Raw genomic sequence first — 70433 nt, forward strand, 5'->3', positions numbered from 1 at the left:
TACAGGCAGCTTCGGATGGGGATACCAGGGAGTTCTCGAAGGAAATTGTGAGGTCACGTAAGGGTTGGGAGGACCTGGAATGTACAGAAGTTTGGTTTTACTGGGGTTGAGCTTCATCCATGATGCGATGCCAGTCAAGCATGCTGAGATACGTCTGGAGACCTGCGTGTCAGAAGGTGGAAAAAAGAATTGTAGCCATTACAACATATTATTCTGTTAAAATATTACAAATAAATCTGTTACAATATATTATTCTGTTAAAAATAATGAGAATGTACATTTTGCGTCATTTTACTTGTTCCCCTTGTAAAGTGATTATACTTTTTAAATTCAAATTTAATTCAGTTTAATTCCAAGTGTCTCGTGAGAATGGCAGGAAGTGGTCTGGGTCTGTATCATCGCAACTCAAACTGATTGTGTGATAGTGGCTTCAGAGCCAGGAACCATCTTTATCAGCCTCTCCCGAGTACTGATCCAGGATCAGGCCAACCAAACCTATATTGGCTCTAACTAAGTGATTAATTGAGTCATTTGTATCCATGATTATTGTTGCATTGCTTCCGCATCAAATGTAGCCTACGCATTTCAGGGTTAAACGTGTGTGTGTCGTGTGAGGGTGCAGTTTGGATATTTTGCTTCATTCCGTTGCATTATGGGATTGAAACTAGAAGTGCGTGTCTGAGATCTCTCGTGTCATTCATGCCCTTTTTTTGCTTTAATTGTTGCGCATCAATTTGAGTGCTAAGTTTTGTTGATCGCGAGCACTGCAATTTGTCAGTATTAGCACAAGGTTACTTTTGGATGGATAAGGTATTTATTTTGTATCACCTTATACATGTTGGGTAATTTAAAAGAGCAGTAAGTAATTATCACCAAAAATTAGCAAAGAGTATTTAGAAAAGTGATGATTTTGTTTTTACATGTTTTTTGTTTCATATAAGATACAACTCACATGAGATGAAGAATCAAATTGCCTTGTAGGCCTCACAGTTTATGCGTCCTAGAGCTGGTTCCCAACATAGAGGTTCCATCTTGTGTCCTGGAATCATTATCATATGATAAACTCCTGCTTACCCTCTAACTGTAATGCGGTGAGAGTGAAAAACCTGGATTATGATCTACTTTTCAAGATATGCCCCCTTCTCAACTGAGTGCTATGCACTTTTTTAATGGTAGTGCTTCTGTAAAATTTTAAATTAGACAAGTCCACGATCTCATATTGCAGAAGAGTGTTTTTAGTCAGCATATTAAAGACCACAAGTTCAATATTAAGAACTTTCCTCCCAAAGATCTGGAATGTTTTCACTGGTAGAGCCTGCCAATTTTGACAGGAATGTAAGGATTAGGCATTGTACAGCAAAGGGCTTCCTCAACTGTGCTGGACTACTGGGGAAATGTTGCGTTTATATAGGACGACTTTTACACTTTTACACAGTTTGCGGAGAGGAAAGACAGCAGCTTGTGGGAGCTTACTGGTGGCCATACCGGCAGACCTGTGTTTGGAAATTCTTTGTCAATTAATGGGTTAAAAACCAATCCAAAAATAATGTACAGTAATCAAATTGTTGCATTAATATAATAATTATTTGAAATAAGTTACAGAAATCTTAAACGATAATCAGTAGTCTGCAGAGGAATATAGTTTTAAAGTAACCCTGGCAAGCTTTTAAAGGCATGAATGACATTGTTGAGCAGTGAAGTGGAGCAGGCCATGGCATTGGGAAGGCTCAGTTAGGCGTGAGCTTGATGTTTTCTGTTTTGCTCTTTTCTTTTTTCTGCCTCCTCTTGTTTTTCACCTATTTCCTCCTCCCCAAGCAAAATCTTTTCAAGAATCGGTGAATTATTGATGTCCTCCTGCGGACTGCAGTTACCTCCCGAGCCTCCTCCTCCTCCGAACTACTGTCATGCAGAATCTTGTCCACTAAATACAGCCCTTTGTTCGTCCCATTCCTGGTAATGAATAAATCAGCTCATTGTGTATGCCACATGCCTCACCGCACGCTCATTTCTGTTTATAAACACGGAGAGGTCAAGTGAGCAGTGGCTGTAATTGTCCCCCTGTAGAGGGGTATCAGGATTTCTCCTACAGGTAATCTGAGTTTTTAGTGACCACTCCTCCTATAGCCAGTGACCTGAGGACTTGCAGTAATCAATCCAGCCATCAGCTTCATTTACTTTCCTCCTCCTTCCCCCCAGTTTTCCAGCTCCTGTTTATTCTAACTGGTATCGAATCGTCATGTTTCACCTCACTCCGATGATCTCTCTGCAGAAGCTGCTCTTCTCGCCTCTCGGAGCAGGTGGTACAGTTTGCAAACTTTTATATATGCTTGTAAGTAGACAGATACGATTAATTCAGTGTAGGGGATGACAAAGAAGGAAAAAAACGATTATGTTGGAGACTCTCGGTGTTCTGCATGCACTGTTGATAAAAACAGGAGCAAAGCCATTCATTTCCAAAGTATGTACTGATGTGCATGCATGTTGTGTACAGTAGATTTCTGTAAACACCTTATAACTCTTAATGCCCTCAGGTAAACGGCTATAAATACCACTGCAGTTGGGTCCTTCTATTTTAGGGGCATCTCGGTATTCTATATGCAGTATCTTATTTGTGTGTGTGTGTCGTGTGTGTCTATGTGTGTGTGTGTGTGTGTGTGTGTCTGTGTGTGTGTGTGTGTGTGTGTGTGTGTGTGTGTGTCTGTGTGTGTGTCTGTGTGTGTGTGTGTGTGTGTGTGTGTGTCTGTGTGTGTGTCTGTGTGTGTGTGTGTGTGTGTACAGGTGCACATGCACGTGAATAGGCAAAGTGCTCCCAGTATGGATGGCACGTGAATGAGTGTCGGTCTGCTTTAGTCCACATGAATAATTCAGAGCAGGAGTTACCGTGGAGCCTCCCATGATGGTGGACCACTACGCTCACCCTCCTCCTGCTTGCGCGCGACATGGCCGAGGAACCTCATCAGTTCATTCCATCGCCAGTTCCTTTGAGAGAAGGACATTTTTCTGTGGTAGGGTTTTTTTCCCCTCTCTCTTCACCGAATGTGTAATGTGGTAGTGTCAGCCTGTGCACTTGGTGGAACATAAACTCTCCCTGCCTTACATCATGGCGTTTCAGAACAAAAAAAACAACTCGTGTAGCTGAGGCAATCGAGTCCGAATGCAAGATAGGACTGAGGTAAGAGGGACCAGCATACGAGTACAAGCCAAAACCACAACAGGTAGCCCCCAACTTGAATAGTAGGACCAGAGAGTTCCAGACAAAGACTGAAGCTATTTCTTAATGCCACTGTGGGAATTGTGCTACAAGTCCAATCACAGTTCACGTCTGTTACCCGAAGCAGGTCTCTAACTACCTTTTACTGGTTGTAGCCACAGCTTGTAAGTTTGCTGTGTATATTATGAAACCTGTACCATGTTCTCCTTCACATATGGCACATGTGTGAGTTAAGCATTAGATGGATGTGTGAGTGTAAGAGAGGGAGAAAGCCTGCATGTGTGTGTGCGTGCGCGTGTGTGTCAGTGAGAGAGAGATAGAGAGCGAGAGAGAGAGAGAGAGATGGAGGGGTGGGGGGTTGAGCAAGCAAATGAGAGCGCAAGAGAGCCAGTGCAGGAGTGGAGCACAAGCAGAGGAGAGAAGGGGGAGAGAGAGAGAGAGAGAGAGAGAGAGAGAGAGAGAGAGAGAGAGGGAGGATAGAAAGGCTAAGCATTACAATCACTTCTTCTCTAGCCTGTACGTGATATGCCGAGACTGCTGCAGAGGACTCTCTTCTCTCCTGCGCTCCTCCTCGCCTGCTTTTTTCCTATTTATTTTTGTCTTTCTTCCATCTGCTTTTCTGTCACACAGGACCCATCATCCTTTCTAGATCTTCTTCTGTAGCAGGAGGTAACTATGAACCTTATTAAGCTTTAAAATAGATTCTTTCTCATAAGAGACGCCCATTAGAGCCCTGAGTTATAGAGCATGTTGGCTTCTCGTAACTTCGTTAGAGACGAGCGGGACCTTTTCCCTTCTTGTACTTGCACGGTCCCAATTTAGTGCACTCCACGATTTTTGGATGTATAAAGTGGGCGAGGGCATTGTGTGTCAGAGTTGATTTTTCTTGCAAAATGTCAGGATTTTAAATGACTGCGAGGTACTTTAAAGCACCGAGCAACAAGCTGTGTCTTAGGGAAACCTTTCGTGAGAGCTATATAAGCAATATTACACAGATGAAGGGTGAAGAACTTATGCATTTCAGCAGTGTGATAGAGTATTGTGTCTGTTTGCCTGAATCGGCAGGTTCACTTCTAGGAACTGTGTACATGTGTTGTTTTTGATCAAGGAAAGGTGGTCTACACCGTGATTGATTTCTCATTGTGCGAATGTGTGAGATATGCACTGGGTTGCGCTGGGTAATCTGCCCGTCAGTAGGACTTTCTCAGACCACCGAAAACGAGACAGTGTTGCATGCGTGGTCCTGTTTTTACCCTGTTTACCCTGTCCTGTTTTTACCCTCCTTTTTAGCTGTCTTCCTGGCACTTGATTTGTTTACTTGCATTCATGATGCAACAGGATATTTAGGAACAAATTATCTGAAAATTAGCTCAGAAAAATATGTATTGTGATTCTAACCTATTGTCTTATTTTGTAAAGGTTAATTATAGTTTACTAAACAATATATGATAGTGGTGACTGCCATATGTAATGCAGTTACGTTATCTTTCCTGTATATGTCTAAAGTATATTTAGACATGGGCAGGTACTTTACCCCTTGCTATTGAGTTAAAGAGCAACATGGAACAGTTTTCATTGATATTTCATTTAAGAAAAAAAAACCTCTTTTTGGCTTTTTGTGCATGAGTAAATCTTTTGAAAGTTTAACATCACCCATGAGAGGCATTTTGTAAAACAACTCTGAAGCCTGCTCATTCAAACCGGACTGCAAAAGGCTGGGGCACCAGCAGTCGTGATTGTGCGCACAGGCTTTAGAAGTCAGTGCTCTACAGTATCTGAGCTTTTGTTGTGTTTCATTCTGACAGGGATATAAAGAAAACGCCGTACATGGAACAGAAGCACATTTGATCTCCTAGCTCTCTATTCAGAAGCCTCATCAGCCAACGGTGATAGCGCGTAGCCGCTTCCAGCTCGCTAGTAACGGAGAGGCGACGCTTGCAGTCAAAGCTCTAAGACGACGCGGAGAAAGGGGGGGGGGAGACGGAGCGAGAGCAACAGCAACAGAGAACGATTTGCCTATCTTGCAATTTCAGAGACTATTGTGACAATTTAATGCGAGCTTAAAGTGTGCCGCAACACATCTGTCTTCTTTAGGCAGAATCTGTGCGCAAGAACTGGCTGATTTAACCAGAAGGTGTTCAGGCTGCTTTTATGAATAATATCAAGACACTGAAGCTATACTCAGCAAGAAAAAGGCTGAGCGCCCAGCTTGCACTTCTGAACAGGGTCTGTTTTAGGACCTTTTTTAGTTTTGTTTTTTTTATTTTGGTTTATGGACACTAGCTCATGGTGCACTTAGGATGGCGGCACGTTCGTCTTCTGTAGTCCAGTGGGACTGTTGGAAGACTTTTCCCTGAGGATGAAAGAGGACTGGGCAAATAACCCACTCACCTCCTGTGAATGAAGTGGACAGACCAGCTGAAAGAAAAAGTTACTCTAACCGGTCAGGCCGTTAAAGCCAACAGCTCGGATGGTTAGGTTGGAAATACCTTTTCTCTTCCTCTTGCTTCGAAAAGGTTCGAAGAAACCAGCCCAGGGCCCACAGTCACCCACGACGCTCACCTGGTCGCTTTAGCAAGAAAACTACAGTCACCAAAGATGGCTGCCGGAGTGGCGACATGGCTGCCATTCGCCCGGGCGGCCGCGGTCGGCTGGCTTCCTCTGGCCAAAAACACCATGCCCAAGCCGCCCGTCGACAAGAAGCGCCGCACTGATGAGATTCTGATCGTGAACGTGAGTGGGCTTCGCTTCCAGACCTGGAAAAACACCCTGGACCGCTATCCCGACACTTTGCTGGGAAGCTCTGAAAAGGAATTTTTCTACAACGAGGACACTCAGGAATATTTCTTTGACAGGGACCCGGAGATGTTCCGCCACATTCTGAACTTCTACCGTACGGGCAAACTGCACTACCCGCGGCAAGAGTGCATCCAGGCCTTCGACGAGGAGCTGGCTTTTTACGGCATTGTCCCGGACATCATCGGAGACTGCTGCATGGAAGAGTACCGTGACCGCAAGAAAGAGAACCAGGAACGGTTGGCCGAGGACACGGAGGCAGAGATGGCCACGGACACACCTCTCCCCCCGAACAGTACGCACCGCGAGCGCCTGTGGCGGGCTTTCGAGAACCCCCACACGAGCACCATGGCGCTGGTGTTCTACTATGTCACGGGCTTCTTCATCGCTGTGTCCGTCATCGCCAACGTGGTAGAGACGGTGCCTTGCCAGCCGGCCAAAGGCAGCGTGAAGCACCTGCCGTGCGGGGAGAAGTACTCCGTGGCCTTCTTCTGCATGGACACGGCGTGCGTCCTCATCTTCACCTTCGAGTACCTGATGCGGCTGTTCGCCGCGCCCAGTCGCTGCAAGTTCATGCGCTCGGTGATGAGCGTCATCGACGTGGTGGCCATCATGCCCTACTACATCGGCCTGGTCATGCCTGACAACGAGGACGTGAGCGGCGCCTTCGTCACGCTGCGCGTCTTCCGCGTCTTCCGCATCTTCAAGTTCTCGCGCCACTCGCAGGGCCTGCGCATCCTGGGCTACACGCTGAAGAGCTGCGCCTCAGAGCTGGGCTTCCTCCTCTTCTCCCTCACCATGGCCATCATCATCTTCGCCACCGTCATGTTCTACGCCGAGAAAGGCACCAAGGGCACCAACTTCACCAGCATTCCAGCCTCCTTCTGGTACACCATCGTCACCATGACGACGCTGGGGTGAGTCCATCTGGGTTTTTTTTTTTTCGGCGTTCTGTGATGCGTTGGTAACCATGGAGGTGTGGGTGGCGTAGAGATCGGGGGAAGGCAGTCTTGCAGACACGGCACTGCAGGCTGGAATGTTTTTGATGCTTTCCCATACCCAGTTCTGTTCACAGACTGGCCGGCTCTGAACTTGCAGCAGAGGCGTTAGAGCAGGGAGAGCCGCCACACCTCGGACAGATGCTGCACTCACACACACACACACACACACACACACACAGGCACGCGTAACAGCGTGCGTGCGGCCCACGAGCTGCACGGCCTATGTGCCAACGGGGTGAGGGCTTGCAAAAAAATGCCGATGAGATCCATTAAGGACTCTTTGGAAAATTCCCCTGTGCTGAAATCCACTTACAACCTCATTTCCCATGCATGCTGCTGACAGTGTCCTTACACACAACTTGTCCAGAAAGTTCTACAGTGACTTATGAAGTATAATATACTGTATACACGGGGTGGCGCCTGGACTTATGTGATATGCATAAGCCGCTTTTATATTATAGGCAGCTGAAAAATGTGCCGAGAAAATCACAGACATATATATATATATTCACATATCTTTATACAGGATATGTCATTATCTTTATATGTAATCCTGGATTTATTCTTTTCTCACTTGAAATTATAATTTCAGTGCGTTTTACCAAAGTCATGAGAGGTACAGATGGAAGGCGCAGGGCTGGGGAACTCTTTGATTTGTTAATCTAAAATGAGACTATTAAGCATCTCTCTGCTCAAAGACCATCATGCAGAAAGACCAGGGATTAGCTAGGGTCACCTAGTAAGCATTTTTCAGATCCCGTGACACATTCACTAAAAACTAGCTTTTTTTTCTTCTGGTGGCTACACACATTTACGTACAGCGTATGCATTTTTAGTAGAACTTTGAGTTGGTATACTACCATATAGACTGGCCTGTTTTTCCTAAACTTTTTATATGAACTTATTAAAGTTTAATTTTATTATTTTCAATTTGTTCAAATGCCCCTTTCATTTGAGAGTGCAGTCTTCCCATGCTTCAAATATTGTTCAGCAAGCTTCAGACCTAAAGGGCAACTTCCAGCACAGCCCAAATCTCCTCTGATGCACCTGCTACCTGATCTCATTACAGCCTGCTGCTTTGGCGCAGGGCGGCCATGAATCTGAATTCCTGAAAAGCAGAACACCGTTTCAGCGAGAAAAATGGCCTGAGTCGCTCCTAGCTAGGTCGAGAAGGAGGGACTGTGGGTGGGGGTGATTCTTTTCTTTTCCTTACTACGTCAGGCTGCAGTCTGTCGCCCTCCAGGGCGAGGGTAAACACGACAGCAGTCTGTTTAACATCCACGTGGGCTGAATTACGGTGGCCTGTCACATTATTGATGTTGATTAGGGGGGGGAAGGGGATGTACACGGTGGGGGGTGGATGTGTGTGTGTGTGTGTGTGGGGGGGGGGGTCTGCGGAGCGGCTGAGCACGGTGAGCCAGGGTGGGTGGGCCACGCGTCTCACACTTTCACTGACGCAGCATAATCCCTCTCAGTGACAGATAGAAGGGGCACAGAATGCTGTTTCACAACAGTTGAGACAGTAGGGTGCAGCCGTGTGAGAGAGAGAAAGAGAGAGAGAGAGAGAGAGAGAGAGAGAGAGAGAGAGAGAGAGAGAGAGAGAGAGAGAGAGAGATGAAAGGAGTCTGTGTTCACAGACCACTGCTGCCTGTATGTAAATGCTCGTGTATGAGCTAGAAGCTACACTAAGAAACTGCCCTACTTTACTAATGGTTGATGTATTTTGGGCTTTGGAGAAGAAGCACTCTTGCTTATAAATAATAAAAAAAAGTATGAACTAATATAACATTATAACACATGAGGATATAACATATGTTTCAGTTATATATGGCCTACAATTAATTTTTATTTAATATAATAATAATAATAACATCAATAATACAATAATAACAACAACAACAACAATAATAATAACAATAAAAATACAATAATAATATTTATTATTATTATTATTATTATTTTTTTTATATGTCCTTTCCTGTTCTTTTTAGTTTGTGTAGTAGAGAATGGTGAATTCTAAATTATGATGAGACATTACAAGTAATTTGGTTGGTTTTGACATGAAACTCACATTAGTGTTAATGACTATAATCCATTTCTTAGCAAAGGCCTTAATCTGGCCATACATTATGTACCGGGCTAGAAATCAATTGTAACATCAGTCATGATGTTTCAGTAGTCCAGATCTGGGTATTAAGTATTCGACTTCTACATCGTCCACAGCCTTGTTTGCATGATTGCCTTCCACGCCGTGCACCGTTAAATGCGCAGTCGCTCTCAGATGAAAATCTGGCAAAAACGTCTTATTTTGCACTTTCTGCTGGTGCATTACTGTGCATCATCTCAGGCACACAATGATAAGAGGCCATGAACAGCAATCCATTTTCAACAAATGTGCTTTCAGTGTGTGTGGTGCTAGTTGGCAGCGTCTGCCACAGGATACAATACACTACAGGGACTGAGACCCAGTTGTGCCATATGTTATAGTTAGGGGTCCAAAAGAGTACAATTGGACATACTGTCACTGGGTGGGAAGGATAATAGATTTGCCCCCCCAACAATCAAAGCAACGTAGCATATAATCTTGGAACCTGTGGACTTTATATTGTGCCCCCGGATCAGCGATGATGCTTTGTGATGGGGAGAGGCTCACCACAATGAGATGAATGAGAAATGTGGTCCTCTGATTCATCATACGATCATGTCAATAAGCAGCACAGAATGCTGGCTTTCCTATCGCACAATATTGATGATAAATACACCACAGCACTTAAAAAAAGAGATAAAAATGTATGTGTGAATCAGCTCTTACTTTTCCCCAGCGTGGCCGATTCATCTTTCGAAGGCCTTGATAGCTAAAGGGCGATTCGTGGCAGGTGTGTGTGAGCAGGAGAGGCGCCATGGCCCTGGTGGCCCGGAGCTCAGATGTGCGTAATATAGAAGCTGACGAGAGGCATTGTCGTGACCTTGAAAGCGGCTCCCCAGTGCTTTGGGACCCCTGGCCTGGTGCGGGACCCATGGTTGGGCACGGAAGCCCCGAGTCTGCCACAGAGCTCATTAATGAACCCGAGGTGTAGAATAATGGACTTGCATGAGGAAGATGCAACCATCTACACAACTGATTATGGGCCAGTTATGGTTCGTCTTTTTTATGGCTGACCTTGGCGGGGTAATGGCGAGGACGAGCCTGGTTTGCCAACTCGCTGCGCTAGCCACTCTGTGCAATGATTTTTAAAAACGTTAGTGAAGGTGTTTGCTCAGACATATTGACATGCTGCTCACTGTCACTCTGGCATAGTAAGAGTACCATCATTTCTGAGTTGTCACTTGGTGGCAAGTGACATCATCTGATTGACTTCATAGATTCTCTTACACTTGCTTTGTTGTTGTTGATGTTCTTGTACAGATATAGCTAATTAAAAATTGCAATAGAAAAGTATGAAGCCACAGTAATGGTTACAATAAACACGCTGTGCATGTTTGTTTTTATATGAATAAGTTTCCATATAAATGCATCTGGCAGGTTGTAAGCCTTAGATAGCATGCTAATGAAGGCTACGTGTGAATGAATGAACACATTTGTATGTCTGTGCCTACGTGTGGTGTGTGTGTGTGTGTGTGTGTGTGTGTGTGTGTGTGGTGTGCATGTTCCCGCTGACACAGCACAAAGGTCACCAGATGCATTAACGGGTTAGACAGTCGCAGCTGTTGAAGCATTGTGCGGGCTGCTGAAAGCCTGTTTAAGCGTTCCACTTTACCGTTAGCAGGAAAACCCTGGCAAGTGATGCCTGCTGATCAAAGCAGCAAAAAAAAAGAATGAAATAAAAGTTAAAAAAATCTTTGCCGATCCCTCACAGTGAGTGGGAAGTTCTGTTGGTGTTACATGTCTGCAGATAATCAGAGTCCTCAGTGAGAGAACCTTGTGTCTTTACATCATTGCAACGTTCACAGACTGGGCACCAACTTTACAGCCTCTACGACTTATTTTGGGCTGTAGCTGTGTGTGATGTATATTTAATGCACACTTTTGGTTATTAATGTTGCTATGTGAAGGGTTGTATACCAATTTGCAGTGGTTTTACTGTAGTTCCGGGGACATGGGTTAAATCTAATCTAAATTGCTGAACCTATATTGAATTATTATTGGAAATGGTTTAATTTTAGGTTTAATTTGGGTCTGCAAAGCTGACCCACAGCATTTGAGAGTGGCTAAATAAATTGGTTATTACCAAACCAAAATTCCAAGGATTTGTCAGTGAATAAATGGCCATCATAATCTGTCTGCAAAAGCGATAACTATTGCTTTGATTCTCTTTTGTAATTCAATGAACCTGCCCTTTCCTTGATGGCTCACGATGTGTCTTGCTGTCTCCTGGGTAATTTTGATGAGGGAATTGGAGCCATATTCTCTCCTTCACTGGAGGACATGCAGTCTTTAGTCCCATTGCATCACTGCTTCTCCCCTGAGCCTCTGGTATCCCTTCTCTCACCATCTGCCGGTGGCTTATATAAGCATCTTCTGGGAGAAGCACTGTCCTTGAACATTGCGAGACCCAGAGGATTGTGGGAGCCTGGTAAGCGAAGGGACGAGGTTTGGCAGAGAGGAGCAACGTAGAGGGCTGAATGGGGCACGACCTTTGCCTCACACAGCTGAGGACTCTAACGCTCCAAGGCTTCTGCTGAGACCCTTCCTAATTTCCCCCTCAATCTTTTTTTTGTCTGTATGCCTAAAGGAGTGCGTAGAGTGTCATATAAGAGATGTAATGTGTTTATGGATTTAGAGCAGCTCGCGCGATTAGTGCTGCTGTGACAGTTGGCTTGGGGATTTTAAGTGAGCTTTAGGGAACAGAGACACGGATAGGGAATGATTGAATAACTGGCTCTCTGCAGAGGTCAACAAATTAGATACCGTTTAAAGTGTCGTTGAGAGGAGGATACGTGAAATTGCATTTACATTCCGAGCAACTTGGCAGAAGTGTTTTAGTGTCCTTAGTGATCACAAATAGGTTAGAGCTCAGAAATGCCCTTAATCAGGACACAGCCAGAACCAAGTGTGGGTGCTGTAGCGTAGAATGAGATACAATGCGATGCTATAGAATACAACACACTTAAGGAAGGAATTACTAAACGCCACATGTCAAAGACAAATATAAAATATTACAAGTGCCTGATTTAAAGTGCTTTTCAACGATATGCATCTTAAGTCGATATGCATCTTAAGACCGCAAGGAACTCTGATTGGATAGCCAATGGAAGTTCATTCCACTAACTAGGTGCTAGGATGGAGAAGTCCTCAGGGCGTAGTGAGTGCAGTGACATCTGGATTAAGACTGGTTTTATGCAGTTTGACCCAGACCACATTGTGTAGTCAGTCAGCACACACAGTGTGGAGCAACAAACCTTAGGAGACATCAGGGCTGAGCATTAATCCTGTTGTGGGGAACATGTATGAATGAGCTGAATATCACGGCAATGAACTGAACATCGTCTCCCGTTGCATGTAATTACATGTCAGTCAGAAAAAGTCCATGTCCTCATAAAGCCCTGTATTAGGACGTTTAACAAGCTAAGTAAGCGGTGAGCCGTCACAGTAACGCCTGCCAAATTCATTTTGTTTACCATTAAAAGAGATTTAGTACCTGTGTTTGAGGCCTAGGATAACCGGACATTAACACAAACCAGCCATCCACTGACCTTTGTCCCACACGCGAGCTCCTTTTGGAAATCCCCACACACTATATGGCAACATGCCTCAAGATGGAGGCCCATAAAAGGAGCATGAGTGCAATATGATGCCATCCATGACGAGTCTTACTTAATCTGACAGCCAGCAGCTTAAAGCAGTACTGTCAGATCTTGAGATATATATATATCTCAGAGAGAGAGAGAGAGAGAGAGAGAGCGTTAAGTTGCTTCTTTTGAGCGCTACATATATATATAATTTTGTATACAACAATTTTAAAAAATACTGTAATTGTCATTTTTTTCTATTTAACTCTAAAGAAGTTGAACAAAACCCACTGGCCAACAAAACACAAGGAATAAAAAAAAAAAGAATGAACAAAAAGTGAAACAATTACAAATAACAAACTGACCAAGTTATGATATCAGTGAGGGCAAAACAAAAATGTTGTTTGGCTTTTAAACTCCCTCGGTTTCACTCGCTGTTACTTGTGTTTAATGGGGAGAGGGAGGGGCAGAAGGGGCGTGGATGCGGATGTGTCCTGCAGCAGGACAAGCTGGGGTGCAAACTCTAATAAACATCTACGCTAAGCAACACACACACGTTTGGTTCACGTTCCCGCAGGCCAGCCACTTTTGTGTCGTCTGTATGTTTCCAAGTATTGTGCAACTAGTGAAATAAGAGTCTGTTGACAGTCAATTTGGCGGCATGTTATACTCTATATCAGCACTCATGGAACGTTTCTTGTCCAATCAAATTACTTGGTTGGAACAGTTGTATAAATTCATTTCTGACCTGTTGTATGTGACTGCTCATGAGAGAGCTTTTGCTGGCTGATGGCTAATTTCACAGGAAGTTCTAAGTTCTTCAGAGCTTATGTTACACAGCGGCTCGTTTGGCAGAAATGTCAGATGACGTTATAGTACAGTCATGATGAACAAATGGCAAACTCAGCCAAGCACTTCTTACTGAATGAACAAAAGATGTTTTCTCAAGCCAACACATGTAAAATGTCATTCAGCTGATGACCAACTGATTTCTTGACTAGTTACATTCCTTTTTAGAGTTTAACCCTTTCTGATTCGCATCCTACACAAGTATGTCTTAATCCATCTTTCCTGGTACTCACCTCAATAATACCTCAGGCTTTTCTTTCTCTTCTCTGTTAGCCAATCTGGGGCAGGTATTCAGCAGTAGCTTTTTTGGGAGCTGGATCAGAATGGAAATTCAGACAGGCTGGAGTTCCGTACGGACTGGATTAGAAACCATAATTTTTGTAATGTGGTTTAAAAGAACCCCGCTACCTTTTTTGTTCTCTGTTATGTTTTTTAAGAATTATATGGATTATTGTGGATTTCATTATTCCTCCATGTTCTCGTTTCTCCAAACACATTCCTGTGGTGGCTGCTTTGTGGAGTTCCTTTTTAACGCAGCAATTTAGAAGCCATTGTGTTCATGCACTGAAGTTTGGTCTCATGCTGGTAATGGAACAGCTCTCAGTCACTGGGCCCTAAGCAATATATTATCTCATTATCTCAACTTTCAAGAGTTGAGATACAGACGGCTAGATTTACCGTGTTAGTTATTTGTCAACCTGTACCAGTCTACAGAGAAGGCTGAAGAAGTTTGAATTGTCATCTGATAGCTGCAGAAACATTGTGTCGTGGGGATTTAAGATTGGGTAATTATTTTAACCAGCTATTTGAGATTGGGGGGCATTTGTATTGTATTTACACAGTTGCAGAGACCACTCTGGAGTCCAGTTCCATAACAGGTATTACGGGCATCACACCATAACTGCTGTAAGCGATGTGATCCATCAGGCTTTATCCCCTCAAACTGTAGCTAACAAATGATCATAGGAAGAAGAGAGTACTTTAGCACTTGTGTTTTGAGACCACTATGAAATGATCTGTATTTCTGCATGAAAATCTCCTAAAACTTACACTGATTTTCATGAAAATAATTAATTAAAAAAAGTTTTATTTTTTATTATTTAACACAGACTACAATTAACACACACAAATGTATTATTTTCTTTTAACACAGGCTACAATGAACACATCTGCCATATCTTTTTAAGCAAATGGTCAATAATGATGTGGATGTGGGGCAGGGTGGGGTGGGCGTTAAGTGAACCCTTATATTTAGTCACTAGTGGCATTTTTGGTAACACTTTATTTGATGGTCACGTGTGTGTGTGTGTGTGTGTGTGTGGTGTGTGTGTGTGTGTGTGTCTGTGTGTATGTATGTATGTAGATGATTAGTTTAATTAATATTTACGTGAACTTGAGGTACATTTAAATGAAATCTAAATGAAATACAGTAGATTCTATTAAATCTTACCCTAAACTCAAAAGCTAAACCTAATTCTAAACCTAACTCTAACCTTAAACTTTTACTTGAAACTGATGTGATTCTCAGTAGGGTTATCAATTTGCATCTGTAGATATTTTATAGGGGTCCATCAAAATAAAGTACAACTGGATTCTTTTTATAGGCAAAAGCCGAAGAGTTTTGTAAAAATTCTCATAGAGCTTTTCTCACTACTGTAACTTTCAGTTTCTGTAACTGTCAGATTAATTTAATGGAGCCATCATGCTATCAGCTGTTCTCCATGACAGAGTGCGTGTGTGTGTGTGTGTGTGTGTGTGTGCGTGCGCATAGTGTGTGCTTCGTTTGTCTGGATTACCTGAACACACTCCTACCAGTCAGTCCAGTCTGTCACAATGCTGGGCTGAGTGGATCTCTGTACGAAAATGCGTACGGTCAGCTGTAGTTTGGGAATAAGATGCCTTGAATATTAATTATTAATTCTCAAATGGTTTGTGTTAGTAAAATGATTGAAGGCAGCTGGCCTCCTCGAAGCATCTGAATTCACTTAACTCCTCAGACAGCAGCAGTTACGTGAGCTCAGGTGTGATGTATCACATTGGGTCTGCGATTAAACCACACACACACACACACACACACACACACACACACACACACACACACACACACACACACACACACACAGTAAAGCACTTAAAAGAACAAGGTATGAGATGTCAATAGGTCTGGCGTGGTGTCCATGTTCTTCATGACGATAAGCCAGTGACAGGAAGCCCACAAATCCTTTGACTAATGAGAGGTGAGGGCAAAGGTCATGGGCCAGAGGGAGAGATGCTTCAGCAACATTTGGATGGATGTGACGGAAATGTGAAGCCCTCAAATGCCACAGCCCGGCAGCGTGCTGAAACGGTCACTGCGATGTGGGTGAACCGAGAGGCACATGAATTACAGCAAAAGGTTTACAAATGCCCCATTGGACACAACATTCAGGCATGCTGTTGCTCGGTGTGGGTTGGCTGCAGGAATGGCAGCATCTATAAATTGTTTATTCTGAACTGACTTGAGCGCTATCATTTATAGACAGCAGCGGATTTGTTTAAAACTTGGTCTGCTGGATGTGGAGCTTTTATTAGTACAATTATTAACTTTGTTAGAAATCCAATGACAAGCATGCACGCTGTATAATCCGCTGAATGGATTAAAGGTAAAAGAGATTATTTAACCCAGAATGCTAATGTGTAATACAAGACACACACAAACTGTTATTAACGTGGTAACATGCAGTTATTAATATAGTACCAGTTTCCCATATAAAAATCTCTCTCTCTCTCTCTCTCTCTCTCTCTCTCTCTCTCTCTCTCTCTCTCTTTCTCTCTCTCTCCCGCTCTCTCTCCCCTCTTCCCTCTTCTCTCTCTTGTGGCCAATCTGAATTCTCTCCTGGTACCAAAATAAATCGTGTGACTGCAGGACTGTAGGTGTGGCTGGTGGTATCTGCTAACCGAGACTGTTCAGTCTGCACAGCTCTGACCCGTTTACGGGCCGCAGGGCTCGCGCGCGCGCCCTCCCCCCGGACCACTCCGTCCTGCAAGAACCACTGCCCACACCTCCCCCTCAGGGAAGCCTTGTGCTACCTAGTCCTCCCCCAGCTCACAACCACAGCTGCTGATTATCCCATCCCCAAACACAGTGGAAACACCCATGCTTGCGTGTACGACGCACCTACTGACAGTGTTTCAGCTAAACACGGCAAGGTGAAAACTCCGTCTCAGCTACAGCTGCTAACCAGACATGACAGCAGCGATGTCTCTCTATTACGGCGGCACTTATCCCTGGTCATTGTCCCCTGGTCCTTTAATGAGGTGTTGTTATGGTCCCTTTATAGTGCTTTATCCGTCTGAGCTGACAGAAGTAGAATTTAAGACCAGGAAGCCAGATAATCCTAGCTGTATTCATATTTGATTTACAGCAAAGAATAGTCCAAGTTTATAGTCATTAATGCTGTTATTACATTTCATCCTGCGATGACACAGACAGAGAGAGAGAGCAATGGACCTCATTGCCATGATAAATCGTCCCTAAGAACAGCCTCATCTGAATCTGTGCGTGTTGTTGAGTGATGTTTTTAATTTGCTTGTGAGGGTAGGCACCGGCGTTCGTACGGGCGGGGGGGGGGGGGGGGGGGGGGTGAGTGGGGGGTGTTAGTGGGATCGGTCGGGGGTGGGGGGGCTTGCTGGGTCTAAGAGCGTGGACTCACTGAGTGGCCGGAGACATTAGCAGGAAGCAGAAAGCTTCTTCCGTTCGAGCTTGTCGAAGTAGAATCGATCACCTCCGCATCACCCACCCTCCACTGGGCCCTGGGCTCCCATCCATGCATTTGCGCACTGATGGGTGTGTGTGTTTGTGCGCGTTTGTGCATTCGCGTCTGTGATCGTGAGTGCGTGAGAGCTGATGAGGTTAATAATACGCTGTCACGGGGCGTGGGTTCCGTGAGCTGAGATTTTCAGATTCCCAGTGATAGTTAGCTGGCACTGGTGTGCTGGGAATGCTGGCGGACATGCAGGGAATGGTCTCGCAGTGCGAGACCCCCGGCAGACCCCCCGTAGTAAATGCCAGCTCGGAGTTCTCTTTTACACGACAACTATTCTTAGACTTAGACATTTTCATATTATAACCAACTGTTTTGTCACAGCATTGGCTGCCAGCAAAAATGCTATTTGAAGACACTCAACCACATTTCTGTACAAATCCTTTTCATTTTTTCATAGTCCTTCATTTCTTCATGCAGTCATTCGTATTGATTCATCCATTCACTTATACATTCATTCACTTATTCACACAAATTCATTCATTTACTCATTCACGCTTATTTATTCACTCCCACAGTCATTCACTCATTCACTTTTTTATTCATTCGTTCAGGCTCCAGCAGGTTTAATGTCACTCCAGACAAAAAAAAAAGCAGCCAAAGACAGATCCTGAATGCCCTTGTGCTAAATACCAGCTACCCTGAGTATGTGACACTTCAGTGATGAGTGTACTATGATATGACCTCAACTTTACATCTCTCTGAAGACTCTTTCAGGGTTATCTACAGTAGGGCATTGTTTAGTGACAAAGTTTTCAATGAAGACTAGTTAACTAGTGATTCTCTTATTGGTGCAGGAGTCTACTGCTACTGCCCACGTGTACATGAACAATCGATATAGTTACATGCGAACTGGTTTTAAGATCACTGGCTATGTTTAGCCCAATTCATCAAAACAAGTGCAGATTCACATCAATTCCTAGTCATCTCCTCCATGTTTCATACCATTAGTACCTTCCCACACTACTGGGGCGGATCTTCACTTAAAGATTCCCCTGTTCCCGACAATAATCGGAAGCGCGGGCTGGCACGCGTCCGTTTCAATTCACGCGGCTCTAAAAGTGGGCAGCAGGCTGTCCTCGGAGCAGGAATGGCGGCGGAATGGCGGCTTCCATTCAGAAGCGCCCCAGGTGCCTGCGCAGCACCAGTGCGGGAGGGACGGGTGGAGAGCTCCTGACTGCTCCAGCTTGCCGTAGTCTGTCCGTACACTGCCTTATCTGCTCATTCCTATTCTAGCCATATGCTGGTTTATCCATGGCTCTGCAATAGATGAGAGAGCTACGATTTCTCCTGCGTCATCCTGCGTGTGGTTGGAGGCATGGCCTACTTCAGACATATGTGCACAAAATTCGTTGACCTTTTTGATCTACGGACTGCCTTATTTTTTCAGCTTAATTAATTTTTTATTAATTTACATTTTCAGAGCACCATTAGCCAGTTGGTTTTAATGGTTAGTTTTAATGCTTGCTCAAGGCTCATCTATGCTGGTGGTTTAGACCTGGCGCTAAGATCTACTCTAAAATACAGAATAGCTGTATCCAGCATATTTACATATAATACTGACTGAAAAGTGTCAGTCTTTTTTTTTTTTTTTTTAGTTTCGATTGTTATCAGCTGATGTGTGCTGGGCGTGTCTTTCCAGCTGTCTCAGCGGGACTGTGGAGCTGTGCAGGCATGGCTGCCTGGGGTTAGAGGGAGTCAGAGAGGGAAACTATACAGTGAGAGGACGAAGGAGAACACCATCTTGTTGTACAGATGTCATGCTCTTCCTTGGCACATGGCATTGCAAAATGTGTGGCCATGATGAGGGAACTGTTTGAGGAAAGAGACACTCACGCCAATGCAGTGCCTTTTTCTGCTCCAAAATGAAAATATTACCTGTGCTCCAGTTTTCTGTTTGCTTTCTCTCTGACTGGAGAGGACGGGTGTCATAGCTCTGAGTGGACAGTCTTGCCACTGAGATAATCATGGTTACTTACCTATCAGAAGTATCAGGGTGCAATGATTGTTTTTATTCTTTTGTAAAGTTTTTTTTTTTTGTGGGTTTACTGCTTTTTCTACAATAAAAAGAATTGCTGTCCATCTTTCATTTTTCATCTTTCATCTTTCCTTTAATCTCCAGTCGATTATTCCAGTCTTCTTCTCATTAAAATAGTGGCCAGAATCTTCAATAAAAGGACAATTTTTCACTCAATTACACTGATGGAGTTCTCCCGTCACAGTTGGCTCTGGGCAGACAATGGCACAGATTTCACTGTCTGCCACTCTAAACCAGCTCATTGGATTTAAAAGGTTTCAATCTTGTTGCAGATAGCAGGAAACCATGTTGGCTTTTGTTAGCTTATTGTCACCTCCGTTGATTTAGTTGACTTGAAAAGCAGGCTGCAGAATTCTGAACAATGGATTTATAGCTAATTTTTTTGTTGGTTGTTCACTATTTTCTCTTATAGACCTTTTAGCAACCTGTAGGACTAATATTACTTTTTTGGGTTTTTTAAATTAATTTACGATTCATTAATTAAAAAAACCCAAAAAAGTAATATTAGTCCTACAGGTTGCTAAAAAGGTCTATGTTTATTTTTATTCATATTTGTAGAGAAAGTGCTTGCATTACAGTGCCACTAATCTATATGAAACCACCCAGACAAATAATATGGAACATGGATGTCATTATCCATAAATAATAAGTGCTACACTTTGAATACAATACGATACAATAAATCTTAAACATGACCTACTGACTCATTGACTACGCCCGCTCTACATTGAATAAGAAGGGTTTCTCTGGACATAATGGCAGTGTAATATCTACAACAGTCCTGTCAGCGAGCTCTAGAATAAAGAACTGGCACGGTCTGCGTGGAGCACCCTAAGGGGCTTTCCGGACGCACAACATATTGAAAGACAGCTAGGGCAGTGGAATGTGGACAGAAGAAACCCAGCCAGTTCCGTCTCCCACCACAACTGAGCCAAGGAATCACAGGTGTGACCGGAATCGCGCCGGAATGCACACATCCAGTACACAGGGAAAGGAAGTCCCGAAGACTGGACTGAGAGGCTTTAAAGTACAGCACACAAGCCTTACTTGCGACATTGAGCCTTACTTCCAAGCATCCACTGTTGGAGTTGCAATCATTTGGGAATTTTGCAGTGGTAGTGGGAACTGATGTGCGGAGGCATGTCCTGTGTCACCCACCCTCGGGCAATTGCATTTATTACCCACAGCGATCGCGTCTAATAGGTCTGACTGACCATAGGTGGAGGTGGTTACATTTTGACAGTGAACTATGTTTGGAGCTGAGCTGGAGAAGAGCAGCTTGAAGCCACTGACTGGAGTTGTGGCTTGACGTCATTGTTCCTTGGAAGCATCGAACAAATCTGAAGCCAAAGACTAAGTGGCCACGTTTTAAATGCAGCTTGATAATGGGTTAATCTGACTAACAGCTCTGTCGGAGTAGAATACCTCCATGTATACACCTCAGTGGGAATAGACTAGTCCCGATCGAGGCCATTCCGAATGCAATTCATATCTGATTGAACGAGGTGGAGCTGAACCTGTAAATAATACATTAATAGAAGAATAATAGCCATGTAAATGCCTGTATCTGATTACATTATTGATCTGGAAGTATGAGTACATTCTACACATGTGCGTTTGCAACGTGAAGGAAGTTTACAACACAGGGGGAGGCAGGAGGCAGCTGGACAGGAGACAAAGTGCACACTTCAAACTTTAAAAGACATGAAAGTAGTTAGTAAGATGGATGAGCAAATTAAAATCTGATATGTGGTACAACGTTTTAGTGTCATGGAACGCTCGCGAGTCACGTGGGTCACCACACCTGCACACACCTGTATTGTGCTAGTCTTTGTGTATTTAAACCCGCGCCAATGTGTGCAGTGTGTTTGTCGTTGCTGGTGTAGCGTGTTAATGTTAAGGTTCGTCTCGTTGTTGTTAAAAGTGTTCATGTTCATCTTCCCACATTCATGTCATATGTGAGTGCCAGTATGTCGTATGTAATAAATGTTCGTCCATGTCGAGAGAGTCTGTGCGTCCTGCTTCATGCCCTTCAGTACTCGGGCCACCACATTACATTCAGGACATGACATAATCTTCGCACCTCTTATTAAATAAGTACTGAGTCTGCCATAATTTTGAAGTAATTAAAAACAAAGTGTGCCAACTGAAAACAGGTCGTTGCATGCTAAGGTTACTGGTTGTGTGCTAAGGTAATAGGTTACTCCTGGTCATCTGACTAGGTGCTGCTAGTTGTCACCGTAGCATGTACGCTAAGTGGTGCTCTACATATGTACGTGATTTGGGGTCTGATTAGTTATAGTGTACATGTAACCAGATTTTCATCATATTCTTGAGTACAGTGTGCATATAAACAGCTCAGTCTGTAATCTATAATTAATCCATAACTGGAATGAATTTAGTCGGATTGACGAAAATCTTTGCATGTGAACATAGCCAGTGAGCTCTTTTGTGATATTAAATCACTGACCAGAAATCTCATTTAATTAATGATTGTATTACAGCCCATGGGCTTGATTTTATGCTCTTAACTGAAACACAGTTAAGTTAATGTAGCAATACAACCATATTCATTGAATCTGCTTCACCAAACTTCAACTTATAAATGTCTCACATGCCAGCCAGAAGGTACAGCTGCTCTATTTAATGTTTAGTTCCAATACAAGCAAGCAGTTATTATTTGAATATCGCTGTGCAGTACTGAAAGGGCTTCCAAGAATATTGCTAACAATTGTCTAAAGGCCTCTGAAGTACAATGCAAATTTATGGATGAGTTTACTGATGTTATTATGTTTATTTCCACCGACTTTGACCATTTTGTAATTGCTGATGATTTTAACACACGTATTAAGGATCCCATGCACAATTATGTCAAGGATCCCGGCACCATGCTGAACACTTTTGGTCTCTCGCAGTGCGTGGCCTGGAGCATACAACATCACAGTCCCATTTCTGGAGGTGGTTATGACAAAGGGTCTCAACTACATGTGTAGCCTCATCAGATCCTGACTGTGTGTTCTTTGATACATGGACCTCAGAAGAATTCAAGACCAGATTTGTTTAAGCTCTAAGGAGAGGTTTCTAAATGACAGCATAGCGACACTTTACATGAGTAAAATGTGCCCAGCACCATGCCGCCCGGCCAGTCTGCTGACGCACTGCTGGATAGCTTCACAAATTGTTAATGTTACTGTCGCAACTTGCACTGAAGCAAAATGCAAATGGAGAGAGTTTTTAATGCACAGATTGAAGTCAAACGGTTCAAAGTAAGAAAAAAAGTGAGCAGGTCAGTGAAAGCAATAAAGCAAAAGCAGTAATCAAAGAACAGGTGCAGAGTCCAGGGTTCAGAAAAACGAGCAAAGAACGAAGGCGTCGATACATGGAGAATCAGCAGTGTGAAGGAAAGAGTACTTTTAAAGGGGGGGGGGGGGGGGGGGGGGGGTTGATTTGCTGCAAGTGTGATAGGTAGGGAAGGAACGTTACAGGTTAAAGGCCCGTGAAATGGAACATGTGAGAAGGGTGGGAGGCAGAGCCGTGGGCCTGACGGAACCCTTCCTCCCAAGCAGCCAGATGATGCTGACCGAGCAGTCTGGTGAGAGCAGGTCTGGGTGACTTGGGTGATGATCGGCAATAAGACCAGGATCCAGGATGTTTCCGGCCGGCACCCAACACTGCTCCTCTGGACCGTAGCCCTCTCAGTCCAATAGATACTGGAGATGACCCCTACACCTCTGGAAGTCCGGTAACTGCTATCGATTTCCAGTGTCACGTCTCTTCTAGTGGAGCCTTGATCACCAGTCTGAGAAGAGAAACATGTAATGACGAATAAATGCTGAAACGTGAAGGCAGTTTGAGGTTGTAAGTGATTTGGGTTTGTGCATTCTGTTACCAGAAATGGACCAACATAGTGACGTTTCTCACACAGTTAATTGATTTTAAGGTTCCACCTGTCTGTTATTCTGATATGCGCCTATGGTCGGCCTGTGTCTCGGTCAGGCACCGAGCCTGTTCCAGGTGAGTGTGAGCAGATCCCAAACCTTCTGAGCCTTACAGAACCACCCCTCCATGGCAGGTACATCCTGTCTGATGTTCCAGTGGGGGTTGGTGTCCTAAAATGCACTGCAATGGTGTAAGCCCAGTGAAAGAGCTCTGAGCATACTCAAGCCATTTCAAAAATGGTATAGTAATTTGAAGTGAGACTTATGATAAAGCCTAGCATGCTTATAAATGCTCTCCATACTCAGAGGAACCCTGTTTGAAACTGTGTCCCCTGGGTATGCAATAATGCCGGAACACTTGGTTGTATAAAGTCTCCGCTACTCGAAATGAGATTGACAGAGCAGTGATCAGAATGAGATGGCAAGCTTTGGCGAATCTGTCCACTACTACTAATAGAATAAATTCTGCCTTATTGAGGAGGACATAGAGAGGCCTGATGAGCACTCTGGAGACTTGGTTTCTGTGGTTTGTGCCTGTCTGATGGCTTCATCTCACTCCCATATGAAGGAAGCTACAAACACTGAGTCAGGTATAATGTTTTCCTCTTTTTCATGTAGCTGAGAGAATGCGTCAGTCGTGGTATTTCTGGAGCTACACGAGACGTTAAAATAAAGCCCAGTCTGTCTGGGATCTAGCCTCTTAGTGTTTTGGACACATTATATATTTTTATGGTCTGTGAGCACATGATACAGTTCAGGAGCTCCCTCTAACCAATGTCTCCTTTCCTCCAATGTCAGTTTAACAGCCTGGAGTTCACAGTATCTGATGTCATAATTTCATTCTGAGGCCATGAGTTTCTTAAAGAATTAAGCACACTGTAAGAACATTGTGGATGGGGTTCTGTGTTGTTGTGGTAGTACAACACCTATCCCTGTCTCTGATGCACCTACCTCAATGATGAACAGTCTATTAGCATACAGATACATACAGCATACAGCATACATGTCTACTAGCATGCAGATCCTTGAGCAGGGGAAAAGTGGTTTTTCAGGATGGAAAAGGTCTGCATTTGGGTTATATTCCAAACAGCCCATTTTACACTTTACCTTCCCGGTTTACCCTTAAGCAAATTTAGTGAGTAGGGCTGCTATTGAATGGCAATTTCTAATAAAACAGTGGTTGAAATGCCTAGAAATGCCTAAAAAAGCGCAAAGCCTTCTGAAGGTTCCTAACAGATTAGAAATGGGGCAGTCTTTGACGGCTTGTGCCATTGTTTTATCCTTGTTTATTCACTCAGCACTAATTAGGTACCCTAAAAAGGAGATGGAAAATTTCTCAGCCTTGATGTAAAAATTATTCTTTATTGCACGAACATGATTCACATGTTCTTGTCAGCAGGGGAATAAATCAAGATGTCACTGATATATATGGTAACAAAGTATCTCAACAGTGATTGAGAACTAATTGTTTGTTTAGATCTAACTTTCTAAAACCTATGCATGGTTTCAAACTGCTGTCCCTGTTAAAGCGAGAAGAACTTGAAGCCGGAGATGTGGAGGGACGACTGAAACCTGTTTTAACACCTCATCCACACAAGCCTCCATGGCTTTAGGTTTCTGTAGCTGAGAGGGGGCATATGCAGACTTTAGGTGGAATCTCTGTAGTTCTGAGGTCTAAAACAAGGCCAGTGACGTGGCAGTTGGGTTGCGTTGTTTTTACTGAATACTTTGTTCTAATCATGATAAACAGGGGACATATCAGGAGTTGGGGGTCTTTCAGAAGAGGTGGAGCAAAGGGTTAGCAGATACACCATTGGGGACATATAGGGAACCAGGAAGCAGTATCATTCTTGGACCAAGAGATGTATGGGCTAATTTTGTAAGCAAGATAAGCCTAAAATATAATTTCATGGATTGTGATTTGGATTGGGGAAAACGAGACCTGCTCATGATGAGTGGCACCAACAGCGAGCTGCAGTGGTTCAGAATGATCTCTCGGCATGGACCTTGAGGTGTGAATTTCAATGCAGGGAATATATAATGTGTGGATGAATTCCTCATCTATGAAGTTTCCTGAGGTTGGTTTCATAGGTCAGTGCTCTACATGATGGTCCTGTTCTCCACATTGGCATACACCTTGTTACCGACACCTCTGCTGCTTCAAGGGTGTGAGATGTGCGATGTCCATTGAGTTGGCTCGGGATTGGGGAAGGGCAAAGGCGTCTTCTCTCCCTCGGAGGATTGTTAAGGCAAATTGCCATATTAATTGTATCTTCCAGATCACTCTCCTCATCCCTACAAGCCATGCGGATGTCTTCCATCGGGCCTCTGCGGAGGGGAGATGTCACGGTGTGATCCTTCCAGCCGCCTGGGGCAGCTACAGTGCAAAATGCAAGCATGTGCTCTGATGCTGAATGTGTGCCCTGTTTTAAGAATAGAAAGTCTCGTTTCCTCTTTTCCATCTGTGGAATGGCTCCATTCCAGTGCTCCCTGGTTAGCAGGGAGATGACTGTGGAATTCCGGTCTCTGTCGTTGGCTCACACGGAATAGAAATGGCAAGAGATGGTACTGGAGGAGAAAACCTCAGCATTTAGAGTGTGTGCTGTCACAGCTGTGTGGAAAAAGCTAGCTTTCCGGCGGGTGGAGGAGGAATGACAGATGGTGTTGCAGCCACTGTTGGTGGGTGTGACTGCCTGAATGGAGGTGCTGAGTTGGTGAAGAACCCGGTAGATGTTGGTCACTGAGTTTTGCAATTCCTTATGTTTCTATTGGTCTTTTGAAGAAGTTTGCTCTGTTCAGAAATGGCAACCGCAATGTCTCTGGGTACAGCAGGCTCTTGGTTACTTCCTGTTGCACCTGTGTAGTCGCCTGATTCTTCTGTCATGACTCACACCGATGAAGGCTGCAGAAGCGGAAAGGTCTTATTGCACAGATTGAAGTCAATCAGTCCAAAGCAAAATTTGAGCAGGGCAATAAAAGTGATCTAAAAAATCACAGAACACAGAGTTCACAGAACAACAGGTAAAATACATGAGGAAACAGAACAATATAGGCAAAAGGAGTAATCAGAAAATGTGTGCACAGTCCAGAGTTAAAAAATAAAGGATCAGTCCAAAGCACAGAGATCAAGTAATGATGCCACTAAAACTAGAAGAAATCTACACTGTGAATTAATGAATTTAGTCTTTTTAAATGAGTGATGATTAAGCTAAGTAATTACAGACCTATTTCAAATTTATCGTTAACTGGGAAAATCATTGAGAAAATGAACTCCAAGAAATTTAATGGTTTTATATCCTTAAACAGCTATTTAGACAAATTCCAGTCATAATTTTGGTGTGGTCATATTAATGAGACTAATTAATGCTCTAATTAAGGTATTCATTGACATTCATTTAAATACAGATGATGGGAAGGTATCAGATCTGATACAGCTCTACCACTCATTGATGCCTTTGATACCAAAGACCAGTCCTAAACCAGTCCTAAACAAGTCCTAAACCAGTCCTAATCCAGTCCTAAACCAGTCCTGATCATGGACATACCTATGACCATGAACAGTCCTAAAATATTCCAGTTTATATCTGCAAAGCAAGAGCTACTTTATCGAAACAGAAAAGAATGTTGCTTAAAGAGTCCTGGTGACCTGTGGTGTTCCCCAGGATTCGATTCTTTGATGATTCATTTCATAGATGTTAATTATCCAAAGGACCAGCATATGTAGCCAGTATGCTGTCGCGTGCCAAGCAGAACTCCATGATGAGTAGAAGTACTCAGTTTGTACTGCCCAAGGCAAAGGCTAAGACTCAGCATTTATGACCATGACCAGCCTTTGTGCTGGTCTTAAATGGAACCGGTTTTCAGAGAATATTAGAAGAGTCTAACAATAGAAACTTTAAATCTCTTCTGAAACGTACTTAAGTGACCAGGCAGTCAACTCATTTGGACACTGTTCTCTTTGCTCTTGTGTCACTGCACCTTTCATTTTATTTTTTTCACTTTCAGCACTACAAAGCACTTGTAATTCTATTTTGCCCCTTTACATCTTTAATTTGAAATCTTTTAGCACTTTCATTTTTAACATTTCTTTTAGTTACTAGTTTATTTAGATCTCTATTTGAAATGTGTTCTTTTCAAATTGAATTATTTTTAATTTTCATCTTATTCATTTAAATCTTTTATGTGAAGCATTCCGAATTGCCACTGTGTACGAGAAGTGCTACATAAATCAACTCGCCTTGCGTTAAAGTCTTTGGATTTCTGTCTTTGATCTCGTTCATTATATACAGTGCACGGCACTGTTGAGTAGGCAGAGTATAATTTAGCTATTTTTTTCCTCACATAAGAAGAGAAAGAAGACAGCGACACAATCTTCAGCTACGGCGTTTGAAAGCAAAATGTAATTAATATAATGTGACAGAGAATGTGAAAAGCCCAGTAGGCCAAATAATGAAAATAAACTAGTGTTTGTTTTTTGTTTTTTTTAGCGTTGGCTTCCGTACACACACAGTCCACTCGGGCAAACTGCTCTATTTTCTGTTTTGAAAAGATGCTGCAGTGTTTCTTTAGTCTCAGGTCTGGAAGCCACAAATACCCCTTAGAACAACACAGTCACCAGGGTAATTAGGGGGTTTCCTGCAAAAGGAGTCTGATAAGAGCAATTTCTACGTTTGGTACTGTGTGGGTTTATTTCCCTGGTCCTGAAAGGGACCATGAAGAATACTGTAGGTGTATGGCAATTTACAGTCTATTGAATGTCTTTGGCTTCCATAGCAGACTGGAAACTGGAGATGATAAACAACTTTTGGCTTAAATTCTCAATGATGATTTGCAAGCTTAGTTTTCTACCATTTTGAAACCTAAAGGTTACGTTTTTAAACATTGTCTCCTTAGTTGCCATGACATCAGAGCAAAGTCCAGGCTTAAAAATTACAGACATTTTCAATGTAATTCTCCTTCCATTTCCAAGTGATTTTGCCTCAGTCTTGACCCATCATTTATTTGATAGAGTACATATGGCTTTCCTATACCACCATTCCCCTATGCAGACACTGTATCTGATGCACCTCACCTGCTCCATTAGACTATGCAAGCGAACCAAGTCACAAATCTATTTTTCAGTCTCTGACCTTTCAGTAAATCTACATCCACTCCCCGTCATCATTCTATATTACTCTCTCTCTCTCTGCTTCTTCCTCACTCACTTGCCTCTCTCATGTTCTCTTATCAGTCACTCTCTCTCTCTCTCTCTCTTTCTCCCTCTCTCTCTCTCTCTCTCTCTCTCTCCATCTCTCTCTCTCTCTGCCTCTCTCTATCTCTTTCTCCCTCTCTCTCTCTCTCTCTCTCTCCATCTCTCTCTCTCCCTCTCTCTCTCTCTCTCTCTCTCTCCCCTTTCTCTCCCTCTCTCTATCTCTCTCTCTCTCTCTCTCTCTCTCTCTCTATCTCTCTCTCTCTCTCTCCCTCTCTTTTGATTTCTCATGCATTTTTTTTACATCATCCCTCCTCTAATATTATAATGGATTCTGCCATAAAATGGTTTTTAATGGTTTAGTTTGCCAGAGAAGTGCCTCCCTAAGGTGACTGGAGTTAAGGTGTATTACCAAGGTGACATATTACCGAATTCTGAAACACAGTTAAGACAAATGTCTTCTGCTTTCAAATCAGCATTTTGTTTGTGTTAAGCTGCTGCCCTTTAACCTCAACTGTTCTCGCATGTATCTATAAATGTACCTTCTCCTAGTTCAACTGTCATTGTTACAAATGGGTTCTACAAGTTAGCTGACCTTCCATGTTTTATGGTACGGGTTGGGCAAAAAAGCCCCAGAGTTGCCCTATACACCGCAGGCTTTAGGCAGACATTTTGTTACTGTGCACTTGCTGGTAGATCCTGTAGATCAAGCGTGTATATGTTTATATACTGTGTGCTTCACAGAACGCGTGCTATGACTGTGACATGTTCACGATTCTCAGCATTCAGAAGAGAGAAAGCTGGAAAGGCAAACGGACAGAATGATTACTGTCTTCTGCTGGCGCCTGTTTTTTATTTTTTTATGGGCTCAGCGTGATGGCTGTGTGTGTTTGTTCTCCCTCGACGCACCTCCGTTCTCTCTCATCCTCTTCTGACAGGACACTCGTGCAGGTGTCTGATATCTTCTGATCATCCGTCCATTTTTGCACTCCTCTCTTGTGTCTCCCTGACCTCTTTGTCCTTCCTCTCCTCTCTCTCTCTTTCCAGTAGCGTGCTATCTGGGCTCCCCCAGACCGGCTTCCGCATGGGAACGCCTACGGTTGCTGGACTGGCACTGCTCATGTTCCTTTACTTCTCTCTTCCTTTTGAACTTCTGTCTTTCTTCTTGCTGTTCTTTTCTGTGGATCTGTCTCTTCTTTGTCTCTTCACTCCCATTCTCCCCTTCCCTCCCTTGTGATCATCGTGTGTGATGGCTTCCTGGCTTGGATAATGCCTTCTCTGCTTACGACCTCTGTCCTGATGTGTAGTTGTGTTTTATTGACAGACCTGAGTCAGACACAGCGTTCTAACAGCAGGGAAAGAGGCAGATATATAGATAGCTAGACAGAGAGAGAGAGAGAGAGAGAGAGAGAGTGATAATAGAGAGAGAGAGAATCATTTTACTGCAGGGATGGATGGAGAGTCCAGGATCCTAGTCTAGGATGACCCAGCTCTATACTGTGGTCCACTGCGGAGCAATTATGCTCTGGGTGTCACACTTATGACACACTGAGCAGGATAGCATGGGGAATATTTAGACCACACAGTTTCTGGAGTATTCTATGTGCATTTTAACAACATAATGAATAAGTCAGACAACACAACTAGTGTATGTGAATGGGCCTATGGAAAGTTATGAGGATGGAGGGGAGAAGTGATGTAATAATCAATGTAATCTGCCAGCAGATGAACCTCCAGCCCTTTGGAAGCGAAGCTTCTGCCCATTGTACATGGCGTCCTGAATTCTTAGCGACTCCTAATGTGCCGGTAATGACTCTAAGGCGCATAGTTCAAGGGTGGAGCCTGTTTGTCTGATTGTTGCTTTTGCGGTGCTGCGCCTCACAGGCACTGATGCATGCTCTTGCCTGGCTTTCACTTTGAACAACGGTCAAAATTGTTCTCTCCTTTACTTTGCACTCTGCAAAAGGAGTGCATTATGATCCATCTCCAGCTTAACAACTGGCCCTGGCTAGATCTCGGTGGATTCGCACAGAGAAACAGCGCCGCTTTTGACAGCTTCTCCACCCTCTTCTCGTGGCGAACTAGCTTCACGGCACAACTAGGACATTGAATCAACTATTAGCCTGCCGCTGCCCCCACCGTGCCTTTAAAAATAAGTAAATTGATCTTTTAACAGTTTGTTGCTTTGGTCTGACGGCAGCGCTGCCATTTATCGTGGGAAGGCAGCCAAGCGTCTTCCCTGACTTGAGCCTGATGGCATGATGTCACTGTTTGAGAAGGTAGCAGAGGTTAAAAGTCATTCTGCTTTTCGTGAGGTGGACGCAGTTGGTCAGAGGCAAGACTGGCGTAACTACTGGGGTAACTACTGGGGCAGGGAATGAGGTGCAGGCCTCCTGTTGCTGTGCTCTGCCATCTGGGCTCCAGGTAGAAGATGTCCTCCCGCTGCCCGAATCTTCATCTCAACTCAGAGGCTACCAGAGCTCTGGACAGTGCTGGCTTGGCCTGAAACAATCTGTGATGGACTACAGTTAGCAGGGAGAGTGCCCAGGTGCTGTGCTGGCGGCCTCTGTGGTTATACCTGAAAATCGTCTTAGACGTAAGATGTCAGTCAGGGGTTGAGTGGGGTGTTTCAAGAGAAACGGGAAACTTGAACAAAATAAACATGAAACAGTTGACATTGATTGAAATGTTAAACTGCCAGCTGTACGTGATTCCTTTTTTCCTATTTTGGTCTTCAAAAAATGCCCTTCAGAATACATCAAGTAAAGGGGGACAGGAGATGCGTAAACGTATTACAGGCACGAAACCCTTTTGCCTGTAATGTGAGCTATTGCGTGTCAGAGAAACAAAATAGGTCAGAGGACTGTGGTGAGTCATAGCCTCAATTTGATTAAGCACTCGAGCAATGAATGAATTTAAGATAGGGCCATTCCCAAGACCATTCCCAGGGCCATTCCCAAGACCATTCCCAAGGCCATTCCCAAGACCATTCCCCACACGTGCAGTCAAACTTTCTCAAACAGCTTAACGAAACCAACTCCTGGCATGCGGGATGTTTTAAAATGCCGTTTGTATGACTAAGAACGTCAGGAAGTGCACACATCAACTGGGACGATCATTTTTCTTACGCAGCCTCTCGCATTCTACAGTGTGGCAGGTCAGTTAAGAAATATGACTAGTAAAAATAAACAACATGCAATAAAAACGTAATCTTTACTAATAAATTTGACTAGGAGTAACGTGTCTAATTATTTGAAGTCTTGTAGTGCTTTTATGCAGGCATTTACAACTTTTTGTTTACATGCTTTGTTTTATAGCTTTCCTCCCTCTGTCCCATTAAGATTGAATGACCTCCAGGATGCATTCATTGCCTTGCAGAGGTCGCACACGCTTGCATGCAGCAAATGGATTTTTAATTTTCTTTGCACTTTGCGCCACAGCCGCTGTAGTGCGCCTTGGCACATGGGCCATGAACCAGCCCAGTTGAGTGCTGCTAGCAGGCCGTAGCGGCCGGGTCCTGGAGTTCTGCCTCTCGGCATGTTGTGTGTCTGCCTGACTCTCGGCGCTGCGTTAAGACTGGATCCGTCACATTAAGATGGAAAATCTGAGTTTTGCCTTCTCCTGTCTTATCTCTGCAAGCCCACTGTAAAGCTTCACAAAATCCCTCCAGTAATATACATCACTAATACATCACCTATCACTTGCATCTTATTAGATGAGGGAGCTTTCCTCCCCTTTGGCATTATATCTAAGCAGAGATACAATCCAATTTCGTGGGCCCTTCTCTTGCATCAACTGAGGAAGAAGTCAAAAATATGTACATCACAAAACCCTTCTGATCTCCCGGGCGTCTGGCTTCTATTCTGTGTATATACTAAGCTTTGTTGAATGCATGATGCCAATAAGAAATAGTCATACAGTCGTCAGATTTTGTGTAGATTCGTGCTAAAGTTGATGGAAGAATGAAGCAAGTAAACCGATAAAACTTTGAAGGGAGTTTCCTTGAGCTGAAATTCTCTGCATCAGTGAAAAGTCATGCATCCTTCAAGCGTGTTCACAGCTCATTCACTGCATGATTTGAAATGCTTAATCCACGATTTTCATGCAGCAGACATGGAGCGTGTGCTTCAGTTGCCAAGGCTGCGTGGTGCGAGAGGAAGGACGATAAATATAGCTCCAAGTCCAGTAAGGATAACCTCTGACCCTGGTTGCAGGCATATCTGGCTTTGCTTCAGTGAGCAGCACAACAGCGATGCCACAGTGAATGTTAACAATGCCTTCATGCGCCATCGAGAGTGCACCAGCACACGCGAGAGCACGTGGGCATGGGCACACACACACACACACACATGCAAAGGAAAGCCATATTGTTCAAATTTCCTTCATACTGTTTGTTTGTTTGTTTGTTTGCTTTCTCTTTTGGCTCCACTTGGCTGGTCTCATGCTTTTTTTTTTTTTTGCTTTTTTTCTGAGCAGCCAGTACTTGGAATGAAAGTGTAAAATGGTCATCTAGTTAAAAGAGCTGAGCTGTATTTTCTCAAACCTTCTGCATGTTTGTAACCATCTTGATGGATGTGGTTGGCATCAAGACCTGTTGCGATCGATCTTTGCGTAGGCTTCTGATTGGATTTATCCTCAGACTGATATCAGCCTACTGCTGTACAGAATGTGAAATGACCATAATGTATAAACCAGCATCCCACCAGGGCAACAGCACTACCTCAACACTCATTAACTCATTAAATGTTGTCAGTATGTTTAAAATCCACAATCACAAAGAATTCTATGGAAAGGAAAAATTTCGCTCTTTGTGCCAGTTTCAAAAAGGTTAAAGTGCTTTAGTGGTCATTGATATCGGACTTTAGTCCAGGATCGTGTCTGCTCTTGAATTGTCATTGATACTGGACTTTAGTCCAGGATCATGTCTGCTCTTGAATTGTCATTGATGCTGGACTTTAGTCCAGGATCGTGTCTGCTCTTGAATTGTCATTGATGCTGTACTTTAGTCCAGGATCCGGTTGCTGTTACCTTGAACTGCTCTGATATAGCCTTTACATACCAGCAGCCAGAGAGCTCTTATATTGGTTTCTACCATTTAATCGAGTATATTTAGTACATTTATCTTTGCTACCACGCACCAGTTTGATGTTCTTTCCTCCTTAAAATAGAATAGACACTCATCAATTTCCCAATCGTAATTGATTGAAGCTGTTTCAATCTATATTTAATGGATTGTCATTGATTGTGCCATCCTGTCCTTTTAAATAGGGAAAACAGGACCTAAATCTTTCTAGTTAATTAAGCCAAGTTCAATAATGAAGGACAGATAATGAACCAAATCTTGTGACTACTTGTTGGTTGTTTACCTTCCTCTCTGTTTATCATGGAGGTCTTCTTCAGAGAATAGTCATCCTCCTCTCCTGGACTTTCTTGGACACCACACACACACACACACACACACACACACACACACACACACACACACACACACACACACACACACACACACACACACACACACACACACACAGAGTATGTGAGTGTGTCCATACTCTCAGTCCTGTTCTTCATACTAGATGCATCACACCCTTGCTCCAGTCTTGGGGAAAATGTGTGTCTGTGTACGCAGGTGCGTTTTGGTGTACTTTCTCTGCTGACTCCACCGCATTGGTGGTCTCTTATGACACTGAACTGGGTACTCAGTGCCAGCCGTGTGCCTTTTCTCCTACCACGGCCTCCGCTAGCGTGTTAACGGAAAGAGGCTTGCGATGTCAGACCACGGTCCCGTTCTCATACTCCGCACCATCTCCGCTTTGGTTGTGCTCTTCAGAAGCGCACGTTATTGAATACGTAAATGACTTTCACACAAGCGAACAGTGATGCAGGTAAATGCTCATTCTTCTTCGTGGTTTAATGGTCTCCAACGCCCCACTGGGGGACAAACTCGTAAATAACGGGAGACGCGTGGACGTGATCACCCCGATTCTTCGGCTTTCTGCGGGCGAAGGTAAATCACACGGAGCCGCCCGCTGCCTGCCCGGCCTGGAAGCGCACCAGCGAGACCATCAAGCTCCTGTCACGGCGGCACAATAAGCGGCGATCGGTGGAGGCGGCCGAAGTAATGGGAGAGGCTTCGTCTCCGTGATTAGGATTCTGTGATGGACTCCCACTCACTCCTGCCAGCAGAGGCACCTCCGTTGCTCATGCCCACAGCCCAGATGGAGATGGCCTTCCAGTGATCCCTGGGTGTTTTGGGTCTTTTCCTGTGATTGATTTAAGCTGCTACTGGTAGATGTCACAAATACAGAAACCGAGCTTTCACCTTGTGAGGATTTATTGTCAAAACAGGCTTTAAAAATGCGTTAATTTTCTGTGGTTCTTGGATTTTTTTTAGTAACCCATTCATGCTCAGTCAGAAAACCTGCTGATGGTGCGTTGGTGGCAGAGGTATGGTGAGTCACATCAACATAGAGCTGCTGCCAGTATTGGTGCATGGCTTGTTTGGCTCATGACAAGTGTCAGCACAGTGGTGTGTTAAAGCAGAGACGTACAGTTGGGCTCAGTCCTAAAATAATGCAGGTCTCCCTAGATGACTGCACAGCTCTGTGTGTCTTTAGGATGAACTGACATACAAGGAGACCTGTAAAACCAAAATAACACCCAGGCTCACTGGCTGGGATCAAGAACAGCAGATCTCTGTTCAAATGAGACCCAATACCCTAATCCCATCTTTATTTTAGGCTAGATCACACTTTGGAAGGGGTTCTTACGATACACCCAGACCAAGGTTGCATGTGACCCGTTTCACTCAGGGACAGGACCTTAAACCTTAGAGCTCTGGTCTGGAATTAAAGCAATGAGGTTTGTTTCTTGTCATACCTACAACGGTAAAAACAAGATGTGACAGAAGGATGTATTTTCAATTTCAAATACTAAAGCAATAAAAATGGAGCTAGTTCAAGCAGTTTGTTTTGTAATGCGTTTTTTTTCCAAGTTTTGTTTACCCCTGGATTTTTACTTTAAGGGTTGTTTAAACCTGGAGCCAAGTTCAAGCACTAAGGGGCTATAGAAGAATGGACATTCTTCAGATTCACAGCAATCAACAGTAGTCATTGACACACGAACCTGGTTGTCAGTGCTGTGTCATTCACGGCCCGTGGTGGTGGCCATGTGTGCTGAGCAGGGAGGGAACAGGAGAGCAGGATGGCCTAGTGAAACCCTCAACACTTCCATTTGGTTTTCAGCCAAGTAACCACAGCAGTAATTACCAAAATTAATGGTAATTAATTAATTAGGTCAGAGGTGATTTGAAAAGATCAGCTTTTGTATGTGGGTGTCAGTTATCAGTTTGGACATTGTCAAGTTGTGTGAGCTCGTCACTCTGAAAGAGCTTGTTACTGTTAATCTGAAGCATCACACTTCACCAAGCTCAAACAAGCCATTTTACAGTGAACATTTAGTAACTTTTTGTTACCAAATAACAGTACTATATCTCGGGTGTACTCTGTATGCAATAACAGTCAGAGTTGTAATTAATTTCCTCATGAATATTTAAATAATAATGAATAATTTGCATGTCAGTGTGGCCTGTAAATTATCATTACGCCTACACTGTCTACACAAGACTTGTGTCGTGTTTATGTATTCCAGAATCACACCTGTATCACAACACTCCACGTATATGTGCAAATGCATTACTTTGCACTTATTAGGTGCACTTGCAACTGAAGATGAGTGTATAAAGTGCCATGACGACACTTCTGATCTTGCAACAAATGGTAATATTGGTCTGAGATAGTATTCAGTGGGAGCTTTGGCAGCTAGCAGTGGGTCTGCTTTAGGGCAATCTTCATCCAGTGTTGCATAGCTTAAGGAAGTAAATATTATCGTTTTATGCTCCACTCTGCTTCTGCTGTATGCATCAGCATCCAGGATGGGCACTCGCTGCCAAGACATTGATTGCATCAATAGAAGCACTGGGAATTCAATCTGAGGTGTTTTTTTGGCGTGCGTTCCCAGATGCACACACTCCCCCTCCCTCTCTGTCTCTTTCTCTGCACGGCTTTATATGCACACACACGATCAGACCGTGCTGGCGAGAGAGCATCCAGGGGATACAGAGGGATTGAGCAGGGCTGAGAGAGAGAGAGAGAGAGAGAGAGAGAGAGAGAGAGAGAGAGAGAGAGAGAGAGAGAGAGAGAAATTTGAGGAAAGGGGAGAGATGCAAGCCTGAAATATCAATGCTGAGACGTCTGTCGAGCTGTGTCTCTTCAGCGTGCCCGCGCCCATGCCCCCTGACACCTGCACCTTCTCATCTTTCCCAGCCCACCCAAGAGCCAACCCGTGCGCTCACAGCATGCTCTCTGCCACAGTCAGGGCCACCCACAAACACCCATGTCATAGGATAGGATGCTGCCCTCACCGACAGGTCGGGCAGACTCTGCAAAGTTAATATGCAATCCTACTACTGTTACTATAAATAAGTGAAGATGCTCTGCAGGATGAGGGGTGTTATAGACACAGGATCCTGTTGTGTTCACCAGGTCCAGAAATAGCTGTTTGAGGATGCCAATTGCTTTGGAGTCTTTCAAATTTTTCTTCTCTAAAAGCTCAAAAATAGATGAATGAGGATATTTTGAGATGATATGTTTGATATTTTGCGAAACAATAATTGCAGCAACCAAGGAGGTAACAGAGATTCAGAGGCTATACTCCCTTACAATAAATACAAAACACTATAAATAAAATGCCAGACACACATTATAGACACACTAGCATAACAGACACTGACATTAGACACACTACGAGATACACATTACAGACACACATTACAAACACACTAGCATTACAGACACTGACATTAGACACACTACGAGATGCACATTACAGACACACATTACAAACACACTAGCATTACAGACGCTGACATTAGACACACTAAGAGATGCACATTAGACACACTAGCATGACAGACACTGACATTAGACACACTAAGTCTGATGTTAGAGCCTTAAGAGCTGATATAATGGGACCCCATGCCAGCATTGGAGCTGACTTGGCTTTATTAACCGTTGCCACTGTAATGATATTTGCATTACACAGTTCCATATAATAGCCTTTTCAGCAGCAGTTAGTCCAGCATAAATGAAATGCCATTGAGCTCGCGTGAAGGCATCATTTCATAACCGCCATTTAAAAAAAAATAAATAAGGATCTCACTGCAGTCCCAACACGTAGTGCTGGGAAGTGCCAACTGTGTTGGCGTGTAGTACAGTAATGTGTGAATTGCAATTCTTCCTGAGTAATGTTTTTGATTGCGAGTATTAACTCTAATGAAGCACGTGTGTTCAGTATGAAAGGTGTGGCCTACAGCAGTCCTGCTCACATGCACCTCCATGCAGTCACAGAGCCATGATTTTCCTCTCTAACCCACCTGCTTGAACTTGTCAGCGGTGATTACCCTGTGATTAGTTTGGTGATTAGTTCAGTGATTAGTTTAGTCAGGTGTGCGGACAGAGGGAACACAATAGACTGTTCAGCAGCTGCACTGGATCACTGCAACACAGCGCTGCAAGCACGAGCTGAAAAACCGCAGCGCGGTTCCCCCAACACGGTGCTAAATGAAAAGCTTTAATGAGCTCGGTTCTCATTCACACGCTCTCGCTGTCTCGTTTTTGTCTAATGTGAACTGCTGCTAAACCTCCTTGACCCCTTTCTGGACTGGCAACTAGGCCAGGCAGCCTGCTCCTCGCCACAGACCGTCTGTGCGACTTTCTATTAAGGGAAACTTAAAGGAGTAGTGAGCTCTCCTCTGTGATGCTGGAGAGATACAGCGCACTGTGTGGATTTGTGCTATGTAATAAAACATTACATCATATTCTACATTCATTACCTGCAGTTTTCTGTTTATTGCATTGTGTTCTATTGTGTTTAAGGCCAAAGCCAGGAGTATCTCACATGTACTGATCTGGAGTCTGCTCCAGGCACCCATATAGATCTCATTCCGAAGAGAAGGAAAGACAAAACTAACCCCAGAACAGTAGCCTTCATCAGGAAAGTTGGATTTGGTACCCATCATCTGCATTCACTCCAAATTAAAGCAGAGCGCGACAGTTGTTATGAGCGGTCCAGATTAGGAAGGATTTACCAAGGGGCTTTTTCATAACAGCCTCCCATTGGTCGGACAGTCATGATGCTTTGTAACATTCATGAACAGGGCAAAGATAGAAGTAAGACGAGATAAGGGTAGCGGGCGTCATCGTTACACGGGTCTAGATCTGCTTCCTGCCTTATCTGTGGGCCTGCGGCCATCAGATAATCTCCCAGTTTTCCATAATTTGGAGGTTTTCCAGCTCGGAATGAGATTAGGAGTGATGGAAGATGGACCAGAAAGCTTGACATGCCTTGATCGAGATAGGAGAGAGAATGAAGGCAAAGGATTAGAGAAGCGACGGAGAGACGAAGGCACAGAGCGAGTCCAAAAGGTTAAGAGGTCATGACGGAGGAAAACCGCATCCGACTTTATTTATTTATTTATTTAGCATGCATACATTTGCGTCTGTGGACACGTGTGTGTGAGTTATGAGCATGATCAGGAGACCATGTCAGTGTAGGTTGGTTCAGAGAGAAGAAGTCCTTAAACTATGTAGAAACAGCCATTTTGAACAAATGCATACATATAAAGACATATAAACTGCTCCAGATGTGTGTGTGTGTGAGAACATTGTTTCTAAAGGAGTCGCGTGAAGCAGACTTCATGCGAGGGTCTGGGAGGGTGCTCATCAGGAGCGGCACAGAGAGAAGAACGTGCAGCGCAGCTGAGCTGCAGTTCCCTTGCTTTACGCATACTGGCCAAACGAGGACACTGGAAGCCGCGCCAGCTCCACCACAGCGCTTTAAAATCAGAACGACTGCACAAAAAATGCCGAAACGGCACTCACCCCACATATCGATCGAGGACAAGATTGTCCTTAACAACGTTACCAACGAAGGCAGTGCAATGATTGTTTTTATTTTTATTTTTATAATAACAGCAAAGGTGGGCTTCCTGGCTTCCTTTTGCCGTTAGCTCTCCTGCGGGCCGAGGCGCGATCTTCCTTCCCTGTTCACTCCCTACAGTTCTTGGGCCTGACGTGTCTCTGACAGCTTGGTACAGCGCGGTCACTGCAGCAGGGGCTCGGTCATGTCCTCCCCGGGCCTGGACAGTCTTCTGCACTGTCCAGTTTGGTCCGTTTCCTCACCCTGTCCTGGCTGACTCAGTTCAAGGTAACTGAGCGGCGACTTGAACGAGGTGTGTTGGAGCGGGGCTGGCACACACCCTGGCAGGGCTGGGCTTCGGAGCCACTCCGCTGGCTTATAATGAGATGCCTTGCCGGGCTTTAATTAGATTTTCCTTTTGTAGTGGTTTGAATCCCCGCAGTAATTGAGCGAGTGGGGCTGGCGCTTCTGCCTGACAGCACCCCTCACGTCGCTAACGTCATTGTAATGAAGACAAATGCTGCTTTTTGAGCCATCTGTGGGGTCTGTCCGACCAACTGCAGCCTGTGACAGAAGCGTTTAGGTGTAGTCAGATAGGGCTCTCTCTCTCTCTCTCTCTCTCTCTCTCTCTGTCTCTCTCTCTGTCTCTCTCTGTCTCTCTCTCTCTCTGTCTCTCTCTCTCTCTCTCTCTCTCTCTCTCTGTCTCTCTCTCTCTCTCTCTCTCTCTGTCTCTCTCTCTCTGTCTCTCTCTCTCTCTGTCTCTCTCTCTCTCTCTCTCTCTGTCTCTCTCTCTCTCTCTCTCTCTCTCTCTCTCTCTCTCTCTCTCTCTCTCTCTCTCGCTCTCTCTCTGTCAAACACCTGCTTGCACGTAAAGCTCTTAACGGCTGCTCCGTTCTCGGGGTCCTTGTTTGTCTACGGTTGGTATAAAGTGCTGAGTGAGCTTCGGTTGCCCGAGCAACGTGTTGAACAACAGGAGTTTCTTGCCAACGTTATATAAGCGCCGTAAACACTGCTGCCTTCAGCACAGCTTCAGGAGACTTTGTAGCAGAATGATCTATTTTTAACTTCTCTGGCCATTGTTAACTTTGCGGCCACACACTGTCTGACTAGCCACTCGGGAGAGATTACGCCAAGATTCTCTAAGACAGAACTTGTCACTCTTTAAATGAGAATTGTGACAGCCAGCACTAAAAGATAGGAATAAATGCTTTACATTCAGGGCAGATATTAGCTTGACGTTTGGTTGGATCATTGAAGATTGATATTTTTTCAGCCAAATATTAAACAGTTTATTAATTGTGTGTGACACGGCCGATGATTACATTTTACAAATTCACCTGTACCTTATGTTGATTTCACATTAAAACATGTACATCCAAACACTTTTTACCACGACAAGTAAATCATGCATTTTTCATGTTTTTGAAGTTTCTGCTTTGAAGGTGCTGTTTACAATTCTGTTTGTGGCTTTTGCTCTTTGCTCATTGAAGTTTTGTTTGATGGTAACATCAGATCCCTCAGGCCATCGTGAAAGCTCGTCGTGACTAACTGGTAATCAGGAAGATCAGAGCTCGGCTGCTCATGTCTGGCTTCAGCTCGCTTCAGCTGGCTCGCTGGCCTGATTTATGGGTCAGGGTGAAAGCACCAGTAGCCTTGTGAGAACTTTAATGAGCCACCAGCGTAGGGGAGGATAAGGCTCATTATAGCAGGAATTCAGTTGTAGTGTGTTTGTGTGTTTCTGAGAGACTGAGTGAGAAAGTGACTGTGTATGTAGATATCTGCATGTCTGCATGACTGTGCACACCTGTGGTTAAGTGCACCACTGTGTGGATGTGTGTGTGTGTATCTGAGTAAGAGTAAAATAAATTGTAGTATGAATTTATTGCCTGTCCATGATTCTAAATGAGTTGTGATAAATGAGGGTTCTATGGGTTCCACAGATGGGTTTTGGAGCTCTGTGGACTGAAATACCAATAGATATGTTCCCAAACCAATGTATGCAATTAGCTGAAACACTTTGTAAAGTGGACTTTTTTTGCCAGTCAGTCAGTTATGAAAATACTTTGTGTAACTCTCCAGGAATCATGTCCATACACAGTCATATATCCACACATACACACTCATACTCACTCATAAATTCATCACAGAATCACACAAAGCCAAGTTCTGCTCATATCATAAATGTCCTGAACTATTTCACATAATGAGTTTTATAAGACATTAATAGGCACACATTTTATGTTACCAGACATGATTCTTTATACCAAACCGCTGAATCTGAACCACAGTTCGTGTGTGTGTGTGTGTGTGTGTGTGTGTGTGTGTGTGTGTGTGTGTTCTTGGTTGCAGGTATGGGGACATGGTGCCCAACACCATCGCCGGCAAGATCTTTGGCTCCATCTGCTCTCTGAGTGGTGTGCTGGTGATAGCACTTCCTGTTCCTGTCATAGTGTCCAACTTCAGCCGCATTTACCACCAAAATCAGAGAGCTGACAAAATGCGTGCCCAGCAGGTATGGAGTAGGAAATGCAGACTTGGAGATTGCTGCCATGTTTGTTTACTCTGGGGTCACACAACCCCTAGTCCATTTGATGTATTTTATCCACAGTGACTTTGTTTTGCCAGCTAAAGTCTTCTCTGACTGTGCCACAGATTTTATGTAGCTGACCTGGTAGCAACTGATCACTGACTCAGACTCCTTGTTGCGGTGACCCTCTTCATTGGAATATATGGTGGTCCTTCACTCACCATATATTTTAGTCACCTACATGATGTTATTGGTCCTGCTTGCCTGCTGTAAACCAACTTTTATATCAAGTGATTCATTTTGATAGCGTGGGCCCTAAAATATTGGTCATTCTCATTCATTATCAGTGAAAATGCCTGTCTTCCTACTCTGCAGTTATTAAAATTAACAGCACAAACTGAGATTTGTTCAGCACACAAACTAGTTGTGGTGGTGTTACCCAATCTTGAACAACATACCATAAATTAGCCTGATGAAGTCCAGGCTACATTAGTTTTAAGGTGTTCACATCAGTAGGCGTAAACAGGTTCTGTCGGATTCTGGTAGCAGCTGGCCATCGTGGTTTCCTAAAACAGGCTGTTTTATGCTACACTTTTGCAGAAAGTGCGTCTGGCCCGGATCCGCTTGGCTAAGAAAGGGACCACCAATGCATTTCTCCAGTACAAAGAAGAAGGAGGTCTGCAGGTGAGTGAGAGCATCGGTGTGGGTTTGCGCTTTGATGGAGTGAACTGTGGGGATCTCCGAAGGCTTTGGAAAACCGGGGGAACCAGCCACCTGAGGGAAGGGGCAGAGGTTAGTACTCCACTTCGATCCACTGCCCTAGATGCATGAAAAAAACCCAACAAGATTCAGAGTTATAAACAAGCCTGTTGTTGTTGTTTTAGTTAGTGTTGAGTGTAAAGTCCTCCTATATTATCCTCTGGCATCTGAATGGATTTTTATTCAACAATACAAAAAGGCTAAGATAGCGTAAAGCCAGTGTAAACAAATCTGCTTGTGGAGTGCAGTTTACAGTTCGGCTTTCTCACTGTGCGAGATCATTCTCGGCAATGTTTTTTTTCCTGATGGAAAATGGACAATTTGATGCTCTCTCTCATTTCAGGCGGCTAATGAGTCTAAATGTGTTGCCTCCTTAAACATTTTCAAGAAACCCCAGGAGGTCTGAAAATACCATTTTCAAGTCAGCATCGCTCTGTGTCGTGGAGACGAAGCCCGCAGTGCATTATCATTTGCGAGGGTTGTTGGAGGCAGCTCTGATGAGATGCCGTCATTATGTATGCCTGCAGCCAGAGATTCCACATGTGCACTAATGCTTGTATCCGTCGCAGCTCTCAACTGAATGGATGGCCCCGGAGCCTCCGGTCTCCCATCGAGGAAGCACGTTTAGCGTCCGCTTTCCCGCATCTGCCCCATATTCGTCTACTTAAATACCAACATGGCCTCTCTGTGGAAGCCCTTGCTTGAACAACAGCTTCAAGAATTTATTTATTGATTTATTATTTATTTACGAATGGGAAGAGCCCCTAGTGGTCCACCAGGACATGCTCCATTTGCTCTAAGGCTGTGAGAGGAATCACCAAACATCACACTTCACACTGGGATGCTGCTTAGAAATTCATGATGAAAGGACCCCTCGGTTAGAATCACACGAGTCTCCTGCCACTGAGAGGGAAGTTCTACCCATTAAAGCTTAGCTAAGCGATGGTAGCACCACTGGGATGGCGGAGAGCACGATGCGGTGCCCTTCCTGTGCGAGCATTAGCGGGGCATTATGCCACATTGTGCAGGACCATAAGCTCCTTCAAATCAGTTTTTAAACCTTCATCATGAACTAGATATGGCAGCACTGATTATACATCATAGAAGGGAAACAACTACTGCTAAGCACATCTGGCTCACCATAAGAAAACTCCACTTTATGGTCATTATTTCAAATTGGAAAAATGTCTACAACTAATGAGATTTTCTACTGATACAGTTTTTAACTGATGTGATTTTTTTCAAGCATATCTGTAGATGGCAAAGAGCACTGGGAATAGACTGCCACGGTCCTGGGTCTAGTGTGGTAACTGCCATAAACTACCATTGTTCTGTGTCTAGTGTGGTTACTGCCATAAACTACCATGGTTCTGTGTCTAGTGTGGTTACTGCCATAAACTACCATGGTTCTGTGTCTAGTGTGGTTACTGCCATAAACTACCATGGTTCTGTGTCTAGTGTGGTTACTGCCATAAACTACCATGGTTCTGTGTCTAGTGTGGTTACTGCCATAAACTACCATTGTTCTGTGTCTAGTGTGGTTACTGCCATAAACTACCTAGTGTAGTTAATGCCATAGACTACCATGCTTCTGTGTGTAGCGTGGTTACTGCCATAAACTACCATGGTTCTGTGTGTAGTGTGGTTGCTGCCATAAACTACCATGGTTCTGTGTCTAGTGTGGTTACTGCCGTAAACTACCATGGTTCTGTGTCTAGTGTGGTTACTGCCATAAACTACCATGGTTCTGTGTCTAGTGTGGTTACTGCCGTAAACTACCATGGTTCTGTGTCTAGTGTGGTTACTGCCATAAACTACCATGGTTCTGTGTGTAGTGTGGTTACTGCCATAAACTACCATGGTTCTGTGTGCAGTGTGGTTACTGCCGTAAACTACCATGGTTCTGTGTCTAGTGTGGTTACTGCCATAAACTACCATGGTTCTGTGTGTAGTGTGGTTACTGCCATAGACTACCATGCTTCTGTGTCTTGTTCTTTTCTTGGAATGAGAATGGCAAAGGTGAATCTGAACCTGGAGTGAGGACGAGAGGCCAACAGTCAGCCAGTGCAGGCAGGTTCACTGGTAATTACACAGATAGGGAGGTGATGGTGTCCGCTACAGGCTGACAGCACTGTGCATTTGACCCACCCGTGCTTCTGTGTCTGCTGCAGGTGCAGGGTAAATTGGCTCACTATACTTTAAAAAGACTATATTAAAATAACTATTTGTTGATCTTGATATACCGTAAAATCAGTTAAATTAAATACTTAAAGGAATGTCTTAAATTTTTTGTATTGTCAAGATTCTTCCGTCTTTGCAGTACCAGAGATGACATGCAAGCAGACGATACTTGGTAACGCCTTTGTTTTGTAAGAATCCTTGAAGCTTCTGTGCAGTGGCAGTTCTTTGCAGTGTCAGTAGCACAGTGGCTAAGCCTCATAGCCTCACAACAATCATGACCTTGCCTTCACACCCAGTCCAGCTACTGAACACGTCTAGAGTGACCAGAGTCCCTTACAGTATCATCACTATGACTGGGTGTGTTCTCTGGGAATTAAACCCATATCTGTGGATTTACTAGGAGACACACACACGCACTCACACACACACACACACACACGCGCACGCACACACACACATACACGCACGCACGCGCACTCACACACACGCGCGCACGCACACACACACGCACTCACGCACTCACGCACACGCACACACGTACACACACACACACACACACACACACACACACACGCGCACGCACACACACACGTACACACATACACGCACGCACGCGCACTCACACACACACACGCGCATGCACACACACACGCACACTCACACACACACTCACGCACTCACACACACACACACACACACACACACACACACACACACACACACACACCTGCGCCTGTCCCTTGTTTGCCTTTTTTGTTTCTACTTTATTTAAGCCCACAGGGACACTCATCCCTTGCTGCTCCGTGTACAGCACACCCCGAGTGCCCCCCCACTTTGCTGCGTCTCAGTGCCTCGACTTTCGAGTTTGAACAGCCTGCGCTTATGCTTGCGTCCACCCAGCTCCCTGCTGTGCTATGTACCCTGCAAACCTGCGCTTGCTCCCCGCTCCTCTCGCGCACCAGTCGCAATTACATCATCTTTGTAGGGCTATCGTGAACCAGGAGACTTTGATTTGGTTTCAATTTCTTATTCACTTGTCTGTAATCCTATACACATTATATGCAAAATGTTGATGTCTAAAAAAGTTATTATAGTAACAATAACTTTTGTTTGAACATTAGCGGACTACATACACGTAGCAGAAGTGTCGCTCATCTGAATAGACCTTTGGTAAGTGTAAAAAAAAATAAAACCAAAGTATATAACACAAGTAAAAGTTTCCTCAAGCACTTCCATGAAAAACTGTAAAAACTTATTTACCACAGGATATAATGTAATATTTGCTAACATGACAATATGCATGAGAATGAAATAACTTATTTCTACCAGTTGTTTTATTAGTAGGGAAAAGGTATTGGAATCTTTACTGACGCAGGAATGCTCCGTCCATACAAATGACTGACATGGTAGATTCGGGTGGTGAGTAATAATTACATTGCCCGATCTCCCCATATCAAACTAATCCCATCCGAATGGGGCTTAACGCTAACAAGCATTTCGCTTTAGGGAGTAGTTGAAGAACTGTGAAATGACTGTGGAGTTTAGTGATATCAGCAGCCACATTACCCTCACTGAGAGACAGAATGCTTGTAGCTCCCACTAAACAATGCCCTTCAATTTACACCATCTTGTTTCTCCCAGAGCACTTCTAGCTTCACATTATTCTACCTTAATTGGCATTAAAGGAAAAAGCCCAAATCTTTTAGGATCTTTATTTCTCCCAGTGGGTTTCTCCCTAGTAATTATTGTCATAGTGTTGTATTTCCTTATGTTCTGGGACACGTTCATTTGTTTAGTTGTATTGCTATTGGTGACACTTCTGCCTCATGGGGAAGAACTGGAAATGAAGACATACTTGCAGAATTACACTGGCTTAATGGAAAACTCAAGACTGCTAAAAAGCTGTTGAAACCTGCAAATAGTAGTACAACATGAGAAAGTGTTCTAGAAAGTATAGCAGGACTCTGAACATGAACATATTGCTTTTACATGGCTAGTTGCCAGTTTGTTAGCTACACCTGTCTCCTTGCATGTTGTGTCTTTGTGGGCTTCAGAAGAGCTTGAATTCACCTGAGTATAGATTCTTCAAGATGCTGGATGCGTTAGGCAGTTGGGTTGCACGATGAATATCTTGCTGCAAATAGCCCATTCCTCATCATCCCAGAGGTGCATAATAAGGTCTGGATACTCTGCAATGAATGTTCCTGGAACCTCAGCTGGGAAGTTCCTGGCACTATTCAGAGACAGTGCGTGCTTTGTGACATGGCACTATATTCAGAGTTGGTGACGTAAGACGGACAGATGAGAAGATCGATAAATACGCAGTGAAAGTTATCTGTATTCAGACTTCTGCTAAGCTGTGAACTTAACTCGATTTTTAGGGCCATGAAATATAATGGTTAAAGCAAGCTGCCAGATAATCATTCGTTTTCCTTATTCAGACTCTCACTTGAAAACAAAGTAACACTAGAAACGCTTGGTCTCTCTGATTTATACCGCACACAGTAGTAATATGATGCAAGACAGATTCCTGTGAAAGCTGAAAGGGAAGTGAGAGAGTTTGAGCCACATGGTCTGCAGGATTTGAATGTGGTCCAGAATGTTTCACACATCGTTGGTAACTGGTTCTCCTCTGGGCTCCTTAACAGCGATGCCAATATAAACAGTCCAGCGTTCCGCACGCACACTTTCCCTGCAGTCCACCAACACCTTGACACAGACACAACGTTGCTTTAACCCAAACGTGTGGGTAGAGGCAGAAGAAAATGGAAAGGACCTACAAAAGCAGTGATAAAGAAATACAGTGGAAGAATAATAATAGACTGAGTAAAGAAAGGAAGAAATTGAGTGCTTTTCCTTACTGCAAACAACGCAGTTCTCTGGAATCTTTGTTCCGTTTCTTGTTAGCATGTGAAAGTCTCTATAATCTAATATTTTGTTAGCCCCAGAGAGGTGTGTCTGTGTGTGTGTCTGTGTGATTTTGTGCCTGTGTGTGTGTAGTCACATTTGTGTGTTATTTCCAGCTTGGATCTATAAACCCATTACAAACCAGCTTGCAGTGCTATTTATAAATCTGGGAAAGGATTTTTCTCTCTTCTAGTCTATCATTGTTTTGTACTTTCTCGAACTCTTCTGTCTCCTCTGCCATCCTTCATGTGCACATTTTTTATGGGATTCACATGAAAACCTTGACCTGTGTTGCGAGATTCTTAGTACCTTGGCAGGATTCTGTCTGATGGCACATGCACAAGGCAGGTTTTATTACGAGGATTCATCACTGGGCGTTGGAGTCTGCATTCAAAGCTTTCAGGCGATGTATGCTTTGTAAAGTCATGAATAAAAAGCTCTGTGAATAAATGCTCTTTTTGAGTATATTAGATCTTTGTAAATCTTAACCTGACTCTTACCCACTCCAGAAAGGCCAATCTCCATTGGAAGCCTGGTACATATACAGTGGATCACCTGAGCAAATGCTGTAATAAACATGTGTGAATTAAACATTTTTGAATTATTTGGATTTGGTCCTTGTTCTGAAAGGCTTCCTTCACACCAGTCAGGTTTCAGAGTGATTGACATCTGATGGCTTCCACACGGAAGAGCTCAGCAGTTCCTAAAGCCAGCACAACCTGCACAGATGGTATTCATAGCTCGATCTGTGCTCAAGGACCTAGGTCTTCTGTCTCTACAGTAAGAGTAGTGTGGTTAATGTCCCAGCTCCATCAGCATCTCGTAACCATGGTGCTGCCACTGATCGATGAGTTAATGCTGACCGTAGATCCAGTGCAAGGCGTGCACGCCTTCTGCTTTGAGAGTGCTACAGAGGCATTTCCTCATTCAATGCACTCGATCAAACTGGACTTATTACCAGTGCAATTACAGCTGTCGAGTGGTACAGTCCACTACAGATTTCCCGATTAGCTGGGAAAAAAACAACGATGAATAGAAATCGTCTTTCTCGTTCTGCTCTGTTCTGATGGGTTTTTCACGAGCACTTTGGTTTGCTGCAATAACGATTGTAATGAGATAGCAGAGAGCAAATTGAAATCACATCCTTAATCTGCACACAATGCCACAGGATGTATATAATTTTGTGTCTAGTTCTTTATTTAGGTAGTGTGATGATCCTTTTTAGAGGCCACTTGCTTGAGATTCTTGATATTCTGCTAGTGATTATCTGAGACAATCACACCAGTATCTCTGTGTTTTTACCTGGACTTTCACACGAATTAAGGTGACTCTTTTTCTCCCTAACGTGATCTCCCTCCGAGCATCTCCTGTGGTGCTCCTAAAGATCTGCACCAAATCTCCACTTTCCACACAGCCCAGAAGGCCTACAGAGAACTATTTCCAAACCAGCAAAGAAAAAAAAAAGCTAATTGTTCAGAGGTGTGATTATTGATGGCGAAATGGTGTACCCTCCAGCGGTTTGTGTTTTCTGCTGACGGGTCGCTTCTTGTTGCAGCAGAGAGGAGAGTTGCTTCTGAGCTCAGAGCAGCCGTTCCTCCAGCTCCTCACATGAGCTGCTCCTGGCCTGCTGCAGTAAAGCACTTTCACCTGACAAACATCATGGAACTTCTAGGAAGATGGCATCCAGAAAGCAGATGTGGGAGACTTCAGGCCTGATGCTATGCGAGAAGCTCGTTCTTTATGATGCGATCGATGACCAGTGAATCGGCGTTACTACCATTGTCATGATAACAGAGGAGCAAATGTAACAGACAGGGGCAACAGGGAGTGTATTTTTAAACACAGTGCATGCATTCTGTTTGCTTTGGAAAATGTCAGGTAAATTTAGAACTTGATATCGTGGAAATTGTCCTCTGAAGCCTACAAAAAGATAAGGGAATCTTTAAATATATCAGAGCTGGTTGTCTCAGTGCAGCTCAGAGCTAGAGTTGGGACACCAGGGCTAGAGTTGGGATGTCGGAGCTAGAGTATGCAAGGTCAGGTTTTGTAATTTTCAGTTATACCCAAACGGGTGCTGCTTTGAGATGCTCTGTGTGTGTGTGTTTCTAGTGCCAGTATATTGGTCTTCTGTGCTCACCTGGTGAGCCTAGTCCCTCTGCGTGACTTTGTCCTGTGGCCTTGTTTTCAGCATTACGACAGCGACAGTGCTGCTCTGTGTGTGAAGAATAGATCGTCCTTCGAGCACCAACACCATCATCTGTTGCACTGTCTGGAGAAGACCACGGTAAGAGCTCCCCTCTGTTTATGCTGGCAGTGGAAAAGTCTGGCTTTGTTTAGTATGAACGCTGTCTCTGCTGACATTTCCTTTAAAAAGTAGCGGTACGTTTGATTTTCAAGGTATCATTAAAGCTGTATTTGAAAGGCTCTGCAGCCACTGCCCTAAGACACCCAGACCGTCCAGATTGTTGTTTAATCCAGTTCCTAACACCTGAATCTACTAGATGACCTGCTTCCCTGGTTCAGGCCAGTTAGGTGCTGGAATAAAACAGATATTGGTGTTTGGACTGAGATGTAGTCTAAATGAATGACCCCTAAAACTCAATCAATGAGAGTTGTGTGTGTACATAGAGAAAGGCAGAGGTAGTAGAAAACGCCGGCGAGTACACAAAGTTTCCAGACCAACAGGACATTTCAGACACAGGTCCTTTAACACAACAGAAGCAATTTTCTTGCAAAGCTGAAGAAGGACTTCTGTCTGTTTCTCTGGAAACCTTTCACTGCAATTTTTATTATAATTACACCTTCACATTTTTACCAAAGTATACTGCAGGCACACCCTGGAATCTTATATAGTATATATAGAATAGTATATATTGTTATTCTGTGTATTTTAGGTGGAGGGAAAAAAATCTAACCAAAAAGAATAAACTTTTCTTTGGTTGGTGGAGACCTCAATCAGTAACTGGTATCTTTATTATGAGGTTGTAGAACCCTTAGAGCCACATTACTCAAGAAGCCCTATTAAGTGAGACATACTCAGGTAAATTTGTAGTCAGCCTTGACTTTGTCTCGAACACTGTGGACTCCAAATGTTTTCCAAGCCCAACCGAGACCATGTAATACCTGATCCATGGACAAAACCGTAAAGGAATCATAAACATGTTGTTGCTATGCTGAGTGCGGTAGATCATATTCAGGTAACAGTGGGAAGCAAAAGCATGAGGAAGGAACCTTGGGAGGAACCAGAAAGGGGAAGCCAATCCTCCTCTGATGACACCCAAGAGCACAACAAGAACAAAATAAACAATAAAGAACAAAATAAGCAATAGGAGTCTATTCTGGGTTCCTAGAACACCTAGTCTGGGTTTAATGAGTGTAAATATTTGTGTATCCCATCTGGCGCATGAACATCTCAGGAACAGGTACCTGAATATTCAGCCTAGTTGATTCCAGTCAGCCTAGAGACTTCATGAAGGGGAGGGAACCAAAGCAGTGAAGAAGTGGGTGGGTTGGGGGTGGACGTGGGAGGAGCCACAGCAGGGAAGGGGTTGTTTGTGGGAGGAGCCACAGCAGGGAAGGGGTTGTGGGTGGGAGGAGCCACATCAGCAGTGGTGAGTCAAGGCTCGGTAACAATGTGACTGAATAGATGCATCTCGGCAGAAAGAGGACAGATTATTAGGTAAAGTTAATATCTACAGTGTGTAAACTATATAATATATATAATGTGCAAGGGTGGATTATGGCAGCTCTAGCTAGAGAAACCAAATGTAACTAAGGCCTGAGGACTTCATAGAACATCACCACCCTGCTGCTCTCAGCCAACAACCTAGAGTGACAAAAAAGTGACATCACAACATCCCATTTGACCATAACTCAGTACCTGTGAAGCCCCTGATCTAAACCTTTTAAGAGGTGAAGTGCTTAGCAAAATTGAACTAAAATGGGTTTTCAGTGTTTTGTTTTGTTTTTTGTTTTGTTTTATGAATGGTGTGTCTGGGTTCTGAACATTGACAGGAAGGTTGCTACACTGAGAGGCTCGGCCACCTGAAGTAATTTCCTTATTCTAGATGCTAATAAAAAACCTGCACCTTTTTGATTGAATTCCCCTGGTGGATTATAATCAGCCAAGAGTTCGCTAACACACTGTTGGGGCAAGAGAATTCGGCACTTCATAGGCCATTGTAAGTATTTTATAATCATTACAAAATTTTATCTGTGTAGCTAAGATAGCAGGAATATTATCAAACTTTATAGAACTCTGGCTACATGTTTATGCACTTGTAGTACATCCAGACTCAAAGGCACTGCAGTAGTCCAGTGTGGAATTGATAAATACAAGGACTACATCTGTGTGTGTGTGTGTGTGTGTGTTTGTGTGTTTGTGTGTTTGTGTGTTTGTGTGTTTGTGTGTGTGTGTGTGTGTGTGTGTGTGTGTGTGTGTGTGTGTGTGTGTGTGTGTTTGTGTATTTGTGTGTGTGTGTGTGTGTGTGTGTGTGTGTGTGTGTGTAATCATAGAGGTTGAAAACTTTGTGCCAGAGGAACAGGACGTTTCGGACAGAGGTCCCTCATTAGTAGCTGTGCAAGCAAATTGCATTGTGCTTGCACAGCCGATAAAGGACCTCTGTCCAAAACGTCCTGTTTCTCTGTAAACCTTGTGAACTTCACTACAATTCTGAATGTCTCTACATATACAGACCCGTACAGAACACCCACACCCACAAAAAGGGGGCGTTGTCAGGCAGCAGTGTTAATGAGCATCATTGGGTAATGAATGAGCGCTCTTGAAATAAGGGTTGAAAGGGTAAGGCTGCCATTTTTCAAAATACTCTCTGAGGTTTCTTTTTAATGAATATCTTATTTTTTAAGATTTAAGAAAGACATAGTGTCCTTAGTTTTTAATCCTTGGTCCTTAATGTTTGGAGGTTTAGCAGATTTCCACTGCAGTAACAGAAGGTGCATAGCCAGTCAAGAGGTGAGTGCTAGTGTATCTAATTAAATGGAATTATACTGCACTGTGTACTTGTATGGAATACCATAAGTACTTTAGTGTCTAATATGGCAGACTTTGTGGTCAAATAATTGAGCCTGAAGTTATGCAGTGCTGGGCACAGAAAAAAAGCACAAGCCTAAGATCATATGTGGAGGTGTAGCATCTATGAGGGTGTTCATCTATATTTGGATATATCTGTGCTAGTCTTGCCTTTGAAAAATGAACTTGATTCAGTATTTTGAACTGTATAAGTCTGGAGCATGTGGTGTTTAAATGTGTCCTGTCAATTGTTTCCACCATTGCTCCTCAAACTATACACCAAATCAGGCTCCAGTTGGTCATTATTTTAGTAATAGTTTGGCTATCCATACACGTGAGATGATCATTGCATTCAAAACGTATGGTCAGGATTAAGTAGGTTTAGGGTGCAAGGATGAGAAATGAGGAAGAATTGAAGATCCACAGTTCCTGAAGTTTTAAAATGTGAGTGACTAGCAAATGAAATGTCCTACATGAATCGGAAAAAAATGATGACACATTAAATACTTTGGTGACCTTTATAAAGACAGGATTTTTTCTCTTACCACTGTGTTTAAAAAAAAAAAAGGTAAAATCCATCTCAGATGGGGGTAATAAGTTGTTTTTGGTCACAGGAGATAAACTAGAAGATGTGAATTTATGGTCTCATCTCAACTGAAATCAGATCTTTAAGGTGCACAGGACCACTGGGTTGTGAATAAAACCAATCAGGTAGACTGGTAGAGAAGTAAGCAGTGCTGTTTGTGCAGTGGAGGCACATGAACTGGTTTCCAGTCTGCACCAAAGAATGGGAGGTGATTGAAACCAAATTGTGAATATGAGCTTTGTAGTAAAGGTATCCTGGGTGATTTCCCTTCCCAGAGAAATTCGTTTAACTTGCGTTATTCTACCTATCAAGGTCAATGACAGACTCTGTCACCTCTGAAAGTCCAGTTTACTTTGGGCTACTAATGGAGAAATATTTGCAAACTGAAGCAATGGCAGGGTTTGCATTACACTTATTCCCAGGGATTTGAATTCATCTCTAATATTTTGGAAAGCAGTATCGTCATTTCAAAGTTATTCTTAAGAAAGTTCACCATATATCCAGAAATATTATGATTTATATCTATGGAAAGTATAATAGGAATATTATAGACAGGATTAGATATGTACAGCAAAAGATCATCAGCATGTGACAATTTAAATTCGCCACCATTTCTAATTATTGCATATAGCGCGGGAGAAGATCTCAGTGCCACAGATAATGGTTCAATAACAAACACAAAGGAGAACAGAGAGAGGAGACATCTCCGCCATGTGACATGCTTGGCTTTGACGTGGTCAGAGCTTGTCATTAATGCACACTCGAGCCAAAGCGGATGTGTATAAAAAATGCATCCGAGAGATGAATAGTTTACCTGATCTGAGTTTGTGAAGCACAGCAAAGAGATCCATTCTACACAGTCAAAGGCTTTTCTGGTGTCTGATTAAATAAAACATTTGAGTGACTGCAGAGGATTCGGAGTAAATTATATTTAAGAGAGTTCTGACATTGTAAAACAACTCTCTCCCTTTTATGAAGTCAGTTTTATAGGTATGACACTTGGAAGAACATTTTCTAAACACGCTGCACTTTAGCAAGTAATTTAGCATCCATACTCAGCAAAGCAAAACGTCCACACGAGGTCCTTGCCCTTCTACAGGAGCAATGTTACAGCTGCTACTCTGCTACAAAATATTTTGTAAAGTTCTACAGAAAAGACGTTTTTGCGCTGATACAATTTCTTCTGTGCTAAGAGGGTCATAGAAGTCTTGGGGAATATCTGTATCTACCATTGTGAAATTGAGATTTTAGAAAGAGGAAGCCATCTCAGTCATCACTGGGGAGAGTTTCTGAATTGTACAAATTGCATAAAACCATTTAAAGACAGCATTAATTTCGGCTGCATTAGAAGTCAACTCGCCATTCTCATCTTGGATCTGAGACAGTGTGAGGCTGTCTGCTGCTTTTGCTGATGAGTCAGTTTGCCCTGTCTCCACAATCAAAATATGGATCAGTAGTGTGTGGTATAAACTCAGCATCATGTCTTGTTACGAGTTCAAAGTCATTGTGACGAGACAAAATGCACAGATGCTCGCAGGTAAAATTAGGAGGAATCATTTTACTGAGAAAAGGACAAACCAGAGCCACATGCATTAAACATGCAAGGATCAACACCAGAGTAGGACAAACTGTTCCAACAGGGAGGTTCCTTGAGCATAAACCAGAGCAGGCAGAGGTGGGCGCCGAGCAGGCTGCAGACAACAGACAAAACAGAGCAGCAAATCCAAAAGCATGTCATCTGCAAAGTGGGCAATTGTAGAAACAGAGAACAATCAGAACAGAAAGAACACAGTATATTTAAACATGGGGAATTAATGAGGAAGAGGAGGGTTCCATCAATATTGCAGAGATGTGGATTGCCAGTGAGTCATTGGATTGGTGGAGTTGATGGCTCTCCACATGACCGCCTGAGGTAGCTTGGGTGGTTGGAATAGGTGGCATTGGGAGGCGATCAGAGGATGTGTTAGTGGCGTACTGTTGGTGTATACTATGGATGTTGGTAGCAAATTCTTGTATTTTGGATTTGGACGTTTTGTATATGTAGGATGAGTAAGGCATGATTTGTCCTCTTCTAAGGACTTGTAGTGTTTCCCACAATAAGGACTATGATGCAGTATCCTTCTGGTAAACAATTTTTGACATAAAATCATTACATTTATCATCTGATAAAAGCATAGAACTGATCCCCCATAGAGAAGGCCATGGGTATGACTGATGAACAGGTGAAAAGAAGGAAAAATCTTTGGCTTTGGGATTGCAAAACCTCCATGGATCAGAACAGCCGTTCCTAGTCATAAAGTCTGATGGAGATTTGGACATGGAGTCAGGCATTAGAGTGAACTGCTATGAAGTCAATAACACAATATATGTCACCACCTAATGAGCATGTGAGCATGTGAGTACTGAATGAGGTAAGGCTTTATAACTCGCAGTGAAATGGTTTAAGATTCCTGGAGTGAGAGAGAACTTTGAATCTTTTCTCAGGGCTGCCCATAGCCTTGATATTCCAACTCAGAAATCTAACAGATGGAGTAATGCCTGCTCACCAAGAAAACCCACAACACATTTAAAAAACCAAACGTTTTATCCCATCCATTGGAAAGAGAGTGCACACTCCAGTAGTGCCCTCTCTGTCAGTTGCACTTACAACTAAAAGAAAACCAAACCACATAATGGAGCCCCACAGAATGAGTGAACAGTGGATTCTTTTAGCACTGCCCTGAAATGTTCAACTGAGTTTTACCCAGTGTATACACTCAAGATAATATGATTTAAGGCTTTACTAAAGTGCATCTGGAAAAGAGGTGTGTGCCTCCTCAGCTGCAGTATAACCAAAGGCACAGAAACGTTATACATACATATAATGAACTTGCAAACAAAACTGCATTGACATTTGCACACAAATCAGTATGAAGAGAATGTAACTCATTAACCGAGTTATGCTTAACAGAGAAGGTGGTAGATTTACATCAAGGTGTATCATTGAGTCATTGACCCTCACATCTATATCTGCATATCTATGGAAAAAGGCCATCATAACCCCACCCTCACCCCCCAAAAAAAGTAGTAATGTTTTTTGAATGATTCTGATTATTCATGGTCTTGAACTGAACTGAGGTTTTTGTGGTTTCTGCTTAAATCCAGTCTCTCATCTTGGGCTTTCTCCCCTCTTAGTTGTGGTCTTTACCTGAATGGCACCAAGGTCATTTCAAACATGGTCGTGTCAAACCCAACCTTAAGAACTGCATACTGCATCACTAGTATGTTCTCCCATCCTTCCACAGAACCACGAGTTCACTGACGAGCTCACCTACAGCGAGATGTGCATGACCGAGTCGGTGGGCTACCGCACCAGCCGCAGCACTTCCGTGTCCAGCCAGCAGGGGGTGTCCTCGTCCTGCTGCCCACGCAGGGCCAAGCGGAGAGCCATCCGTCTAGGCAACTCCACGGTGTCGGTCAGTCGTGGCAGCGTCCAGGAGCTGGATACCCTGCCCGTGCAGAAGAGCTCCGCCATCCCCCAGAGGTGCGGATAGCACGGCACCCTCTCTCCTAACATATTTACACTTCTAACGCGTGAGGAGGCTCACTGAGGTGATGTCATACCCATCTGTTACTGTGGCACCTGATGATGACATCATACCAATACAGGCCTTATACTGATGTTACATTCCTAGAGTAAGTCCCCTGATTTACGATGAACAGGCTTTGCGAGATTTCTGAGCACCTCTCATTATCATCACTGCCATCGCTGCTAAAGGAGTTTGGGGAGGAGCTTTATCTTTACATTTCTTTTGGGGTTGTTTATGAAACATTCAGAAAATCACTTGCACATAGAAGGCACATAGAAGGTGTTATAAGCAGGAAGAGGGAAATAGAAAATAAATATGCAAGTTAAAACCCATGGATTGTAGACTTACTATATCACTCAAAATGTTTTTCATAGACTTAAAATCATTTAAATTTTATGGCTATGCTTAAATTTGTCTTTAAGATAAATATAAATAAAAAGGTATGTATTAAAACTAATATTTTTAAATTAATTAATTTAAATTGCCCTCTCAGCAAATAGTTTTCATTCAGAACTTTAGGCTTTCACCCTACAGGTGCTCAGAATATGTATGAATTTCTTCAAGAAAAGCATCTGCCTCTTGAAGCTGGTTTAGAGAACACCAAGAGTGGGGAAGTGCCATCATCAAAGGGCACCCATGTTGAAGAAACAAATTTCTAAGACACACAAAATCACATGTGCATTCTTTTGTTTTGCTACCTTAATAGCTTTTCTAAAACATGGAAACAGTAAAAATATTTTTACTGTCGACTTCAAGGGCGTCTGCTTGTTTTTGTCATGAGCAGTTATGATTGGTTGATGTCAATTTACATTTTGAGAAGGAAGATCTTGAAAACGACAGAAATCGCTGGACAAGTGTCATAATGCACAATTTACCGACACCCCCTAGTGATGACTTGCAGCAGTGTGAGGTTAATTCTAACATGCTAGTCAGATCCTTCCTGATTCAAAGTGAAATATGTGGCTTGGCAGTAAAATATGAAATCACTTTTGCAAGCTCATGCTATTTAAATATAAACTCATGAAACATTCAGTATTTAATGCTAAATGATGACCCACTGAGTTGAAGTAACTTTATCACCACACAAGCATAGATAAAAATTAATTGTTAAAAATTAAAAAAACAAAAAGACCCTGCCAGCAAAAATGTCTTAGAAATTGGTACACATACTAAATGTGAAATGTGTGTTCAAACACTAACTCATTATTTTGTAACCAAAAGATGAAACATTACTGAAAATGACAGTGTATTGGGTTGCCGAGGTTCAGGAATATTACTGAATTTGTTTCTCTCTCTCTCTCTCTCTCTCTCTCTCCCGCTTTGTGTGTGTGTGCATGTGTGTGCATCTTTGTGTGTGTGTGTGTGTGTGTTTTCCTGTCTCGAGCAGTCGCTCCAGCCTCAACGCCAGGACGGAGGAGCTAAAACTGAACTGTGAGCAGTGTGACTTCACTGCAGCCATTGTTAGCATCCCCACCCCTCCCGCCAATACCCCCGATGAGAGCCTGGCCCCCTCGCCCACCAGGCTGCACTTCCTGCGTGACGCGCGTGTTGCCTGCACCACCCAGGCCGCAGTCAAGATCTCCGCTTTATAACCTCCTCCGAGCACACGGGCTTGGCCCCACCGCACACAGGAAAGGAGGGGCGTTCCCTGCCAGACATCCTAACACCACAAAAAAAACAACATCTGGAGATATGGCCAGTCCTTTGCAAACAGCACCTAGCTATGGCTTCCTCCAAGACTTCCAGCTCTCCCGACAAACCAGAGGATTTGAGCAGACAAGGTGTAAATGAAGTTTGAATCAAGAATAAATGAGAGTGGAGGAGCAGATTAATGTCAGGATTTTTGTTTGTTTGTTTTAAATGACTGACTCTTAGGAGTTTATGTGACTGAAATCCTTTCATAGACCTTCATTGCTGATTCTTTTGTTGAAGAGGATTCATAGAAGTGGATCTGGAATTTCTTGAAGAGTTTTCCGAGTGAAACGAAAGCGGACGGATTGGTTGGTCGCCTTGTACTGTGAAATGATACATCCACGCACAGACATGGGGGAACTGGAGGTCTTTACCAGATATGCAACAATTAAACCGATAGGACTTATACCTATAAGTTCATTGTGTATACAATTGAACACAAAATTATATTCCTATATAGATACATCTTTACATGTTAGAGAGACATTTAAATGCTCTAATCTGCAATAGAAACATGGAAATTATGGTTGAGACTCTCTGGGCAGTATATATGTATCATAATTTGTGTCATACTTCACATGCATCTTCCACACTTAACAAAAAAAACTAAACAAAAGTGAGCTGTCAGCCCTACTCAGACATGCATGTTATTGTTCTGTAAATCGCAGACAATGGAGCAGCTAAGATGCTAGTGTCACCTATTTTTGCATGGTAATTCCTTTCTCTCTGTTTTGTTTTGTCCACTTTTATTTCCTGACATCAGTGGGGAAAAAATATAAAATATTATTGATCAAAACAGAAAAGTGCTCAGTCACTTAAAAAAAAAAGCAAAAAAATATCAGGCATGTTTTTGGCAGAAATCTTTAGCCGGATGTACCTGGGTGAGCGTGGGTGTCCGCAGGTGTAAGCAGGGGTCGGACTGAGGTTGGTGGATAAGCCTTGTGTACACTGGTCACAAATATGCATGGATACCGTTGTAGGTATTTTTGATTTTTTACATGTTTGCTCCTTTTGGAAGTGAATAGCAGAAGAGTTGTTTTACAGAATATTATTGTATGTTATTATGAATGGAGATGAATGAAGGGACTGATGTGTCATTTAGTTGGCTCATAACCTAATACCTTTAGAAGAATAATTTATGTTTCTCAGTTGACCTGAATCGTGTGTATTATTTTAACATTATGTCAGTGCAGCCAGACTTTTAGTTTATCCTCAGCCTTGTGTAATTGCTAAGTTCATGATTTACCGATCAGCCATGTGCAACACCGAAACTGGCAATAAAAATGTCATTATTTTAGTAAAAAGCAAAAGAAAGGTAATCATTTTCATTAAGAAAACAAACTTGCACTCAACCATGATGACAAATGTATGTAACTGTTTACAGTTTCAGAGTTATTTGTGTATTTGCTAGCTTGATTGTGTTTTTTTTTTTTTTTCCTCCATCCAGTTGTATTTGAGAGCATAAAGTACTGAGCTCAGAGCTGGTCAGACGCCTGCCCTCATGAAATGGCTCTGGTGGGAGGAGTGAAGGAGAGTGATGGCTTTGAAAAGCACAGAGGTGTATAGTCTATTCCACAAATAAAGAGAACAGAATTCAGCAAATGGAATGTCTGTCGACTCTTACACAGTGCTGGCCACCAAATTGCAACGGGAAGGACTGTGTGACTGTGTGATAGGGTTTCCAGACCATCCAAACTTAAACAACTGGTTAAACTATTTATTTAAAAGGGCATTAATATCATTTAAAAGGTCGTCATTCCCTGATAGCATGGTCTTTTAAAAAAGTGAATGAGTGAGCTGCCTGATTGAATTCTTCCCCGATGAGGGTTCTGGGAGGGTTTTCATCCAGCGACATGCATCTTTCCCAGTAAATTGTCAAGTCCCATATATTAGTAATTTCTGCATTTGGATTATATTGAGGAAGTGATATATGTTTAGCAATATATCGGGTATATATGTTTAGCAATATACTTGTTTTCTTTACAATCAAGTGTCCCCATCAAACAAATATTCAAATTTGTTTTGCTGGGAGAGACCGATTTATCAGCAGCCTAAGAAAATACTGACTTGACTGCAAGACTAATTTTACCTCTAGTCGTTGCCATAGTAACGGGTCTACAGTAAAGTTTAACCAAGTTGTTGGAATCACTGGCAAAAAAAACTTTGCGCAGGTAAAGCTAAAGAAATGAGTGGTATTCAAGGTTTGAATTCAGACACTTGGGTGTGGTTTAAGTGCATTCCCTGTGGTGGGGTCATCTTTAAACAGTGAAGTATTTACCGAGACTTTTCTTCCGTGAGTGATGGACAGGACAAGACCGATGGCCCTTATAATCACTCCCACTTCTGAAGTGCTCCCATACAGACAGGGAAAAAAACAGGAAATCAATACACATTTCTCTTTTTGTTATGGGAGCAAGTAGCTGTGACAGAGTGCAGGCCCTGCACAGAATGATGCGTCCAGCCATTTCACCTGCCTCTACATGCTCGACGTTGTCAAGATTTAAACCCTTTGGACTGGCTTTCTGGACACGGGTTAAACTTGCTCTCAGATTTTTGTTTTTAACCTCCGTCTACCCATGGCTGGCATTCATTATGTGTTGCTTTTTCCATTGTGGTCCAAGACTACAGGCTGAGGCTAGTAGCTGGACACCTGAGTGGGGGCTTGACTTCCTGTTACCTCTGCCAGATGGGCGTGGTTTCGTGTTTGCCTCTGCTGCGTGGGTGTGGCTTCTTTACCAGGATCCTTTGCTAAATAATTGATCGTTAGTCCATACCACACAGGAATTTGTCAAGAGCTCTGATGCTAAATGTACCTGCTCCTAAGAACTATGGCCAACAGCGTGCCTCGCCCTTAAGAGCAGAGGTGCACATTTTTTGTCCTACTGACCAATACAAATCTTGTCTGCAGATTCAATTTGTACATGTACGTGTTATGCTCTGAGTAAGAGATGCCCTGTAATGTATATGCAGGATTAGCCTGCGCTATCCAAATCCTAGTCTCAGCTCTAGCCTAACATTACATTTCAACCATATTCTAACCTAATCTTGAGATTTGTAATCTCATTTAAACTGTGATAACAGCCAAAATGGCACATCGAGAAAAGGCCCACTTCCCTCAATGAGCTCTGATTTTTTTGGAAACATCACTGAGGTTTTCCCAGTGAGGTGCTGCCATGGCTTCCTAGATGGTGACAGGGCATCATTCAACTCGTCTGGGACTGGAGTACTTCACATGCACTCATAAAGAAATGCCCCATGAACTGCTTCCTGTTTACTCACCAGGGAATCAATAATCTGATTCCTGTAGCTGTGAAGACAAACCCCTGCACATTTTTAAACCTCTGAAAAATCACCCACAAAATCTCCAGCAGATGTTTATTGAATAGTTGGGATTCAGGGGCTTTTGCTTGTACTCTTTATGCAGTATTTCTGTAAGGGTTGGCACCCCTCCAGCCACCAGGGGGAGGCCTCGAGTCAGGCACACTACTAATCAGGCTTGATGCCCAACAGCTGGGCTAGATCTATAAAAGCCCAGTACCCAGTCACTCAGTGCTGGGTCTTTGCTGAAGTGTTGAGCCAAGCGCCTAGCCAGTAACTTTTGGGTATTGAGGTCTGTGAGCCCTTGTGCTATGCCTCTCTTCTGCTCTGCGAGTGTGTCTGTGCTTTTACACATCCCCTCCCCTCTCCAGTTTGTCTTTCTCCTGAGGCCCCCCTTAGCCATTAAAGTTCTTCCCCATTTTCTGGCTTTGTTTGGGAAGTTTTAGTTTGGTTTTCCCCAGTGCATCGGGGCTGCCATTCTTCCCATGGCAACCTTCTGTTCTCCATTTTTCCACCCTCAGTGTGGTGTTTAGTTTTTCCTCTCATTTTGCCATCCTTCATTCCTTTGAAGTGCGATTTACGCGCAGGTAGTTTTGATGGCTGTCGTAGTCTAGAGGGAGTTCGTTTGCCTCGCAGCAAAGCGGCCAATGTTCAACTCGCCACCTTTGGGTTTTTTTATCCTTTGCTTGTTTTACCTGTTCTTTGATCTAACTGTTTTGCACACAGGGCCGCCATCATTAAAGCGTGATGGCTCCCCCAGTAGACCCAGTAGACTGTCGGTGCTGTTACCTATCTGACCTGCGTTCAAACCCAGTTTCAACCAGCTTGGTGTTTATTTATTTAGGTGATGCATGCTGCATTTTAGGCATTTTTTTTTCACCCAAAGCTCACACAAATATTATTTGGAAGCAACCACACATGCTTCTGGTAGTTATCGCTCGCTCTCTCTCTCGCTCGCTCTCTCTTATCAGTTTATCTATCTCTATGTAGGCTGAACCACAAAACCGCCAATCTTCATCATGGAGGTTTGTGCTATGGAAATGTTAAGTATCATTTCCTCTAAGCTGTAAGTGCAGGGCCAGTTCAGTGAAAAAAACCTGCAGTAGTTATGTGATTTAAGAACCAGGTAGTGGTGTCTGCCTCCTCATTCATCAAGAAACTGGAGGAAACAGTTTTAATGAGGTTATGGGTCTCCTAAATTTATAAAAAAGAACTCTTGATATACTCCCACACATGCATGCAATGCCCAAACAGAGACAGAGTTACCTAAATACCTGAAGTACTTTGAAATTAAGCATGCCAGTCTAAGCATGGCCATCTTTTAATTGGCTGACCTGTTGCACTCTTACAAAAGCTAGAAAGCTGAACTAGCCACGGTTGCATGTGTGAAAAACCGGCCGGATCCAGCGCCGTGCTGCCTGAGGAGACCAGGACACTACGGCACTCTTTCTTTATCTCCGAGATGTGTTCGAAATATGGAAGCAGCAGGAAGAATCATCCACCAGCATGTAGGAGTAACAGACGAGTTACTCAATCATTTCAATGATAGGAAATGTTACCAGTTTCAGATTAATGCCATTTTTAATAAGCAGGAGTTATTAAAATAGAGGTGTCTATTATAAAAATCCTTTTATGTGTATGCACAGGTATTTTCCGTAAAAAACTCTCATCAATGGCTTCTTAAATTCTCAAATACTTCTTAAATACTTAAGCAATTTTATCAATGGCATGTCTGTTCTCAAATACTTCTAATTTGTGTACTTTGCTTACCACTAGAAAGTACAAAAATATTCTCACATCACACCATATCAAGTTTAAAAACATATAGTCCTGTTCAGGGAAAAGGTTTTCAGTCAGTCAAAGTAAACACGCACTTGTTGGTCTTCTCTCTGGACACCTGTGGCAAGTCAGAGAGAAGAAGGCAGGGAAGGAGCTCCAAGGCTGTGGTGCCTGATGCTCGAATGCCTGCACTCCCATAGAGGAGAGGCAGGCAGGTGGTCCGCTGTGGTGGCCACTGAATGAGCAGCGTAGTGTTCTGAAAGGGAAGCACTCTGAAGGGAAGCTGAGAGAGGTATCTCCTCTGATTTGTGGTACAGTTGTGATCCAGCTGTGTTTCTGTAAGAGTAATTCATTTTTAATTCATTCAAGATTTTGCCCAATAATCTGATTTGGGTCATTTTGTTGATTTTCACAAAAGAGAAAAATGAGCTCTGAAATCTTTATTTAGAAACAGGCTTGATAACTTGATTTTGTGTGAAATGTTTCATGAAAACAAAGAAAAAAAAATCAGTCAACTGATTTTAAGGGCTACAAATGTTGTTAGTTGATTACATTAAAATCCTAAAATATATCAAGCTTACAACCTTTACAGCATTTTATCAATATCTTAATACCTTGCAAATATCAATATATTGTGTGAGATATATACAGACATGTTATAATAACTAACATCTCTATTGAAATGGAGGGTGTATTCTTGGTGGATGGTAATGAGAGTGTGACATCATACAGGGCTTATAACCAGGTCAGTGGGTTTTTTACACTCCATCATTCCGTGTTTTCTCGCCAGTAACCATGTGGTTTCTGCTCATTTGCTTACAAGTACCAGCTCTACAAGGCAAGTAAACCCTTTTGTATCTTTATAATGAACATTTGGTTTATCTATCTGATAATATGTAATTGCGCTTAAAGAAACCCATAGAAATCCTGGGGTCAAGGCCCAAACACCTGGCTAAAGGTATTTTTAAGTATATTTTAAAATATTTGTTCATTCATTCACTGTGAAAATATCACTGGCATAATCCTCTTTGTTGTGACAATTAACTGTTATTACTGGAAATTTCTCCTACTTGGTCCTACTACAAAACCTTTTTGTTCATGGTTAAAAACATCAACAAAAATAAGCACAAAGTAAAAGCTAGTGTTGCAAAACCAAGGAATGCACTTGTTCTGAAGCCGTAATCATAAATCAATTCAGTAAATAACTTAATTATGGCGCATAAGTAACTTAAGTGATAACAATGGAGTATCACTACAGAAACGGCATGCATAATAGCCAAAAGGAAGCTCAAATTATATATTAACGATGATCCATAAACGTTCAAAAGATTTTCTTTTTAAAATGTTTTTTACTTTTTCGAATAATAAAGAATGTATATAACACAAATGTAATCATGCAGTGATGAAAAATGTGTCAAATGTAAAATATTTTCAATTACATGAAAAAGAATTTCAGCATCAAACTTGTCTTAGAAGCAAAGGTAGGTAAAACAGCTTTTAAGATGATAAACAGACATTGGGTATGTGGTAAACATGGTAAAGCAAAATCACATCATTGGAACAAGTTTTCTGTAGTAGGCGTTGTTGTATACTTATACATATACATTACATTCATCCATCTATTTATTTATTTATTAGTTAATTGTTTAATGCATTGCTAAGTAAAATATAATACATATTAAACAACATGCTAATAATAATAATAATAATAATAATAACAATAATAATAATAATAATAATAATGATGATAATAACAACCGGTTTTATGTCATATGAATTTTGTAAGGTTAAGGAAAGAGCTAACAGAACTAATGAAGTCCTTTTCTTTTTGTGTAGTATTTGTCTCTACTACCTGTTTCATATAAAATGTTTTTATATTTATAATTTATTATTATTTAGTAATTTTATTTGTTGTTTTGTTAATGGCTTATGTTTACCATGTCTTGTCTTAGGAATCCTATGCAGCAGTTTTAGTTGTACTTCAAATCTACAAAAGTGGCAATATTATTATTATTATTATTATTATTATTATTATTATTATTATTAATAATCATTATCATCATCATCTGTACCAGTGCAGATGGTGCACTATACGATTAGTCTTCTTCCATGTTAATCTACGTGTTGTGTTTTTTTTAATTCTGTGCAGTCATGGCTTTGACAGGGCTGTGGTTTAACTGAAACTTCTGTGGGGCGACATGAACGCATCTCAGAATCAGCACTAATATGCAATTTAACCAAAGCAGAAAACGAACACAGGCAGATAAGATGCAAAAGAGCACAGGCAGAATGTGGTTAACTATTCCTCATCTTTCCGTGCTCACTCATAGCTATATTTTCCACCAAACATGAAGTTTTCACACCTACTGGCAACTGCAAATTGCAGCCTGGCACACGATATCAGTGCAGCAATGGGGTAAATAACTTAAACAATCATCGAAAACTACTCTGTGATTATAATAATGAATATCATTTATGTAACCTACAGCAAACATTTCTTTATTAATGTCAATTTTATTCTTAATTTATTTGACATTTATGGTACTTGCATACATACAGATATGACTCAGCAATTTTCCACCCTAGAAAAAGATAGTACAGAAAGATAGTTTTTCTCCAGAATTCGGTTCCAACCATAATCTAACATTCATAATCCAGAAATGGTCCTTAAAACAATCTGAATAACAATAAATTTTGCTGGATTAAGACTGGAACTAGACGACACGGGACATCTTGCAAATGTGGATGTAATTGGTGCACAGGTGTTTCCCAGCTTCAACATTCCTGATTCACATATTCTCTATATCAAAGATTACTTTTACATTACTAGATTATTGTTGTTAGCATAATGGTGGGAAAGGCTCCTTATTTGTTATGCTGCAGTGTGAGATGTGTTTAATCCCTTCACAGCACAGGAACGGATCGCTCTAAAGGACTCAGACAGCCCGTGCAAGGGCCGTCTAGAGGTGTACCACCAGAACCAGTGGGGCTTGATTGGCTTCCATGAGTGGCACAACAAAAATGGTGAGGTTGCCTGCAGGTCTCTGGGTTGTGGGTCACACCGGAGCTCTGGCTATGCCGAATTCAGGTACCCCCCTAACCGAGCCATGGTCTTTTGGATGGATAAGGTGAACTGCACCGGAGTGGAGAAGAGTCTTTGGGAATGCAAATTCCTTGGGTGGAACGCCACTCAGTGGCAACCCAACAATTACATCGTGGTTGAATGCTCAGGTATGAGAGATGTGTCGAGACTTCTCGAAGTACCGTCCCAAAAGCATAACTGCCTTGTCTTTAATTTTTAAAAAAGCCTGCAGGTCAAAAACACTTAGCTGATTCAGTAGAGAAGACCAGTGAAAAAGGAATAATTCCAAATATCATTAATGTTTTGCTCAGCTAATATTTTTTTTAAATTGCATATTATTTAGGTACTGTTAGGCCTACTAAAGTAACTGTCAAGCTTTACATTAAGCAGTAATAAAACTGTTTTACTGATCTGCAATGCCTAATTAATGATATGTATTCCAAATCTGTTTTCTCACTCTGAATCTAAAAGATGACTAAAAACCCTTAAATTTGGCAAAGAGGTCTGAATGCATAATAGATATATTTCTCATTCGTTTTGGTTTTCCCTTCCTCAGGGCCCATTACTCTGACTTTAAATCACAATGGAAAGAACAACACATGTGCTGGAGTGGTTCAGTTTCAAGTACCGCCATTCATAGTCAGTGTGTGTAATAGAGACTGGGGTGAGTTTACTATTCATCACTAGACAATTTGTGAATCTGAATTTTCTCACAAGGACAAAAGCACACGTATTCCATGTGGTCTTGTAATGCACTTGTACTGGTGATAGTGGTAACAGTCCCTTGGGTGGTCTCCTAGTGAGCCTCTGTCGCTGCAATAACAGTTAACTGTCCTGCCAGCGGTAACAGATAGTGACTGGTGGGCTTTAATGAGAAAAATATCTACCCGGTACAGATGAAAGCAGAGCAGATATGGTGTGCAGAGAGCATCAGTGCGGAAGATATCACAAGATCCCCAAAACCGGAACGTTTCATGTAGACCGGGCATCACACTATGTACCTCTCAGCTGTGTTGGTGGAGAGAGCTTCTCCTGGCAGTGTGTGAACTGGGTATCCCCGAGGCCAAATACATGTCACGAAGAAGCCGGTGTCATCTGCTCAGGTAAGATCACGGCACGACATTATGCTTCTGCCGAGCCTACCTCCCCCTGACTCGCGAGAGCTTTCACACTATGTGAACTACGAGTCTGCATTCTCAGCACCTTTCATTACAAATGATGTGTAAACCCCTTCAGTCTCATTACAGTCCACAGCTCATAGTGAGCGTTTCAACTAATTCTGTAATGTTGGTTAGGTCTGTCACCTTGAACTAGAGCTGGATATAGGGTGGTTGCACTTCTCCATCCACCCAAAATAACCGTTTCAGTGTCTCCAAACTGGAAATTTCAGAAGACTTTGTGTGATTTATTATTAATTTGCCCATCTACATTTATTTATTTAGAGATTTATTTATATAGAATTATAGCTGTATCGAGGCATGATGTGGTTCTAATCAAACTCAACAGAACATGTCAGTGTCCGTCTGCATGGCGGTGCAGATGTTTGCAATGGCACCCTGGAGGAGTATAACAGCACTGAGTCCTCGTGGGCTCCTGTAAAATATACAGAGGATATCTACAAGAGGGCTGAAGACATATGCTCTATGCTGATGTGTGGTAAATCTGTCAGCGTGAAACCATATAATGAAACCAACAACATCTGGCTAACATGCTCAGGTAAGCAGGCATACACGGGACAGTTCAAAGGAACCGTCCTAGAGACGCTAACCGTGGTGGAAAGGCAGCAGAAGTCTGCATCAGTGCTAGCGTGATAACCGCCTCACCTGCACTGGTCGGCTATAGCTAAGATGTGCTTACAGGTGCATAGAGCAACTTGCGACAATACTCAAGTTTAAGTAATGTTACCTCAAAGTAATAAGTAATAATCCAAGGAGAAGTAAAAGTAGGCTGAGTAAGTAAAAAAGCATATGTAATTTTCTTTAAAAAAAAAAAGAAAAAAGTTTTAAATATGCATATGAAATGTTTAAGAATTCACTAGACCGCTGAGTTAACTATACAATTTTAATGTAGGTTAATTTCTTAGTAACGATAGTAATACTTAGTTCTATTTTTGTGATACATATCATTTTGTAAAATATAGGTTAATTATAAAGTTAAAGGTATGACTAAATGCAAAGCACTAACTGAACAAAGGAATAAAATTAAGCGCAAGAAATTAATTAGCTAGAAGGTCTACGTGAAATAATCATGAAAGGCTAAACGTTCTCAGAGTGAACGTACATTTTCCCACAAGGGCACTTAAGTATTCTGATTTGAATTTTCTATTAATGTAAAAATGCATTATTACTTGCTATTAAAATGTTCATTAATGTAAAGACAATTGCACCATAAATACGTAAGATTAATGTATGTTTTTTTACTGTTATTGCTGGAAAAAAATATTAACGAACCGACAGCAGTGGAAAGTATTTTTAAGTATTATCCGATTTAAACTCCTCTTTTCCACACCGCGGCTTTCAGATCGTATTAACGTGGAGCTGGTGAGAGCGCAACGGCCCTCGCAGTGTCACGGGGAGATCTACGTCCGCGTAAACGGTTCCGGACGCGCGGTGTGCTTTGACGGCATGGACGCGGAGGAACACAGGAAGACCGGGGACGTGGTGTGCCGGGAGCTCCGCTGCGGGAAACTGCTCGAGGCAAGCGAAGGAAACGGAACGGAGCGCGGCTTACTCAGTCACGTGGACTGCCACGGGAACGAAGGCTCGCTGTGGGAATGCCTGCGCAAACACAATACCGGGCCCTTTTGCAAAACCATCAAAGTCACTTGCGCAGGTAACACGAATAATCTGTGATTTATCAACAATGCAAAATATCGCAATTCAGAAAGACAGGTGGGGGGAAAAAATCTATTTAAATATACGAGTCAAAGCATAACTGAAATAAAGGATGGAGGTACAATTCTATTTTCCTCTTTGTAATTTATTCACTATAGTTTACGACCTTTATTCATCCATTTTAAATTCTTCACCCTTTGATAAGTCCTGTTTAGTATTAAAATATTTTAGTAGTTTTAAACTAGGCTAATTAATTGCCTGTTTGAATCACAGCAAGAAGTCTGGGGTGGAAAGAATACGCGGACATGTTAAATAACCCATAGTGTTAAATGCCCCATTGCACTCAAACCGTCACTCCTTTCCATGGCAGACAGCCTGGACGTGCGCCTTGAGGATGGACTGGACAGATGCGCAGGCCGACTGGAGGTGCGGTTCGAGGGGTCGTGGTGGCGCGCTACAGACTGGAGTAACGATAACTCAGACGTGGTGTGTCGCCATCTCAACTGTGGCAAATCGTTCATTACTGAAGAGAATATCTTCGTCAACGGCAAACTCCCTGTGCTGAAATGGAAAATGCATTGCGAGAACGCATCCACCCCCATGTCACAGTGCTTCTGGAACAAAACAGACAGCCAACTT

General features: G+C 42.9%; 2 protein-coding genes across 2 annotated transcripts in view; both read left to right on the forward strand.

The window, feature by feature from the left end:
• The first annotated feature begins 3741 nt into the window (after positions 1 to 3741).
• Positions 3742 to 60383, forward strand: kcnd1 (potassium voltage-gated channel, Shal-related subfamily, member 1). The gene is made up of 7 exons (XM_035521778.1): positions 3742 to 3880; positions 5017 to 6924; positions 41881 to 42043; positions 42659 to 42742; positions 50094 to 50189; positions 56805 to 57043; positions 58477 to 60383. The coding sequence occupies exons 2-7, from the start codon at positions 5810 to 5812 to the stop codon at positions 58679 to 58681; spliced, it is 1902 nt and encodes a 633-aa protein (XP_035377671.1). The 5' UTR covers positions 3742 to 3880; positions 5017 to 5809; the 3' UTR covers positions 58682 to 60383.
• A 4290-nt stretch (positions 60384 to 64673) lies between these two features.
• LOC113590966 (scavenger receptor cysteine-rich type 1 protein M160) overlaps positions 64674 to 70433 on the forward strand; it is a 15667-nt gene continuing 9907 nt past the window's right edge. The window contains exons 1-7 of the mRNA XM_027031310.2: positions 64674 to 64716; positions 66789 to 67109; positions 67517 to 67624; positions 67857 to 68063; positions 68467 to 68676; positions 69481 to 69792; positions 70165 to 70433. The exon at positions 70165 to 70433 is cut by the window's right edge and continues 34 nt beyond it. Of these exons, the coding sequence (XP_026887111.2) occupies positions 64674 to 64716; positions 66789 to 67109; positions 67517 to 67624; positions 67857 to 68063; positions 68467 to 68676; positions 69481 to 69792; positions 70165 to 70433 (1470 nt within the window). The remainder of the gene's footprint in view (positions 64717 to 66788; positions 67110 to 67516; positions 67625 to 67856; positions 68064 to 68466; positions 68677 to 69480; positions 69793 to 70164) is intronic.

This window comes from Electrophorus electricus, chromosome 23 (assembly GCF_013358815.1).
Source record: "Electrophorus electricus isolate fEleEle1 chromosome 23, fEleEle1.pri, whole genome shotgun sequence".
In the NCBI taxonomy this organism is placed as follows: domain Eukaryota; kingdom Metazoa; phylum Chordata; class Actinopteri; order Gymnotiformes; family Gymnotidae; genus Electrophorus; species Electrophorus electricus.

Coding starts and splice junctions, on each gene's coding strand:
- kcnd1 (XM_035521778.1), top strand. CDS start 5,810: ATGGCTGCCGGAGTGGCGACATGGCTGCCATTCGCCCGGGCGGCCGCG. Junction 50,190..56,804: donor ACTGTCTGGAGAAGACCACG/GTAAGAGCTCCC, acceptor ATCCTTCCACAG/AACCACGAGTTCACTGACGA. Junction 57,044..58,476: donor AGCTCCGCCATCCCCCAGAG/GTGCGGATAGCA, acceptor TGTCTCGAGCAG/TCGCTCCAGCCTCAACGCCA.